General features: G+C 40.7%; 3 protein-coding genes across 3 annotated transcripts; all 3 read right to left on the bottom strand.

Annotated features, from left to right (window-relative positions):
• Nucleotides 1–13,625: 13,625 nt before the first annotated feature.
• On the bottom strand, nt 13,626–16,045 carry LOC104359626 (cytochrome c). Its single transcript, XM_032991652.2, has 3 exons — nt 15,871–16,045; nt 15,085–15,261; nt 13,626–14,916 (listed from the first exon to the last, which is right to left on the bottom strand). Exons 2-3 carry the CDS (start codon nt 15,251–15,253, stop codon nt 14,768–14,770), a joined length of 318 nt encoding a protein of 105 aa, XP_032847543.1. The 5' UTR covers nt 15,254–15,261; nt 15,871–16,045; the 3' UTR covers nt 13,626–14,767.
• Nucleotides 16,046–23,383: 7,338 nt separating this feature from the next.
• Nucleotides 23,384–46,339, bottom strand: CUNH7orf31 (chromosome unknown C7orf31 homolog). The gene is given in 10 exon segments (XM_042802164.1): nt 23,384–23,949; nt 24,096–24,203; nt 26,833–26,928; nt 27,142–27,262; nt 28,312–28,391; nt 30,634–30,818; nt 31,942–31,971; nt 37,675–37,746; nt 41,499–41,675; nt 46,062–46,339. Coding segments are annotated over 10 exon segments (1,569 nt in total). The 5' UTR covers nt 46,196–46,339.
• Nucleotides 46,340–60,318: 13,979 nt separating this feature from the next.
• On the bottom strand, nt 60,319–63,768 carry NPVF (neuropeptide VF precursor). The gene is made up of 3 exons (XM_009965611.3): nt 63,594–63,768; nt 61,715–62,087; nt 60,319–60,810 (listed from the first exon to the last, which is right to left on the bottom strand). Exons 1-3 carry the CDS (start codon nt 63,732–63,734, stop codon nt 60,803–60,805), a joined length of 522 nt encoding a protein of 173 aa, XP_009963913.1. The 5' UTR covers nt 63,735–63,768; the 3' UTR covers nt 60,319–60,802.
• Nucleotides 63,769–71,930: the final 8,162 nt, after the last annotated feature.

The following is a 71,930-nucleotide window of genomic DNA, read 5'->3' as shown; positions in this document are numbered from 1 at the left end:
CTACATAATTAATAATATGAAGTTTCTCCATAGTTTTCAATTGTTACCTCTCAGTTGTTACACAGAACGAGACCATAGGCATGTGAAAATGCTCAGCTGAAGAGCTGATCAGAGTGAAAATCAGAGGCCATTCCTGCAGTTGCTGCCTGTGGAGGCACAGTGATTCGCCACTGTGATATTGCTTTTTGCTGTAAGATTACTTTTTTGAATTTTTATGGACTTTCAGCTGTATGGGTGCAAGATCAATCAGCTTTTTAAAATGGAAAAAAAAAATAAAAAAAGGACTGGTATAGACTGTATGCAGAGGAGCAGAATCTAGGGAAGGAAACAAGCCATTAGTCAGTCAGTCACAGGGCAGAATGCTGGGTGGGCCAAACACCCAATAAAACAGAGCCAATAACATCCTAGTCCTGCTTTGAGTCTCACTTTCTGTTTCTGAAGCATTATCCTTTTATGTCTGGGTGAATTTTCTGTAGTCTTTAATTTCTCATATTTTTCATGGATATTATGACTGTCTCCTTTCAGTGCTGTCTCCCAGGTAAACATCATCAGGTCTGCCTTCCTAATTTCTGTCTGATCACTTCACCAGCTTTCCTTCCTCTTGACTGTCTCCAGTCCTTTTGTTCTCTCCTTCCTAAGGAAGGAGTCTTGAGGACCTTCTTTCCCCCATGAAGTCTCTTTACCTTCCTGTCAGCCCCTTCCGTGTTTCCCTTGCTCCTTTCTGCAGTTGAACTTTCATCATTTTATTTCCTTCAGTACCTGTGCATTTCTCCATCTGGGTGCTGGACATGGAGCACACAGCTACCCCCGTGATTTGTACTTTCTTTCCTCCCCACAGCTTTGCCAGATGTGAATTAAGTAGCTGATTTTTCAGTGACTTGAGGAAACTTTGCTCTTTTAATGATATTGCAGCTTGGTCAGGGGTGCCAAAGCCCATGTTCAGTAACTGGCAGCAAGGACAGATACAAGCATCCAGTGGTGGTAGGCAGCAAGAGGAGATGGCTCCTTGCATTGCATGGGCAGTGCTTTAGTACAGGCTGGTCTGTAAAGACTGAGAAAGAGAATACCATTTCCATAATACAAGCTACTCTGTATATACGTGGTGTTGCTTGATGGCCGTGGTTGGTGAAAACGTTGGTAGAAAATGAGATGTGAGCAACAAGGTGACTATTTGAGGTACAAACATCACGCATTTTCAGTTCTCACTGTTAACTGATGCAGTGCCCGCTGCCTTCCCTCAAGGACTTGCTGGTTTCCCATCCCTACTCTTTTCACTGCAATGAGCTGAAGAGCAGGCTTGCTCTTAGCTTGACTTTACATTTCCCGCTTTCTTCTTACACTTCTTTAAACTTCATTTTTCATGCCTTTTAGTATGATGACAGTGCCCAGCTCCATTACAGAAGAGGCTACTGGCTCTGTTAGGATGTGGTGACAGCAAACGAGGCTTGCGTGACTTCTCTAACTGCCTGGGAGAGAAGTCTGCTTTCTGCCAGCTGCTCCCAGGCCTGAGCACGGCGAATGCAGGTCCTGGTGGATCTGCAGCACCTCAGGCATCACAGATGCTGAGAGGCTCTCCTGGTTTCCAGAACCCTCGTGGGTACTCTAAGCTACGGTGAGGTTTGCTTGGTCTCTGCAGCCACCCAGAACCAGTGAGGATGTGGGAACAGCCTGTCTGCCTTTCCGCTCCTTTCCCAGTCTTTGGAGGTGCAGGGAAGGCTTGTGTTACATGCTTATGTTCCCTTTCTCTTTGTCAAGTGTCTTATTTGTATGTCTTCCTGCCTGAAGAAGCATATCCGAAAACATAATTGTGTCAAGATTGGGCAGGGACATCAAACCAGCTGCTTCTTGTGCTTTTTTGCAGGATTTGAGTTCAGATTCCTGGTCCACTTCAGATTCCCAGACCTTCCGTCTTTGCCCCCTCTGCTTTGAAGATCATGCACTGGACCCACATCTAAGTAGTCTCCATTTTGACAATCTTAGGCCCAAATTCTTTCCTCTCTCCCCCTGCTTTTACACCAATCTACATGTACGTTGTGCCTTACATTTATGACTCATTTGTATCACTGTAAAACAGAAGAGAATCAAGCCTTACAATTGTGAACAAGAAATCCCCAGAGACACAATAGCATTCCTACCCACTTTGATTTTTTTCCTGTAAGTAAAAGATAATTGGAAAAGCCTAATTGAAATCGATCCTGATTTTCTGAAACATTGAATTATGCTGTCTTAAATCAAAATTATAGCAGCTATTCATATAACAATCATGGGGCTGGAGAGAAAAAAAAAATGTCAAAACATCTAAGAAATATTATCAATATTGTTTTGCTGGCTCAGGAAACAATGGCAGTCTTTGAGCTGCAGAGTGGTATATTCTTATTCAGATAGGTGGCTTGCAGAAATCCAAGAAATCTGTCCTGCTGTTCCCAGAACAGATAATGACACAGAAGCTAAATCTCAGCGTGGCAGTAGCAGTGACAGCAGCCGAGGAGAGGACTCACCGTTGGCTAGATAGAAATAAGACATCATCAACAAATCCAGCCAGGGCTGCAGAAAGGACTGGTGAGAATCATGTAGGTTTTGTGTAAGAGGTGAGGATGGAGGAGAAGCAGAAGAAAGCAATCCAATCCCCCATCCCCAAAACTGAGTCAACCCTAATAAAAAATATAAAATCCATGAAGGAGCAAAATTTAGAATATGTTTCTTTTTCTACTATGAAGAAAAAAGAAAAGTATAAAACACAATATTTTTAGAAAGATACTGGGCAACACAATTAGCTAGGAGACATGCCTGTGATTTTAATTATATATGAACATTAGTATACACTAAACATTCTGCAAAATGTCTTTTTAAAAATAATAATAAAAAAAAGTGCAATAACAGTTCTTCATATTATTTTAAAGAACACTTCTGTAATCTTAAATGCTTTTAGACCTGCTGCCCTAAACTAGCTGTCAATGCACGTTAGTTGAAATATTCAAAAAGTTGCTGTCATTCACTGAAATATGTGCCAAAGTAGTGCTTGCCTTCCCGTAAATGATAACTTTTAATGCTGTTAATGAAGTCATGTTCTGCTAATGCATTCAATATTTTTCTTGGAGCAAGAACCACAGCTTTCTGGATTTCAGTCTATAGTTGTGGTGCCATCCTTTCTGATTTTCATAGCTGCTTCTGAGTTGTAGAGTAGCCATTAAACTTAACAGCAATGACAGCTTTGAAAAGATAGTAATACTGTATGCTGGAGATGATTACCAAAGCCTTTATTACTTGAGTGCTTAGAAATAGAGAAGCACTGTAATGTCTAAATCCCACAAAAGCTGATTATTTTCCCCCTGAGCTTCAGATATAGATCAGGAAAATGCATATGAATAGTAGGAAAGGAGCTGCAAAAACAGGATTGCTGAAAACATTTTTCTGGGCTAGATATCTTTATCTAACATCCTATTTATCAGTTCTGAACTCCTAGAGACCATTACTTAAAAAAAAAAATAAAATCACTCAGTGCACTGAGTCTGTAATTATTATTGTAGTAACTTATATGGTGCAGACTTTTAATCTCTAGTTATCTGTACATACACTGTGAAGCAGCGACAGAATATAGAACATATATATTTGAGATAGTAATCAATGAGCAAACAGCAGAGCAATACCAAGCCAAGACTTTGTTCAGAGAGAATAGAGAAACCACAACTTTTTCAGAAGGAGCTATGGGGGGAGGTTCATCATCCACCCACAGTAGACAAGCTCTTTCTGCACAGACAATTTCATGCTGGATAAATGAAGCATGAAGAGTTGATCCCTCTAGAACATAAATCTGGGATTCCAGGATTAAGATGTCTTTTTAACCAAAGTTGTTGCTTGTCATTAAATTAACTTTTCTTGCTACAAGAGATTCAAGGCAACAGCATCAAACATTCACTTCTTTTTAAGCATTCCATAAAAAATGGAATTCAAGCAAAGAATACAAATATTGGCTTCTGAGCTTTTCTGAGTCAAGCTCTGAAGCTAAAGAGAAATAATACAAGAAAGGACATATCAGCAAGAAACAATCAAAGCAAATCAATCAAAGCACAAACAAAAGCCCAAACTTTCAGGCCTGATCTATATCTGTATCTATATCATCTATATCTATATATATAGATATATATACACCAGCCTTGCATCCCCTATTGAGATGCTTCAATACGGTGGTCTAGACCCAACTTTCCCAGACAATGCAATGCCCAGAAGAGGTTTCTCATTTTTGTCATGGTGACAGGGAGCTAAAACCAAGGCCAATATGGAGAGTAAATCCTTTCCAATGAAGTTTGGGTATAGGAGCCAAACTTTAGGCAGGTATGTGAGACATATGGCCACATTAATTTCTAGTTGACAGCTGTAGTTTTTTAAGACCTTGAATTTCCTGAGACTGACAAGAAATAAACAGTTAAGTTCACACCTCTGGCATGCTTTGTACACATTGCGTGGACTTACTGGCACTTGTATTTTTTGTGATTAAACACGTATTTGCAGGATCAGAGTCTCATATATCCATTAAAGCATAAGAGAAAAACCCTAGTATTTTTGAATTAACCGAAGTCTATTCAGTACTTATAAATTGCTTGTAGCACTATGTAATTGCTACAAAGCTTGGGAAGACAGAAAAATCCCACCTACCTGCAAATTTTAAACAAATATTTGCCCACAGTTAGAAGGTTTGAAGCATTTGATTTTACAACTGTGAGTAGATGCCATTCCTGAGAGCTGTGAAAACTCTGCTCCTGTTCATCACGTAAACCCCCTGAACCACCTAAAACTCGCAAAGGAACAGTTTCAGAGACAGGCACGAGAGTGTACAAACTCAGACCAGCTCCACCTACTGACATACACATTTACTGGAAAAGGCTCAGGCACCAAAATACCAGACCTTCCTTCAGAAGGTGGCTTTACAAAAGGGAGAAGATCTCCTCTGTGGCTGGAAAGAAACTGTAGGCATCAAAAAGTCACAGAAAAAAGAGAAAGTCCCACCTACACAGGGTACATCCACAGCTTTGGAAAAGAGCTCTATAGAGCAGTCAGAGTTCAGTAGCCCCCTTCTTTCTCTTCCACCCCTCGTGTGTGTGAAAGAGACAAGGGCCTCGGTTAAACAAAAAGAGAAACGAACAGTTGTGTTCATGCAGTAACTCCCTTAAAAATAGCTTAAAACAAGCATCTGCTAGCTGAATGTTTTAGCAATCGTGACAGTCATGTATTTGATCCTCTGGAGACATGTAGCTCTAATAGCCAAAGACAGCAAAGAAAGCAGGATGGGTCACCAGAGGGTCACACATTTCAGAATTTCATTAATATTTTCTTGTTCTGATATGAAACTCCCAAGTTAAAGATTCTCATTGTGCTAGTATAAAGCTTTTGTTTAGACTTGTGTACCTGAAAGTGCTACTGAAAGTTAAGAAAACTGCCTTTGAAACCTCTTGATGTTGAGTGCTGTCATAAAATATACACTTGCTATTTACTACTATTATCAGTGAAGTTACAAGATCTCAAATTACACTGAGTCCATAAATGAGAAGAACGTGAGTATACGATGTTCACTAATGAAGTAAACTTCTGCAGACAAAGTAATAAGAAATTCTTACCCAATAGTTGCACAGTACTTGAAGTCCCTCAGAGTCACCTTCAAGCAGTCAGAGAAATAAGAAAAACAGCAAAACTTTTGTCATGATATTACTGTATTCTTCTCTCACTAGGAAGGGACTGGCTGGGCCATTCAGAGACTCTCTGAATTAAAACCTATTAGTTCTTGCAAAAAAACCCCAAAGCAACAAACAGACAAACAAATGGAAAAAAAAAAAATAAAAGAAACAAACGCAGAAAACCCCACTCCGCCCAAACTTAGAAGATCTTACAGAAAATGAAGAGACCAACTCTTTCAGTAAAACAAACAAGGGTGATTGGATTGCCCAGGAAAGACCTGGAGAAATCAGAAGACTAGCTAAGAAATCACTGCTTGGAGATCACACTGTGCTACTCTAAAGGAGGAACCAAAATCCGTAACCCTAAGGTTAGAAAGAAGGGATGTTTGGAAATTGCAACACAGTAGAGAGAAAATCATACCCACCTGGAAGATCAGTGGACACTGTCCCACTTTTTGAAGTCAAATGTGCCCAAGACCTGGTGCAGCCTTGCAGGAAAAGGAGCTGCAGCGAGGGAAGGGTGTGACAAGGGGCAGCGGAGACGTTAGTGGTAGTGGGCAGTGGGAACATCATGACTAAAAATCACTCTGGGTGGCAAAACGTCTCTCAGCACACCAACCCAAACTGGAAACTCTCCCAGACTGAACCCCTACATCACAGTGCACAAACTGGCAATAGTTTGTCCCTTCATCCCCCTTTTTAACTCCAGTAGGAATGAGCATAGACTTGATGCGATTAGAGCACAAAAAGGGGACTGGGAAAGGCTTCCCAGAGCCCTGGCCCGGTAGGAGTGTTTCTCAGCCATAACAGAAACACCCCAGCTGCCAGGCACCAAAATGTCACGGGTGCACAGCTCGTGACGGTGCGGTCTCCGGGCCGTGGTGTGAAACCCTCGGAGGGGTCTATCCCAGCTTGCTGCAGGCAGTGGGAGAAGCCTTCGCTGTGACTTTTCCCTGTCCTGCTTCCCTCGTGATGGCATCAGTGCTATATGCAGCGCTGATCCGATCGATATGAAAAAAAAACAAACCCAACTGCTTTATCAAAGCAATCATTTTCTCAAAATCTTGAAATAATGAGAAAAGGTTATTGGAAACCATTTTCTGAGAGAAAAACAGAAATTTGGCTAACCTGATCAGTCAGAACATCAGGCTGCACTGACTAGAAACTGAAAATTGGTGTTAGAGCCAGACAGATGGCACTGTAGTAGATGTGGATTCACTGGTCTTTGGGTCTTTTTATCTTCACTTGCTGATGACTTCCTTGATGACTTGACTTTCAACTGATTTCTGGATTGGCACAGAGCAGCTCAGAGAACTGGCATCCTTAAATTAAAAAAAAAAAAAAAATAATAATCTGCAATGTAAATGTAATTTAAGCCATGCTCCCCATCAATGCTTTTTATATATTCTGGCTAAGAAACAAAGGCTGTTTTTCCTGCTGACTCTACTGTATGACTACTCTCCCCTGTGCTACAGACCTTCTTTCTCGCTCTTTTATCTATATTGTGTTCACTGTAGCTAGTGAAGATTACTGACCTGTACTTTTCAGGTAAGATCTGAAGCTGACACAAAATATAAAGCTATGCCATCAACTGCAGTGTAACTCAAGCGTGCTGTGTAAGTGGGGGCATTAGGCTCTAGTGTTACAGAAAGATCAGAGCTTACAGCCCTGCAAAACATCATTTGATATGTGCACTGAGTAAACATCACACCATTTCTCAGCTGGCTGATTTGCTAATGTGGAATATATATCACTAAAATCAGTGGAAGCAAAGTACAGACTCCCGGAGCCAGGTAGCATCAATTGAATGACTTCACAGAGCTGAAGCAAAATTAAAGGCATCCAACCAGAGGGATATTCACTGAACACACACAGAGTTGCCAAACCTTCAACTGAAGGTAGGCAAGGGGTTTTTTTATTGCTTTTGGGCTTCCACTGCTTTTCCTTTCATACTGCAGTACCTGCATCTACTCAATAGGTTAAAGCACAGGCACAGTCTTTGTAACTGCTGAACAAGTAATGAGAATATGTAATATTTCACCCAGTACTAACCTTGTTTCATTTCCGCTTTGTTTCCCTTTTCTTTGCTTCATTTGTGTCATCTTGATCTCTATCCTGTGACCTTGTTCATTTGTAGAAGACTCTTCCGTGTTCTTGATAGATTTTCTGATGTGGAAGTATCTTTCAACTGCAGAGCTCTCCCTTTGGATTGCTTCTTTCTGTGGGGAGTTGTTTGTGATGTGTCATTGCACGGTAGCGTAGAGAGAGATGTCATCTTTCTGAGAATTCAGAGTGACAGCAAACACACGTATGAGCTAAATTTTTAATGTCTGATCACACTACTCCCGCTAGAGTTAAGCACTGAAAACAAGCTTAACTTCCAATAGAAAGGCAACAAGGTCTTTTCAAGAGTTGCAAAGGCTTCATGTTTGGGCATGTGCCAGAAAATCCATACTGATATACTGATAATTAAATTAACATTGATATCCCCATGAGAAATATTCCAGCTAAGTAAAATTCTCGCTCAATGTTACAAGTGTTAGTTTTCCTAGGGCCTTAAATAGTAACACCGCTTAGTACTTAGTTAAACTTGTATATAAAACTGATCATAGTTTATGGAGTAATTGGAGTCTATCAGAGACCATTCATAAACCAGTATTAAAACCAGAATTAAAGTGCATTTTTACTAACAAAGGTCATCATGTTCCTACATAAATGCTAGTGGAGAGACTATTTTACAATCTGTATATCCATTTCAGCATAATACTTCACCTGATGACATCAATGTGAGCTCCACAGTAGGAACAAAGCCAGAGTATGCATTAGAGATTGCCACTTTTGATTAAGATTCTTTGAGTAGTCAGAAAGAAACATTTTGCTTCCTAACTGAATCTTTTACCATTTGAATAGGTTGAAATTTAATACAGGCTATTTCAAACTTGAGATGGCCTGATGAAATATGAAACATGAATCAGTTTAAGAATTCAGAAAACCCCAAACTTATTGCAGGCATATCAGTGTATTCAGCTGTACTAATCACCTGCACTTTTTGCTGAGCACTTGCAGTAAAACGGCTTTTTGTACAAATGAACTTTGTCTTTCAAACTGACCGAGGTTTGTTCAAAATTACTTTCAAGTGCACGTATCTTCTGCAGCTTTTTAGTACGTTGGCTCCCCCTCCTGTTCATTTGGTGTAAGCAGGAAACTGATCTAATGGTGCCAGTTACAGAAGTGTCTCAGCACTTACCATGATTGCTTTTTGGAAGCCTGTGTTTGAGGTTCACAAGAAAAGACTATTTCTTAGGTATTGCTGTGAAGGACACAATCCTTGTCCAATAAATAAGAATATCTGGGTCTAAAACAGTGCTGTATAAGAAATAACACCGTTGTGTACAGGATAGTTAAAAAAAGAAAATGTAAACAATAAGACAATGAAAAAAGGACTTGCAAGTCAAGTCATTACCTGGAAACTTTAAAATCCAGTCTACTACGGAGTTAAGGGATGTGTAAATTAAAGAGTACATTTGAATAGTGAAGTGCAAGAAGTGGCCTGCAGTTCAACCAATAAAAAAGAAGTATAAATTGTAACAGTAATAGGTAAAATGAGTAAGAGAAAGATCAAATGGGTTAGCTAACCAATGGCAATTTGTACACGAGAATCAGAATTAAAATCGATCACTACAGCAAAAATCTGTGGAGTTGAAAAGGTGGTACCTTTCCTTTAAAAACAGCAATGGGAAGAACTTCAGATCTAATATGAATAGCAGGTAAAGTGACAGAGTAATTGGAAATAAAATGACAAGGTCTCATAAGAAACTGTTGTGGCTTAACCCCAACTGGCAACTAAGCCCCACACAGCCACTCGCTCACTCCACCCTGGTGGGATGGGGGAGAGAATTGGAAGGGTAAAAGTGAGAAAACTCATTGTTTGAAATAAAGACAGTTTAACAGGTAAAGCCAAAGCCACGCGCACAAGTGAAGCAATCCAAGGGATTGATTCCCCACTGCCCCCGGGCAGGCGGGGGCTCAGCCCTCCCCAGGGCAGCCGGGATCCATCGGGCGTGACGGTGGCTTGGGAGGGGAAACGCCATCGCTCCGAACGTCCCCCCCTCCCTTCCTCTTCCCCAGCTTTATATGCTGAGCATGATGTCATATGGTGTGGGGTATCCCTTGGGTCACTCGGGGTCAGCTGTCCTGGCTGTGTCCCCTCCCAATTTTTTGTGCCCCCCAGCCTCCTTGCAGGTGGGGTGGGGTGAGGAGCAGGAAAGGCCTTGAGCCTGTGCAAGCACGGCTCAGCAGCAGCTGAAACATCTCTGTATTACCACTTCTCTTCAGCACAAATCCAAAACAGCCCCATACTAGCTACTATGAAGAAAATTAGTGCTATCCCAGCCAAAACCAGCACAGAAATATGGTAAGATATGTAGAAACCTGATTTCCATTTCTCTGTTCTCAGAACGATGAATCAGCAGTAGGAGAAACGCTAGAAATGCTTTCAGGGAAAGGCTGGTTACCATCAGTGTAGGCAAGTTCCTGCAACAAAATCTGGGTGAGAGCACCAGGTTCTTGAGGCTACATGTAGGTAATACCAACAATATTTTTAAAATTCAGTGTGTGTGGTACATTTTTCCTACTTGCCTGGAAACACTACACAACAGGGAATGCCCACATCATCATGCTGCAGCTCAGCTTGGGAAAAATCCCAAGATACATTGCTGGTAAAAGCCACATAAAACTCTTACCTGATTTAGTTAGCTTTATTAAAGATTAAGAATTAAAAAAGATCAATAAAAGGCAATGTTGCATAGATTAAGAACCATCAGACATCTTAAACTGTCACCAGTCAGTCATGACTGAATGGGAATATCAGCAGTGAATTTCTGCAGAGTACTGTAAGGATAAGAACACTATTCAGTCTTTCCATCAACAGCTTTTGAGTGCTTATGACCAAAAGACTGGCAGTGCAGTAAAATGGGGACAGCGCAGTCGTACATACAAAAATATCTTTTAACACATGGAGAATAAGGAAGGGGAAGATGCATCTGGAGAGTGGGTGATTCTGCAAGGAACAAGGCAGAGGCTCACATTGCCTGAGCAAGCTGCAGTGAACAGCGTTAATGAGATGTAAAACCAGCAGAGTAATGACTTCTGACCTCCACTGCCGGGCTTATTTTTATCCAAGCCTGTTTAAAATTAAATGCATAAACAACCTGGAAAGAACACACCTTCTCCCCTGCTCCAAGGTATGCGTTTTGAACACTATGCTATAGTTAGCTCCTCCTTTGCTCATTTTCTTTCTGGCTGTCCTTTTGCAAAATGACAGCTTCCACAGAGGTAGAGAGTATCTTCTTCCCAGCACACATGTTCAGTTTGCTGGTTAATGCAGCCTTCTGGAAATCTGGAGATGCGAATCTGTGCCTGTCACTGATGCAAATGCGTCACCCACATCTCTCACACCCTGCAAGACCTCTAACCAGAAACTAACTGTTTAAAAGGTGACCGTCGTATCTGCTGTATTTCTGATCAGGAGGATCCTGGAAAAAAAACATGCAAGTACTTACGTGCAGGCTCTGAATCACAAGCAGATGGCAGTAACTACCTGGAGCCCCAACTCAGCCACTGCAGCACTGGAAAAGGGCAGGATTTCACACCCTTCCCGGGGATTAACATTTCCTGCTGCCAGCTCTGGACTGCTCCCCTCCCAGAATAACCTAGTTCTCAGGACATCAGTTTAAAACAGTTCAACTCATCCTGCATGCAGTAACACAGACTTCTGTTGGCTTTGGCCCTGGAAGTCTTTAGCATGTGCTTTATATAAAGGCAAATGACAGGGCTTACTACAGAATTAAATGCGTGTCCTTCAGTGGCCTTTGATACACGAGACTAGAATACCTAATAGTTCTTATCTATTGGCTGTTCAATTTCTGTTCTCCCCTGTAAGAGAAGCATAATGTGTCACATTTGTTTTGGATCACTGATACTGTATTTATACCAAAAAAGGAAAGTATTACATAATCCCATACAAGACTATACTAATTAAAATGAACAGATCTTTAACTGATTATCTACAATTGCACAGATGGCTACGAGTTGAACTTTCTGAAATTAGGGTGTTTGCAGAGTGATTACACCTGAATTGTTAGACTCCAAATAAAAAAAAAGTTTCTGTATTACTAAGTTTCAATGGGACGCATAAATACTTCTATCATTTTAAAAGTATCCTACCTATTTCATTTTGGTTTTGAACAGTCATACTGTGAAAAGGTGTACCTCTGAATTTTGCATTTTTTTCCAGTCATTATTGACATTGATAATCTTTATGCATTTGCATAACTACATATGAAAATACTACAAGATCAGTTTTAAAGGCATGCCCCACCAAATTTGTAAACTAGCAGCCAAGAGCCATTTTTATGGGATGGTGTCATCTTTGGAAATGGTGCCACGATTCCCTGATTTGCAACTGTAAAGGAACTACTGAAATACCGAATGTCTAGACTGATACCACTATCAGAAAGAAAAACACTCAACTTGCTACTTCACAAAACAAAAGCAAATCCCACTCCTCCTACTTTACAGAACTAGAAATCAAAGAACTAAAGCTTGATTCCACAACCAATCCGGACACCTCCCTCCCACTCTCCAAAAAGCCGACCCAGGCACTTGCATTAATGCTCATCTTAACAAGCGATCATCTAACCTTCTTCCCTTTCAATACTACTTTGCTGATCCACTAGTAGAAATATAGTACTGTGTTTGTCTGGTGATAAATGGCTGCTAGTTATCTACTACGACAAATCCTACACTCTGTGGTCGTCTAGGGCTGTATACATAAAAGATGAAGTTTTCAAGGTCAGAAGGGTCTTTTCCCTAAAATATAACCAAGGATTCATCCCCAGTCTAGAATTAAAAACTTCAATATTCTCCACCTTCAGTGGTAAGTATAAGCTGCACTTGTCTTGGTAGCAAGGTCTCCCAGGTACAGACAGATGGAACAAACCAAGATAAATTGTGTCCGCTACTTACTTTGGACAAAGAATCACTCTGCTTTTCTGGGATGAATTTTTCTGATGATAGATAACTTACCATAAATTGTCGCCTGGCCAGAATTAAATGCCACCTTACTGCCAATTCCTCTTCTCTACAGTCCGTCTCTTCTCCAGCTCAACTAGGGAAGAGGAGCAGCTTGGAGATCATGTCTTTTTTTCATCTCATCAAGGTGCTGACAGAACAAAGTGTCACAACTCCACGCAATCCACGGTAATCATTTCAGAAGACTGCAGAGCCGGGTAAGGTTACATTCTGTACTTAATGACTGCTCTATTGGGATTTTGGCACAGTGAAAACTAACTTCTGCATAGCCATAAAGGTGCCATGACAAACATCATTTCTGAAAGTCAGAACAGCCATTAACTACTATAACTTGGAAGGTTTCTCTTAACAAGCTTTTAGTAAGGAAGCTACTGTTGGTTAATATTAAGTCTGCCTTTCCATTTGCAGGAAAGGCTGCTTGCACATTCAGTTTGAAAAAAGTCACAAAATGTATGGTTGCAACCACTGAGCCGAATTGTTAATAATCTTACTTCTTTTCACTTACTAATTCTGAGCAATAGCCCTTTGCAAGTCAGTCACTAAGCACACTACTTTACTTGACATAACTCAAACTCAGCCAATCCTAGAGCACAGCTACAGCTGCTAAGCTGCTCTGAGTTTTCTCCTCTGTCCCACTCAGGGAACACAGAAGTGCTGTTAAAGAGAACACTGGTGAAAGAGCTTAACTTTGCTAGTTCTAGTCCAAAGTACTTTCTAACTTTGCCACACTTGTAAATACTTCTCAGAACAACTTCATGAGCATTTACTTTTTCTCATGCTGAGCTTTCACTTGTTTCCTAATGATGTAAAGCTGGCGCTCAACTTCTCTCAACAGTCCCCATTTTTCACTTAATTTCAGACACATACAGAAAACAAGACTTTTAATTTTTTTAATTTACAGTACTGATTTCTCTGAGTTACGCCTTACTGTCTGTACACAGTAAATACATTCATCTGAACAATTCACTTAGTATGAAAAAAATGCAGTTAAAACATTAAAAATACCACTTTACACTGTGCAAAACAGAACTTTCAGAATTAATGACGTTGGCTACAGCCAGGCACCAAGGAAGACTGGCAAGACTGTTTCCTTTTAGTCTACCAGCACATTCATTCCTGTACCCCTTCATCTGAAATTTTCTGTAACAGTAGACTTTACGTGAAAACTTCTGCTGAATTAAGATTGAGTAACTCAGCTTGGTCTTTAGCACTTGTATTTTCAGAACACGATGTCTTTCTGTTCTATTCATTACACCAAGAATGGCTAGTTTTGGAAGATTTACTGAACAAAGGGTTTCAATAACATTTAGCAAACTTATGGTTTTGAAGGGGATTTATACTCTACTGGTGCATGCAGCTGTCAAAGTCTGGATGAATTAGGTAATGCACTTCCCATAGATAAAAGAAAAGTGGCTGGGCACAACTGCCATTTCACAGGTAGTACTTAAGTCAGATGAAATGCATCCTTACTGCAAGCTATAGACAGATTAATATATATCACAACACCTAGCATTGATTAAATTTAGAAAAATATTATCTTGGGGGTTTTATTTTTTTTTTAATTTTATTTTAAAACTTTAAAGTAATGTAACAGAAGATATACGGTGGAAGATGCCAGAAACCACCCTGCTTTTTAATCTGGAAGAGTTGGGTTGTCAAAGCTATTATGTTGTTGACAATTACTCATTTCATTATAGATTTTTTTTTTTTTTAAGCAATGAAGAGGCAGGAAATGTTTATTTACTTATTTTTTAATCCTATGATCAACACTGACTGAACATTATAGTCATTTAAACCAACCCAATTACATAGTTTCCATTAAGTTAATGGCTGCCAAACAAGCGTGTACTCCAGTGACCCACCATGAGCAACGTTATCTGATGGGTGAGACAGATTTTAAGGTTAGACACAGTATGTGTAAAAATAGAAAGTTTTAAAAACCAATCTCATCACAGACATTTCCATTGCCATCTCCTTTGTGAAATAAATAAGGCAGCAGATAACTTTTACTTTGAAGTGGCATCTTTGAGGTACGCTATTAAGTCTGCTCTCTCAGACTTCTTCTTAATACCAGCAAAAATCATCTTTGTTCCTGGGATATACTTCTTTGGATTTTCCAAATACTCCATCAGAGTATCCTCACCCCAGGTGATACCTAGAGAGAACCAAAAAAGACAGTTAGTGACTTAAAAATAACACACACATTTATATTCCTGTCCTCCATACTATTTTACTTTTTGGCAGATTTCAGTACTTCTAGAACTATTACCGAGAACCAAATATATTTGTCCCCAGAAACTCAGAAAAGCAGCTTTCAGTTTACCTTTATTCTTATTAGCATCCGTGTAAGAGAAGCCCTCAGCTTGTCCAGTCTTGCGTCCAAACAGGCCATTCAGGTTAGGTCCAGTCTTGTGTTTGCCTCCCTTTTCAACTGTATGGCACTGGGAACATTTCTGGACAAAGATCTTCTTGCCCTTCTCAATATCTCCCATTTTCAGTACTAAACCAAGAACACACAGAGAGGTCAGTAGTGCAAGTTCAAGGTCACCCGTTCAACCTAAACTTTAAAAGCACCCCGGTGCCTCTGCAACACGGCACACGTGGCCCATCAACCCAGCAATTCTCCAGCACGCTTTCTAACCACAAGCTACAGCTCCCGGGTTTGAAAATTAGCACAGAATCATTAGACTACGTAAAGCATACTGAGGTGACAAACGCGCCTGAAGAGCAGCAAAAACCTTCCCTCGGCCAAAGCAATTGCCTCACCGCAGGGGTTATTTCTGAAGGGTAAATTGAGCGAGACTTCCCTACGTAGCTTACATACCTGTAACAGGGAACCTTCCTACTTCCAGTCTTGTGTGAAGGGGCACGACCGTTTGTACGTTTTCCCTTACCGGCTGGAAAAGCGCAGCGCCCCGGGGGGAGGCACAACGCTGCCCCGCGGCCCCCGCCCGGCCCGCAGCACCGCGGGGCCTGACCTTGCGGCCCCGGCGGGACCCCGGCACGGCCCCGCTCCCCCCGCAAGGCCGCTCCGCGCCACCCCCGGGCCGCGGCCAGGCGAGGCGGTGCCGCCGGACCCCGCGGTGACCACCCCCCCATCCCCCCGCACCTGGCTGTCCGTCCGGCCGCCCCGGTAACGCTGCGCCCGCGGCGGTGACCTCGACCTCAGCCCCCGGCTCCGGCTCCGGCTCCGCCCGCACCGACCGGCCTCTGTCTGGGCCCAAGGACACGCCGTACCTCGCCCTATGTAAGCCGGTGCTGCCGCAACCAAGCTATGCCAGCACTCGGCCCGCCCCTCCACGGCGTGTCGACCAATCAAGCGCCGACCTGTCGATGTCTCACTGGCTACGGTGACTGTCGGTCAAGGCGGGCGTCACGGCGCTGGAAGGCTAGCAGGGTACGTTGCGACTGGCGGGCTCCGGACTTCCTTCCCCTCCCCCTCGCTTGCGGAATGGCGTCAGGCGTAACTCTGGTACGTAAGGCACGCGGGGCGGGAGGGGGCTCCCGAGCGCATGCGCACAGCGGAAAGCGAAGCAAGGGTCGCGCGGCGCCGCGAGCGGGCCGTGACCTGAGCGGGCGGTGCGGTGGGCGGGGCCCGGGCCGTGACGTAGCCTGACCCCCACAACCCCTCCCGCGCTCCCTCTCAGCGGGGAGGAGGAGCCGTGGAAAACGGCCTGTGTAATCGTCGGGAGGTGAACCGTTTGCCTTAACTACGGACATTAGAAGTCTGACAATGTCCCACTGTCTTGCGTTTGAAAAACTGTGGGTTGTGGTTTGTTTTTTTTTTTTTTTTTTTATGCGCATTTATGCTGTGCTGAAACTCACACGAGTGCGCTCCCGTCGTTGCCCTGTGGAGCAGCACCGGTCTGAGGGTGCCAGCGTGAAGCGGGAGGGAAGGATGGCAAGAGTTTTTCAGACTTGTTCGTGAGGATACCCAGCAAATCCTCACGTTCTGGTGTGGAGGGAGCGCATTGCTCTCCAGCACTCACGGTGTCTGCAGCATGAGAGGCATGTTTGTGCAGTTTTTAACATTTCATCACAAGGTTCATCCAAAATAGCTCCTAATAACAATTAACACTGTAATGTTCTTGACAGTACACGTACCTCAATAAAACTTAGGATTTGCTTACAATAGACAGCTAAATTCATACACTTCATGGGGAGCGAGGTAATACACGTGCAATGGAATCACTTCAAATTGGCATCTTTGGTTGTTGCCCAACTCTAATCTCAAATCATGTCAGACTCTCAGAATTCTGGGGATGAACGGAAAGGTACTTGTTTAAAAACTAAAGACAATTCTGTGTTTCTTATAGTCACCATTTGGTTTTGAACCTTCATGGTGCACTTTGCTTCTGTTTGTAAACTTTTTACCATGATTATAAGGACTGTTATTTAGTAAGGCTTCTGTGTCTTATATGATTCTAGAATCCAGATGTATGTGACCTGATACTGCAAGAGTCGTGATTAGACCCCCCTGGCATCTTGTCTCTTTAAGAAGGAGCTGAAAGTACCTTTTAAGCTGCTTCAAGAAATTAGTGTAAATTCTTAAGCTTCTTCAAGCACTTGATGTGGACTGATACCCACTGACATCCATTCAGAGGTTCTCCCTTTCCCCACAGAATGCAGAATTCAAGCATCTTTAACTCTTTTAATTTCTGTTGGGTTTTACCTTCTAAATATGTAAGCTCCATCCTGAGCATTGCGTGTTGAGCTTCACGGTTAACCCTTGTGATGCATGTGGAGACACATTGTAGCAATGTTATTTTAATTTTTCTCCAGGAAGCTGTTTTTGAAAACCATGCCTTAATTCAAGACAGTTGAATCAGTTTTCGTTAAATTGTTGAAATAAGGAAATAATGCTTGCAGGGAAGGTATTGAACCCGTGAGGCTTTCAGCGCTAAAGATTAGTATCCTAAAAATCAGTCTGTAAAATGAACTGTTGTCTTCTCTGCCTTACACCTGATCACGCAGATGTCTGCTGCGTGAGTGACTGCCAGTAGTCACGATGTAATACCCTTTCATGAATGTGTAAACAATAACAGGGTATTTGTTGGTCTGCATACTGTATTGTTAGTGGGAGCAGAGGTTCTGTTGAATATCAAAATATACCAGTTCAGAAGAAGCATTTTCACCAGTAAGAAGAGCTGTCGCGAACGGAGAGGACTTGACTTACTTAAGCCCATTTGGGTGTTACAAAGTGTGAATCTGGAGCAACAGTGTTAAGAACTGGTCTGTAAGTAAAGTAGAAGGTGCAGGAAGAGGGGTTGATCAAGGTGACCACTGCTCTACTTTTTGAAACATTCTGTGGTAGGACAGACTAATAGTGAAATTTTACCCTTCTCTGCTAAATATAGCATCTATAGTGTATGTCATGCGTGAATCCCGCACATGTATGACTTCCTCTGTAGGGCAGAATATGTTGTGGGACTTCCAGAGACAATTCTGAAGACAAAGCCAGGGCTTTTCTGGCTTTGTGGGCTTGAATTGCTGGAGCAAACTAAAATGACTCAGGGTGCATTTTCAGTGCACTATTACTTTCCTACATGTATTAACATTCATTAGACTGTTTGCTTTGGTGTGGTTTGCCTAGAAGGTTCCTATGTTAGTCTTTCAGTTATTCACTGTGGTTACACCTGAAATACCTCTTTTTTTTTTTTTTACTACCTCAGACCATTACACACTGGAACAGTAGTTATTTTGCAATCAGAGTTATTGCTGTGTAATTCTGTCCTGAAGGAAGGAAAAAGAAACCAAATGCGTGAAGGCCAGTACTAAAGGAAACATGGCAAAAGAGCCAACTAGTTCTCTTTAAGAGGTACTCTGTAGATAAAAGAAGAAAGATGGCCTTAGGTACCTAGACTGGAACTCAGTTCTGTGATAAACTTCTTGTATGGTCTTTGACAAACACCTTAGAACCCACGTCTTGTGTTGAAGTCATAGGGGGTTAGGTGTGTGAGTGCCTCGGTCTCTTTTCATCCTCTTACCGCGTGGGAGAGGGCCAAGCCTGAGCTGCTGCTAGTTACCAGCTAACTGTGCCAGTGTTAGTGAGTCCGTGGTTTGTGCTGCAGTCACGGTGGGGTGAGCTGGTTTTAAGATACGGCTTGAGTTATGACCTGAATCATAAATCTTATCACAAAACAGGACTGACTAATTTGCACCATTATGATTTCTAAATTGTAGTGAAGCCGTTTAGAACACCTGCATTTTTTTTTTTTTTTAATCTTTGTCTTTGAAATTGTTCAGAAGAAGGGTGTATCCTTCCATACTTTTTTCAAAGCCTGGTTTATCAACATAAAAGAGTGATTCGCTTTCATGGGCTGGGCTTGAAAAATTCTTGATGCTAGAATCCTTCAAAAATATTATGCACTAGCAAACATGCTTTGAGGGTTAGTTTTTGACACTGTTATGATGCAAGTCCTGTCATTTGCAGCATACAGATGGCTTTATGTTTATTATATCTTTTACAGGGCACTTGGATGGAAGATGGGAACCTGTTCACCCAAACAGGTGAGGAACAAAGATGGAAAACATTATAGTCTGAAGAGTGAATAAAAATGTCTGATGAGTGGCGCGCCTCTAATCTTTGCTGCTTGCTGTGTTTTATACTGTCTCAGACAGAGTGGGCAAACGTGCTACTGCGTGGAGGGCTGGAAAGGCAGAGTCTCAGAGATGCTGCAGTTCCAAAGGGTCACTACATATTAGGCTCCTTCTTAAGACAAAACTAAATTTGTACATAGAATCTACTTTTGTTTTTAAGCTCTGTTTATAATAATTTCCAGTTGCAGCATATTTATGCTTTGTGTAGTTGTCTCAGACAACACTGTGATTTTTATTTCAGCCATATCCTGTTTGGAGGGGATGACAATTGCCTATATTGATCATATATTTGCTTTGTGTATCTGTGGGAGCCAAAGATTATTGTCCTCATTTCCATGATCAGGTGGGACATTATCTTCTGAATAATCCAAGCTCTAGAGTAAAAAGTACGTTTGCAGTAGCTTAAATGAAGATATTGTCAAATTCGTCTCCAAAGCATCAACTTAGCCCCAAGAAAAGCTCCAAATTAAGTCTCCTTTTGTAAGGAGATTTCTGTGGTTGGGTCTCCTTATGTAGTGATGATATGATAATATAATGTAATCTACTAAAGCCTACACAGTTCCAGACAGGGGGAGCTTCCATGAAATAAGAGTACTAACATGGCTCCATGATTCAGATGAGAGTCTTAAAAAAAAAGCTTTTCTTACCTTAGGATTTCAAAGGAAAAGTAATTTATAATGTAAGTAGAAATAAGGCCATAAACTGGCAGATTTAGCTGTTCTCCCATAGAAATAAAACTAGTGTACTATGACAGGCTTAATGCTTTTAAGTGTATACCCAGTTATCTGCAGAGCTGTGAGGGCTCTGTGTCTAGCAGCAGGAGGAGCTGTTGAATGTGAAGCCAGACTCAAGTCACGAGACATGTTAGTGATTCTTAGAGCTACAAGCTGTCGTCTTCATTGAGAGGAAATCACTGCTGCAGGGATATTTCTGTCAGTGGAGAGGTGGGATTCCTCCCTGCAGAGATCTTATGCTAGTTTTGCTGCCTGTTGTGTCAAGTTTTCAAGACACTTGTAACCAAAAAATCACCTGACTGGTAGTTTTAGAATCCGTTTTCAATATTCCAGCTTCATTTTCCACTTGTTTTTACATATGACATTAGGAACATGTCAAGTGTAATATCAGAGCAGATTAGTGGTTTAACACTGTTTCTGTCAATGATCAATGCTGGATGCGTTGCGGACACTAAAAACTGGCCAGGGTGAGCTTATTATCCTACAGCATGAAGTCTCAGAGCACTGAGAACGCTTAATCCAAACTACTACCATTGCAGATGTTTTTCTTAAGCTCCTAGGATATGTCTCTAAGCCTTTTTGTACAACTATACTAAGCTCTTTGCCTTCATCATGTTCCAAGCAGAAGAATAAACAAGTAAATTAGAGTGTACTTTCTAAGTTTCTTATTTTGTCTGATGAATTTGACCAAACAAAAAGTCCCAGATCTTTTTCATTCAGTGTCTTACATGATACAAATGACTGATGAAGCTTTTAGTTAATAAATGTTACGTACTCATTGCTAAGTTGTAGCTTACAGGTTTTTTTGTTGTTGTTTGTTTTATTTTGGTTTGGTTTGGTGTTTTTTGTTGATTTTTGTTTGTTTGTTTGTTTGTATCTGTAGGGGGTTTGGGTTTGAGTTTTTTTTTTTTTTGGTTGGTTTGGGTTTGTTTTGTTGTGTTGTGTTTTGTTTTTTTTTTTTCCCAGAAAGAACAAGTTCAGTTTTCATATACCTTTCTTAGAGCATAACTGATCCCCTGTTTTTAATAACTGTTGCTCTTTTCCAGACTTTTTTTGCTTTTTGTTACTTATGAAATGTGCTGAACAAAACTAAATGCAAGATACACAAGGATTATGAAATAATATTCTGTCTTCTCTGCAGCTTAACATTAATCTCTCCTGAATGGTGCTAGAGGCAGAACAGAAGGCAGGAGTCTGCACTTATTTTGAAATCATTCCTGCAGGAGGTAAAAACTATTTTAAAACCCATTTGTGGCTGAGTTATCTTCAACGGTTCTTTTCAGTATGTTTCTTCTTACTTTTAAATTTCATCTGTCATTATGCCGCTCTGTTACTTTTGTACTAACTCATCTAGATACTCTCCTGTACTATTCTTGTGTGCTAATAAATGCATTAATCATCTCTGCTTTAAAAAACCCAAAAGTCTGGTTGTTTCTGAGATGTGTAAAGGTGGGATAGAAAGTGAGTATCCTCCTAATGGAAGGGAAGCCCTCTGACTCCTGTTACATCATTTTCCTTATATACTCTTGGTAGCCACTGAGCCTTTGTGCTCTGAATGCTTGCTCAGAGAGTAGTGCACTGCTGGGGCACTATGTCCTGACTGGCCTCATGAAGATTTCACACATGAACAAAGTAATTAGGGGTTTACATTGCTGCCATGATTCATTGCTAGTATCTCTTCCTGTAAAGGAAGGTCCAGTGGATAATGGCTAGCTGGAGGCATGGTTCTGTTTGGGCTGTATATTCAGTGTGTGATCCTGGCAGCCTGCTTGAAGGCAGAGGGGAATATATCTGATCTCTTAATGGGACATCTTAGAAGACTGCAATGAAAAAACAATATAATTTTGCTCCCTCTTCAGGTCCTCAATAATCTGTCATTTAATTAAGCAGTTAAAAAACCCAAATGAATGCCCATGTGCTGTTTCTGCTTCTCTAATCCCCACTTGTCTGAAGTTCCTTAAAATACTCATTGAACCAATATTAGCTATATTCCTGAATTCTGGGTAGCAGAGATATGAATCTGTCAGCACACAGAAAATAACAATCTAAGCTTATTCTTTGCTTTCTTTTTGCAAAGCCAGTTGCTAATCCATGAGATAGCTTTCCACTGAAGTATCCTTTGCTGCTTTCTTATTTTCAAAAGGCTTTACAAAAGTGATTTAAGATGTTCAAATATAATGCATTTGGGGATTTTTTTGTCTGGTTGATTTTTGTTCAGTTTCAGGAATCCTAAACAGCTCAGTAATCACAACATGGCAGCAGAGCTGTTCTGTCCCTATCTCTTGCTCTTAACTATTTTTATAACCACCAAGTTAATGCCCATTATTAATCCTTAGTTACTATATGGAGTGCTTGCAGCCTTCTAGGACTAATTCCTAATAACAGATTACATATTTTCTGTAGCTTACCTGCTTAATTCTATAAATTCTTCAAAACCCTACAGGGATTGCTAAACCCCATTCTCCCTCTACCAGTCTTCACTGCAGTTTAAATACTGTCTCTGTGGTCTTTCCAGTTCTCTTAAACATCTCTGTCTTAGGAAATGAGTAAAAAAGCTAAGAGAAGAGTCTGAAATACAAGCCATAACGGGTCTGACAGAAATATAGGCTTGGAGAGGCCACAATCAACCTTAGAGCATGGAGGCTTTGTGCATGTGCTGTGTGTAGAAGAGACTCCACAGCTCACAAGCATCATGTTTGTCCCTGTGTGTGTGCAACAGTGCTGACTTTATGGGTGTTTGACACCCTGCAGATCATCACAGGGTCCTTTTGACCTGGAAGCTTGGTGCTTGTGAGGGCCTGCAAAGGGCCTTATTGGATCAGTAACGATGATCCCCAGCTGTTGCTGGCAACCATGTCATAGCTCCTTTCATAAACTGGTCAGGTCTGTTCTGAAGCAGCCCGTTTTCTGATCCTCTTCTCATCCACTGAATTCCTGAACCTCCCTGCCGCGACCATTAAAAATCATCTTGTGTTTCCCAGCCTAAATTTATTCCCAGTTAGACTGTAATGCTCATCTGTGAATCCATTTGGCCTTTAATGAACCAGCTCTTTCCATAACCACTGTTTATCCCACTAATGTGTTCCTCAATAAAAGTCATGTTTTCACAGCCTCTAGACCAAGACAAGCTCTTGTAGTCTTTTCAAATAGGCTGCACGTGTCCTGGACTACCCTAACTGCTCTTCTCTTTACTGTTCGAATTTATTGTGGTTCTCTAGGAAAGAGCAGACAGTTTGTATTGAGGTACTTTTTGTTTGTTACTCTATTTTTAAAGGAACAAAGAATGTGTCAGTTAAAGAAATAAAAAGCATTGAAACCACAGAATTTGTGTATCTTTTCCTCAGTTATGTTATCTCTGAGGTCCTTTGTGTCTCTGACAGAATCATGAAAACATTTTTGTGCTGCTGTCTTAGAGAAGGAATGCTGCAGCTCCAGCCTTGCTGTCTGATGCCAAGGAGCCTCACAGCTCGGGATCCATTCAGGCAGTGCTATCTCTCTTGGCCTGTCCTCTGGTCTTCATGCAGGCTGACATACTTCTTGATGCCAAAGCTTGTGCAACAAAATTCTGCTTTCCTCACTCTTTACATTCAGTGGTAAGGCTGGCTTACTTGGGCTAACTGGGTTTTGCCATATTGTATGTTGATCCAAATGTCTCGGCTCGAAGTCTCTGTAGGAAAGGGAACATGCAAATTTTGGAAGGGAGTCAAGTTCAGGCCTTCCTGAAAGCTGCCCCGTATACAATACTTGTGTTTGCAATGTGTCAGTTATTTTCTGAAGTTTGTTTATTGGCGGCCTTGTATTCAGATAATGAACTTTCTGGTAGCACATCTGAGATAGAGCGGCCTGCACTTGGCTCACATCCCATTTCTGGTCTGTGCTTTCTGTCACTTTATGCTGCTGACCTAGACTGGCCATTGTTTTTATTTTACTGTGTTGTGCCTGAGTAGCTGGCCTTCAACACTAGGAACCCTGAATAAAGGCAGAGGCATCTGAACAGTGGAGGAGTACTGTTCTTGCAGAATTGATTCATGGGGACATTGACCTTGAAGTAAACATGCAATGCGCCCGTCAAGAGGTCTCACTTGTGAGAGACTGAGCAGAAATGTTTCTTTCTATATGGAAAAAGTAACAGGATTTGCACTGTCATGTAAGTCCCTTACTCTAAATCTCTAACTTTAGCAGGGACTGCTTATTTTAGCAGACAGTTGCCTGAGACTAATGAAATGGCTCAGTTAGGGGTCTCCTGGACAAAGGGAAACAGCCCATTCATTCATTACTGCCCTGCCACGTAGGGAGCTTAGAGTCAGTCTTCATGCTTTGGAAAAGAAAATATTCTGCTCCACCCCAATGCATAAGATATTGAGTATAGGTGTCTTGTGCTCTCTTCTTTCTTCTATAAGCATCTCTCTTCCAGACTGTGCTCTCATAAGCAATATGGTAGTATAAATGGTGACTTACATTACTGTATTTTTAACTTCTTTTAGGAGCTGTTACAAACGGGACTGAGCATTCTTACTGGCATGTGGCTTTTTAACTTTCTCAACCACACTTTGACCCACTGCTTGACTACTGTTACCCTGTATTAATAGTTTATACTGTTGAGGCTTCGGATACAGATGCAGAGTCAAAGCTGCATTGCATAGGAACTGTTCAAACATAAAGTACATTTGAGTCCTATAGCCGAAGAATGGACTTCAGCAGTTACTGTGCTGAACAGTCTGAGTGTTTGATATTTAACGTGTGTATGCTTTACATGGAATAAATCAGTATGGCCCAGTGTAGGCCTCTGCCAATCACATTTTGGAAGCCAGAGGGCAATAAAACTGCTCAATTTTGAATTAATGTAAGCTGATAGTTTGGATTTCCATTTCCAGAGACAAGCTGTTGAAAGTGTTCTTTAAAGCGTTCATCACCATAAAGTGAAACATTTGTTTCTTCACCATACTGAAGAAAAAGCTAGACAGCTTTTCCATTTCAGATACATGGATTCAGTTATCAGAAAGTTATAAATTCCATTTCAAAAGGGCTTTCCTTACTTGGATTTTTTTTTTTTTTTTTAAATCCAGTAGAAAAAAAACAGGACAATATGGGGACTTTTTATCCAGGGTGTGCTGGTTTTGGCTGTGATAATTTTCTTCATAGTAGCTTGTAGGAAGCTATGTTTTGGATTTGTGCTGAAAACAGTGTTAATAATACAGAGATGTTTCAGTTACTGCTGAGCAGTGCTTACCCAGATTCAAGGTCTTTCCTGGTTCTTACACCGCCCCACCAGCAAGTAGGCTGGGATGCACAAAAAATTGGGAGGAGACAGAGCTGGGGTAGCTGATCCGAACTGACCCAAAGTATATTCCATACCATGTGATGTCATGCTCAGCATATAAAACTGGGGGAAGAAGAATGAAGCGGGGGACGTTCGGAGCGATGGCGTTTCCCCTCCCAAGCCACCGTTACGCCCGATGGATCCCGGCTGCCCTGGGGAGGGCTGAGCCCCCGCCTGCCCGGGGGCAGTGGGGAATGAATCCCTTGGTTTGCTTCGCTTGTGCGCGTGGCTTTGGCTTTACCTGTTAAACTGTCTTTATTTCAAACAATGAGTTTTCTCACTTTTACCCTTCTAATTCTCTCCCCCATCCCACCAGGGTGGAGTGAGCGAGTGGCTGTGTGGGGCTTAGTTGCTGGCTGGGGTTAGACCATGACACAGGGCCATTTTGTACTTTAACTAAGGAAATGACAGCATCTTACTCGGTTATCCTGCTTCTTGTATGTCTGTGCAGTTTGAACCCAGAAGTGCTGTAAAGCCAGCAGGGCAGGAATCCATTCCTTCAGTTTTACCTGTGGAATTGCTTAGTCAGTTACAATCAATTAGGCATGTGTATGTGCTCTGCATGACAATGTGCAGATGTCACTGAATGGCTTAAGCCATTACAGGTAATGATGCATTAGCAAAACACAGCTCAACTTCATTTGCTGTGCTTATAAACCAATTTATGCTTCATTTGCATGTGTACTACTTAATATAAATAGTATCTTTTCACTTTTATACAGGCCTCACAGAATATAAAAATTGTTGAAGACGATAAACATGGAGTTTCCAGTATAGTTTTATGCATTTTTTAGAGTAAATCTTTGCTAGAGAATATGATAATGTTACCGATGCACCCTTAAGGAAGAAAGGCAAATCACTCCGTAAATGGAGGAGGATGAATTGTGGAAACTCTGCTGAACTTAAACTGGTATAGTTAGTAAGGAGTCAATAGTCTGAAACGGTAATAGGTCACTTACCAAATACACAATGTGCAATATAGACAGTAGGTTGATGAGTTCAGTGAGATTGTCCTGTTTAACACCAGCTGAACATCTAGCCAATATGTTCTATACCATTCACATGAGATCTGCCAACCGGTTTTATGGAGACTTACTCATCCAGGCAAAAGGTCGTTAAAATTGCTGTCATGTGTTGATGGCATCTTTAAATGATAAGATAAAAACCAAGCACATAAACACAATAACTTTCCTCCCTGCAAACTCTGAACAAGTCATTAATCCATTACGGAAGTTCTGTCAACCATCTGTGTCAGGAGGAATTTAGGATACTGAACTTTTGCCTCTGTTTTAGACTGAGCCTTGCCCTGCACTTAAGTATTATCAAATGGAAGGTTTAATTCTGCTAGCTGAATCTGGTAATACTCTTGCCAGTGTTACTTGTGGTGGAAGTATGAGATTCTTAGTAAATGCAGTACTTATTAGTTCCATGTCTTCACCTAGTTCTCCTGTTAATCTGCCAGCTGCTTTCATGTAATAGTTGTCCAGGATAAGGGGACTCATAGGACCTTTCCCTCAGTGGAGACATATTTTATTGTCACACATTTTTATTGGTTAGGAAAATCAGAATTAATGAACAGTCTCCCTGAAAAACCTCAGATTATTTACAGTGTGGCCTTTTTTTACTAAATGAGAAAAAAATTAATTTATTTGAGAAATTTGGGAGCTAACACTTTGTGGTCTTTCATTGCTATCCCAAGAAAATTAATTTAACAAAAAATGCTTACCTATGAAGTCCCAACTGAATGTTGTCATCCCCAGAGCTCTTTCAGCATTTCGTAGCACACTGTTTGCTCTTGCAGAGAGGTTATGTTCTAGCTCTTTAAAAGTGGAGTTAGAGGCCACTGCCTTTGGTGGATTTTAATAGCATATTTGACCTTTTTATTCAGCAAATTTAGGAAGCTGAAGGATGAGAAGAAATAGGTAAGGCATAAAATAACTCTTTGTGCTGGATGGAAAAGACTACTTAAAATTTTTGAAATAACACATGTGGCATCACCCTCCCCCAATGATGTGTTTAGTAAATGCTAATAAACGTAAAAATGTGGTGAAAAATTGTATTCAGTACAGTATTACTGTGGAATAGGAATTCTGATTCAACAGGTACTAATTCAGCTGAACTCAATTCAGATATCTTGGATGCAAGTTCTCCATGGTAGCCACATCTAGGCAGAACATTGCATGTGATACAAGCTTTCTTCTGTAGTCATAATTACAGACTGCCTTAAAATGGGCTGCTGTTTACTGTTTCTCTTGCCACATCCATAAGCCTGTGTGTTTACAAAGGCTGTATCCTTCTTTGTTCACTGCTATTTTTTCCTACACTATTCATGACTTTTATCTGCCATCAAACTTCAGGCTACATCCGTTTGGGAAAAGAACTAGTGTTTAGCCAAGCTGAAGAATAGTAGAAACACGATCATTCATGAACATCATGCTGCCTGTCAGCATGTCGGCAGGATTTGTGGAGTGGTAAGGAGGAGCAAAGATCTACTGCTGTCCAAACCCATTTCTTTGAAGGGCTGCAGAGCATAATCTGGGTTTCTGAAACGACCTACCCCGCCACCCCAAATGTATGGTCGACAGCTATTACTGCTGCTTCTTGTTTTTCTTACCTCCAGAACTACTTGCCTAGGCCCTACGAGGGGTAGTTAGTACTTAAAACACTTCAGTCACAGGACAGCCTGCTAGTTTCTGATCTTGTTTATACACGGCTGAGATGGTTGAAAACTGTCTAAAGCTTTTCAGTCTTTGTATGAGTGATGCCTAATTCATGGCCTGCAAGTGTTTGGAACAGTACAGGAGCTCTTGCTGTAGAAATGTATCCCATGAAAGAGATGTAGAGAAGTTTGATCAAAAACAAAGGCATTTTGCTCTTTTTTGTATGAACTATGTACTTGGAAGTATGTGTGCCAGCGCACAGCTGCCTTCTGGGAGTCAGAGGGAATACTGACAACTTCATGCCTATATAGATTACCTACAGGGGAAATATTTAATAAGTTCTAATGGAACATCATTAGAACAGATCAGAATGACAGATGGATCCACATTTTAAGCTGTAGACATATGCTTACTATACAGACAGCTGTGCTGATGGAAGAGGTTCTGTGAGCTGCTGCTAATGTTTCTTCTACCTTGGGAGACTGATCTCATGGATCTACAGACAGAACTCATCTTCACTCTGGTACAAAATCAGCAGGGTTAAATCAGATTACCCATTTAATCAATATAAATTAACCCAGCTGTCTTTTTGGAAGCACTCAATGTGATTATCTGCACCAGAAGATCTGCAAGGCTGGTTGTGTCAGGCAGAAAGGTGGTGACAAACAGCTGAGGGCTGGATCTTATTCCAGATAAAGCTGCCTCTGCAGAAGGTCATCTTCCCATGGCCAAGTGCAGGAGCTGTGGATTGGCTCACATACCAGCAGGGAAAATTCTTCCTGCGTTTTCTGTGCATGATTTTTACAAACAGCAACAACAAACAATAAAGCTTGATGAATTGTGAAGCTGTCTGTACTTGTAATGTCACCATCAGAGGAATAACTGAGTGCTGCTAGATGTCTTATAAAAATGAAACTGCCGTTCATGCTTGAAAGAGCTTGATTTCCAATCCTGGTTCTATCACTGCTTTTTCTCTCCCATCTTACTGCCCCACTCTCCTTATTTATTTCACAAAAATGCTGTCAGCATTAACTATATAATAGCTACTCTGAGTTTTGTAAATGTGAGATGTAGAAAAGGCACAAAGCTTTTAAATACAATTTTACAGTGGTAAAAGTCACGTGAGTGTGGTCTGGGTTATCTGTACTTAACCAAAGATTTCTCATTCAGTGACTGAGAACTGGAGTGTCCTGATCTCAGAGGAAGTCAAACAGTATGGAGGGAGCAGCAAATGGAGTTAAAGTATTTTCTAAGTGCCAGTGGTGGCTTCCTCCTTGGCTAGTAATTCTGAACCTGCTAAGCTTTGCTGGAAATAGGGCTTGGCCTCCAGTGATCCTCTTGTGAAAAATTGGCTTTATAAACCCACCTCCACACATGATTAGTGTTTCGTAAATTGACTACTAATCAGTGAAAACTGACTAAAAATGATTACTAGCATTACATATTCTGTGGAAAGATTTTGGGGTTGGATGGACAAGTACTCCACTAAAAATGCCCTATGTACCCAATTATATACATAACTTTACATCACTGTGCTGATAACTGGGAGTGACAGCTAATTAATGCAAATTGACCACCTGCTTAAGATTATCAGTTTTTACTCTGCAGAAAAACTTCTTACCCATGCCAGCATACACTTTTTCTGTTTTACATTTTTTTCCAAACCCTTCCTGGCAAGCACTGCCATGGCATACAGAGGTGCTGGCTTTCTCCTGTCCCAGATTCCCCATAACCCTGTGTGGTCAGCAGCTGCCAAGGTCTCTTCATCAGTTCATGCAGGTGATCTTTAAAGTCTTCCAAAACAAAGTGCCTGTCAAAATCCCAATGTAGTAGAATGCCTCTAGGGGAAATGAGAATAAGACCAAAATTTTCATGCCCTTTTTCTCCAATATATTATGTAAAACACTCTCAGGGTAAAATGCTGCTGGGATTAAAACCAAACACCTCATGATGGCTTACATGGAATTCTGTAAATAAATGTCTAGGGTTTCATCTCAGTCTTCATAAGGGATAAGAAGAGTTGCTTTTTCTCCCTGGACTTTGTTTTACCATCTGTGTAGTGATAAAAATCTTTTAAATCATTCCGCTCTTATTTCAAGGATACCCATGTTGTCTTTAGCAAAGACATGGCAGGCATAACTTTGGCCCCAAAACTGCCGAATTGTTTTTGATCCCACTGATACAATTTTTTTTTCCTTTCTCTTCCACTGTTTTGGACTGTGAAGAATTATTCCTCTGACAAAAGATATCAGATACACTAAATGACCTATCTTGTTTTGTGGGGATTAGCAGCTATGTTAATAGCTCTGTTGGCTTCTGAGGCTACAAGGTGTTCACATGAGTCAGGTTTATTCATCATTCTCAGTGCTGAAGTATCCTCCATGGCGTCTGGAACTATCAGCACACAGAGCTCTAATTTAAGCCAAGATGCTTAGCTTGAGCACTGATATATTCAGATTCTGGCTCTGTTAAGCTTCAGTAGAAGAGAGTCATGACTTCAGTAGTGTTTCTAAGCAAGCTTCAAGGGTAAATGGTAAACCAACAGAGTGCTGCCTTACCTGTGGTCTTCCTCAGAACAGTCACATGAAAATCCTTGGTAGGGATATTGGGATGGAAAGGCTGATTACTGCTTGCATCGATCCCAGTGTCTCGATTCTCAAGTGATCTGAAGTTTGGGAACACGGTGTACCTAGAGATGTGTGTCTGGTAGGGATGAGAGGTGGGAAATGGCAGGCACAGTGGTCTTGGGTTGGTTTGAATTGTCAGGAAGAGGGACAGAAAGAAAGAAAATTTCTTTATTTTGCATTTCACAGAGTTTTAGCATTAAATATAACACTTTGCAAGAACAGGGAGAGATGTGGGAATCAGAAAGGCAATATCTTAGTTCTTTAATCCCCTCTTGCTGCAAAGAATTCATAATCCCTCTCCTGCAAAGAATTCATAATGATGATTCCCTTGCACTTTCTGTACATAATCAGTAATACCAATTCATATGTACTTTTATGTGGCTTAAGGAAAGGAAAATGTAGACTTCTGATTCTTGCATAGCTCCAATTAATACTAACTGACTTTGTGCTTGTGAAATCAAAATTTGCCTCTAAGATGATGTTTATTTCTGGAAGGAAGGATGATAAAGCTAAACTAGAGAATTTTATGGGATTCTGAGAACTGGGATTCCATGGAGTGCCCATACACCTGTGGCTGTTCTTTTCAGCTTCCAGTTTTTAATGATAGAATAGTAAAAAACCTTATTAAAATCAGGGGAATCCCGAAATCTTCTGAGGAAAATGAAAGCAGCAGGTTATTCCAGTAAGAGAGACTAGGACCCTGTTTGGATTCTTCTAAACATTACCACAACTGCATATAGCAGCTTACTGTGAGCAAACACCTTTCCCCAATTGCTGTATAAAGCAAAGTCACGACCTTATACAGGAGGCAAATTCATTCCATTCCCGAGGCTGTGCATCATGACATAACGAGATGTTTTACCAAGCTGGGCTTTTCTGAAGCTTCTCTCTCATAAATCTCCTTTATACATACTCTAGATCCCTTAGCTGTGTGTGGTAGATGCTCCCAAACACTTTAATTCACATTAGATAAAGAGGCTGTGAACAACACAGTCCAGAAAACCCAATTAGCCCATAGGCAAGTCAGCAAGATCAGTATTTGTTAGGAGAGTGGGTGTATTAGGCAAACACTGCTAACCTGATCAACCTTGCATACTTAATTAAAGAGAGGTTTTTTTGCCTAGTTGTGCTGCTGCTTATTGCCGAGGAACCTGCACTGTGCAATTATGGCTCTAAGAGGAACAACTTGCCTTTTTATTTCGTTAAGGAAAGATAAGATATAATATAGGTGAAATGTACTTAGCCAAACTTTCTGGTGGTTTATTAAGCCTATATTAGGGAAGAAACATAATAAATAAGTTACCTGAAGTGACCCACTTTCATTTGCACCTCCCACACTTTATCTGAATCAGTGCAGTCAGTATACACTAGGGACAAATCAATGTGGAAGCAGTGCAGATAATATTATTACTGATACCACTCATTACATGAGGAATGTTTTGTGTTGCCAGGTGCTAAGGACTGAAAAGACACTGGGAACAAGTGATGTGCAGAATGTCTTTTTAAAAGGAGTGAGGAAAAAAATCTACTCTCTTACACTTTCGTGTAATAAGCTGTATATTAATTAACAATGGTATGTGCTATTAGTAAAATGAAATAGTTTTTCAGTAAGGCAAAACAAAACCCATATCCTGTTTATACTTGCAGAGAAAATACTTATTCATTCCATGCTGATAAATTATTTATATTTTACCATGGAGACTTATTTCGTGCTTCAAATAAATTTTAGAAAAAGCAATCAAAAGAAAACACTAACTTTAAAGGGCAAGAATTTCATCACTGAGTAGCTAAGAGTCTCTTGGCAATTGTGACAAGTCAGAAAAATATCTAAGATTTTAAAAAATAATGTGCTTAATGGTTCTTTGTGGTATAATGAAAAAAAAAAAGTTAAAAATGCCTGAAATACAGTATTACTGGACTAATCTAAGTGGATCAGCTGGAGCTCCAAAATCTGGTGTATTTAATGCAAAGGGCTTACTTACCAGGTGTTGCTTGAAAGGGTCTTTACCATAGAAGGATAGGAGAGGTTTTCTGATGATTGTCTATTTTTAAACTTTATTATTTGTACAGTGATCACACAAAGTTTCTTGATTCTACAAGCCACATACCTAAATCTTCATATTGCTAAAACCCCTTGTTTTTCTCAGTGAGGAGAGGGGTGTCCTGGATTAATTCCCAAGCAGTAGATGGTGATAACCTCTCAGGGCAGCTCCCCTTGGTCAGTCGGAGGACAGAGCCGTGTGGGATGTTAATAGCCCCCCACGGGGACTCCATCGTTCCAGCCTTAGCAGTTCCTGTGAGAACTCTGCTCCTCCCAGAGCTGGGGATCACTCAGTAGCCTGGACAATGACATGGCCGGGACATGGGAGCTGCACCCAACCTCGCTGCAAGTCACCTGTGACTCAGGAGCTTCAGCTTGGCCTCTCCATCATTGAATTAGTCTCTGTAAAAGTAGAAGTGACATAGTTGTGAAGAGGAATTATGCCCTCTTGCTCAAAGAATTTAAATAGAGCCCTGTGCTTATTTCTTTCCATACTGACATGGGTGTTTTGGAGATAAGCTTCAAGTGCCAGGCCAACTGTGTTTGCGTGTTCTGATACAACATACAGAAGTCTTGCATTTCATTGTGAAATCTGTGTTGTGATCCTATGGGGCTCAGTGCAATCAACATGAGGTGTGATATCTCACAAATTATCCTGGCAGCATAACTCATGCCTCAACTGAGCTGAACAAAAGACCTGCTTTTAATGTGTGATGCTACAGAGATAACAGGACTTAAAGTTTTTGATTCTGACAACCAGTTGTATATTGTTACATTTATAACGGCCTGGGACTCTGATTCAGACTTTGTGTCTGTCTTGAAAATTGAAAGCTTTCACAGAAATAGCCATACTTACAGAACAGCAATCTTTAAAAGTTTGTTCCACAGACAGTTCTAATTGATTTTCCATTTTTACAGTTAGAACTGGTGCTGTACATCTACTGGTGCTGTAGACACGAATGAGAATACTTCTTAGTGTTTCTTTTCAGTTCATATTTTGTTACAATTGTACAAAACTGAAAAGAAGCACTACCAAGTATTTTCAATTTCCATTTCCATTCCCATTGCGTTACAGTGTGAATTGTTACATTCTTCATTGCATTCATTGGCCATACTCCTGATATAAATATGCATAAATGAGGAGAGTCAGTCTACTCTGTGCTCTGCCATGACAGAACTACTTAAGTATCTTTGTAGAGCACTATTTATTGTAACATCTAAACTTAAGGCAGCAATAAAATAGGGATGAACATGTATTTTCATGACTGTACTATGATTTAGAGAAGCCACCCAGAATGGATGGCAGTATAAAAAGGTAGAGCTCTGGCTGAAAAGGAAGAAAGGAACAGCAGCTTTTCCAAATTTGGCACCGAGTTGCTTTCACTGGAGTTCTAGCAGACTTTTGCTGGAGTCTGTCAGTATCACAGAAGAAACAATTGCTCAGTATTATATCTGCCCCTTTATGTTCAGTCCACAGAGGATATGGAGTCTATCAGTGTCTTGAAAAGAAGTCTGACTCAAGCTGGAGGGACTTATGCTCCCAGTTTGGAAAGCCTCAGAATGAATCCAGGGAGCAATCCGGATGGACAATCATCCCATTTCCCTAGCAATGAGTGCACTGTGGGCACTCTTCAAACACTTTTTGATAGAACAGGCATAAACCAAGTTTCACATGAGAGAGAGTAGTACCCTATGGAGACACTGGCTTCGCCTGCAGCAGTTCTGCAGATCCCCCCCGCCTGATGTAGTGCAGAGCACTAGGTGCAGAGATGTACTTGTTCAGTAATGGTAATAAAAGACACACTGGAACTTGTGTGACCTTTGTGAAAGGTTCCTGCTTACCACTATTTTTCTACTCTTTGACACATGGTAGGAGCCTCTGAAGATCTGTTTCTTCTCTCAGGTGTGGTGTTGGCCTGAAAGTGTTGCAGTGTGGAGAGCTTCATGAGCTTCTTTCCTAGATCAGGCCAGAGAAGTTTTTGATGTTCTTTCCTTTTGATTTCCCATGCACTCATTAAATTATTATGAGAATAAGATGTATCACTCTTGCCAATTTTAACAGGAAGGAAGTTATGGCTGAAAAAGAAAACATTTCACATGTGTAAATTGGCTTTCTCTGCAGCCTTTTATTCTTGCAAAGGGAGGAAATCACTCACCTTGCTTAACCTTAAAACCTGCTTGGTCAGGGAGCTGCAGGTTAAGGAACCACCAGGAGCTGAGGAGCTGGGGGACAGCCAGAGGAATATAAGTGCTGTGTGGCATGATAAACAGAGAAAGCAGATGAAAACACACAGGAAAAAAAGCCAGATTTCATTCATTCTGTGCTGTCACTGAACCCACCCAAAACCTCACTGGTGTCACTTGTCTTTGGAAGGACAGCTGCAAATGCTCTACCCTGATGTAGCACGTGTGTGTGTGTGTATAACTAGGGTTCTTGGCAATGACTGAAGGGTGTTTTTCAAGACTTTTCAGGATTTTGCCATCTTGTTTAATGTGAAGTCATTACACCTTTAGGTGGGAGGAGGCAACTACTTTTCTCCAGTATATTTACCTGGGACAGCATATGTGTGTGGCCCACTGCTAATGCACTTAGAAGAGCACATCTGCACAAACCCAGTGATTCACTCTAGTGAAAAACTGCACAAGGATATGTAGTGCGCATACTTAAGGCAAAGGCATAGTTGTTCCATGAAAGTGTACAAAGTTATTGCAAATGCCTGGTAATTGATTTCCCACAAAAGACAGTAATTGCTCAAAGGAGGCCTCACAGGCCATAAGGTAAATAAACTGAGTGTTAATAGCTCCCAGGTAGGTCTGCAGAGCACCACTCAGAGGGTATTTTTCAGGAAAGGTTCCATGTGGCTGTCACTGCTTAATAGTCTCTGACAGCAGAAAGAGTATTTGCTCTGAAAGACACGGGACTATGAATGTGGAAAATTCTTGTGTGTGTGTGTTTCACTTTTTGTTTTAAATGATATATTCTTTCCTTCAATTTAAAAGTCTTCCAAAAACTGAGAAAATACAACCTTACAGGAAAAGAAAATGCTCAAAATAGGACAAAGCATAGAGACACAGCATGTTTCAGGTTAAGAAGTGAGTGCAGAATAATGGAGAAAGTACATCAATGCGCTGTTGATCAAATATTCAGAGTCCCAAGGTCGTGGACTTTTCAGTATGTACAGGGGCAGAGTTTGATCTACGCTTGTGTAAAACCTCCTTCCTCCTTGTACAGCTAGCACAAGGACATAGAGTCCCAGCTGTCCCTGGCTGCTTCCTTTTAAGGAAGAAAATCCCCAGAAAGGTGCTGCAATCTCTGCCTCAGCCTGTGTATGTGGATGATGTATTCTGGTGAGGAGCTGGCACAAGAAACACTCTTGATGTGAAGTGAATGGGTCCCAGAGCATCCTTAACCAAGAAGCATTTGATGTTGACCAGTCTAGGGATTACTGAAAACACAGCAGGCCTCCTATCACATGCAAAGGGCAGTTTTTAATTTTACTCCACAATCTGTCTGTGTTTCTGCTATTTCAGAGATACCAATATAAATGTCACATAATGGGACACTTATTTCACTAGCAGGTCACAGTGGACCAAATTGTTCCCCAGCATCATTCCACTGCAGCCAGTGGAGTTTTCTTGGGGATGGATTAGGTAGTGAAACAGAACCACCCAGCTTGATTGTGCAGCATGAGAGTGCTCACTTTGCACGGGTGTTGGTTTTAAGAAAACTTCAAAAATGCTCCATTATCTTACAAAAGTGCACGGGTCAGTTCTTGTTACTTAGTGCTTAGGAAACTTGTAGGAAGAAACTTGCAGGGAAACTCGCTACTTCCTTGTAGCTCATAATCAAATTCTCCAGAAGTGGCACAGGCTGTGCCTCTAATGTGCATTGATGGTCAAAGGCCATAATCTGTCCCAGTAAAATGTCGTTACACTCTCGTAGGTAACCACACTCCTGCTTGTGCTGCATGCTGTAATGAGGCAGTAAAGAGAGAGGCCTGCAAAAAGCAGTGGATTACAAAGAACAGGGCTGCAGGTCTCCTTGTGTAGCTTCTGTGGCCTGTTTACAATTAGCTCTCCTGCTTTCCTAGAGTGTCTGATTTTACACAAAGTGGGAGCAGGTACCTCACATGTGGGGAGAATGAAGGGGGAGTAGTGATGGCAAAAAATGCACCTCCCAGCCCTATAAAGATAACTGAGAAATCGTCTCAGAATTATTCTCAGATTTCTAATATGCTCTAGTTCTAAATGCTAATACGAGAGGTGTAACTTGTTCGTTTTCTGCGTTTGAAAAATTTACATTTACACTTGAAATTACCTTAATCTAAAATCTCAGTAGTTTGGTCAAATTTAAGCGTTTTGATGGTGCCATCAAGTGGCAAAATGTTGGATTGCAGAACTCCAGCAGCATCCAGATTCACTTAATCTGATATTTCTTGAACGGTGGTGGTTAGGAAAATAATCCTTTCTAAAGCTTCACCAAAAATACACACACACATATATATATATATATAGAGAGAGAGATAGATGCATATATATGTACACACACCAGAAAAGTGGACTGAAATACACATGGTGTCATGGTTACTTCAGTTACTTCAGTTTAATCTGGATTCTAACTAGTAGAAAGACTAACATTTTTGAGTATTGCAAGTTGATCATTATGGACAGCCTGCAAAGCAAACTCAGAGACCCTTGTAGAGGTACTAAACTGAAGGGGCACAATGCCATATTCTGAATTTCCTTCCCAACTGTGTTTGCTCTCCTTTGTTACTAACTAATCCCTTTTTACAGAACACGGCCCTTCAGATTTCATATCATATCTGCACTTCATATCATATGTGTGCAATATCACCAGAGTGGAATGAATATTCAGTTTGCTGTTATATTCACTAAGTTCAGAATCTGATTAATGTACAGTTTAAATTTACAGCTCATAATTCATACACACATCACTTCTTTTCAGCTGAGTGACATCATAGTATTGCTTAGTGACAAGGCCTCTGTACAAAGAGAAAATATAAATGTATAAAGCTTATGCTCTCTTTGCTTATAAAAATCCAAATACATTGATATGTTTTTGACTTGATTTCTCAGGTAACCCTTAATATCAAACCTCATAGACACTGCCTGTGTGGAAATCTATCCTGGATTTTAAAATCTGAGTCACGCAGGGCTGGATTTTGAGGGGTGCTGAGCACCCATGCCTGAATCCAAAGTTCCTGAGCATTTCCCCCTGTGAAAGCCTGTCCCTTACAGCCCCTCACCATGCACACCTAACACTCAGTAGGAGCTGTGGGAATGTCTTGAATGGGTTCAGGTTCCTTTTGACCTTATAAGGAGTTAAATTATTCCTATGTTACAGGGATCATTTTCAGCTCCTTCTGATGCCAAAGAGCTCCCAGAGTCTAGCCAAGCTTCATGGTGCTTTTCACTGAAAATAATCTGAAGAGAAGACAGTATCATACCTGTCATTGAGTTTAAACAATGGAAAACAAAGCAGTGTTAGTATGGGACATCAGGTTAAAAAAAAACCCCAACAAACTAAAACACAACAGAAGAGAGCAAATATGAGTGCCAAAGTGAAGGAAATACAGCTGGAAAAAATCAGCCATAACCAGTAATATTTTCCTGGTAGTAGAAATAGCTTTATAGTTTGGCTTTGCTAAACTGAGCTTCACCCAAAGTGGGAATTGATTCATTTCATTTTCCTCTTAAAGCCAGCTTTTCTAGTCCCTTTTTTCTCATGTGATAAAAATTCCTTTGAGTTCTGTAACTTTATACATTGGAAATTTGCCAGCATGTGTAAAAGCCACAGATTAGTTATGCAGAGGTGCACTGGAAAATCTATTATTCACTTTTTTTCTCATAATATTTCATAGATATCTTACAAAATGATTTAAAAAACAAAGCACAAGCAACACACCCCTCTTACTGTTAGTTTTAGAACCACAGAGTGTGTGACTGGTGCTTGCCATGTGTACTATGCTGTCACAGCCCAAAGTCCTGCACGTATATAGAAAATACCAATATCAGCATAATCTAATAATGTCTTATTTTCTAGAAAGTTATATTTAAATCAACCCTAGCTGTGGGATTTTATTTAAGTATTTTTGTATGGTTCTTATGAAAAAGCAGTATTTGCTTCATAAAAGTAAAATAATTCTCACTGTGGGTATTTCCTGAGGTTTTATTTATGAGCTGTATTACAAATATATTTATTTAGGTTTCTTATGCTTTCACTACTGGAATTTGTGCCAGTGCTATCAGAGGCATAGCCACGAAAATTCTTCATTTGAATCTTGACCACTTCAGCTTTCTCCTCTATAATTGTTTGCACTAGAGTAAGTTTCTAATTAATTTCTAGCCTGTATCTCTGGTAGATTTAATTGAGATCAGAAAAGGTGGTGCCACTGGGAATACTGTGGCTCTGCCACTTACCTGGAAACTAATCTGTGTAATACAGAAACTTATTGTGGAGGAAAGGCTACTCTATTTTGCCCTTACTAATAGGATCGTGGGTACCTGGATATGTTCTGAACAGCCCTTCTGCATTATCACTTTACAGTGAGAGCTGCTCAAGACAAGCAACAAATGGATGTAATGAACTCAGGTTTATAAAGTAGCTTGCAAACCTCTTCTCCCTTCCTGACTGCTAAGCTGGTTTTCTGAGACAGGGCATGTAGTCACTGTGACTCATCTACCTTCTCATTAGGTGCTGTGCCTGTGTTGGTACTGTTGCTTGCTTGCAATGTGAGGGTAGAAATGTAAAGACAGCTACACAGACTATACGCTACCTAGGCATTTTCCATCTTGTGGAAAGGGAAGGCTTGTTTCTGGAACTCTTTTTCTCTTCAGAGTGGGATTTACTTTTATGTATTAGGGGCTCTATACTAGTGCACCTGAACAACAAATAATTGAAGGGATTGCATATTCAGAAAAGAAAAACACAAGAACAATGAAACTTCTTGCTTCAAGCTCATTATGCATTCTTGTATTGATCCTATCATCGTGGGATCACAGCACCTTGCTATGTTCCTGGGATGGAAGTCCCATCAGCATCATTTAAAAAGAGCAAGTGCTGGATTCTCCACCTGGGAAAGGGTAATTCTGGTTATATGTACAAATTGGAGGATGCGAGGCTGGAGAGCAGCCCCATGGGGTTTGGGTTGATGCCAACTTGAATATGAGTCAACAGCGTGTCCTGGCAGCCAAAATGGCCAGCTGTGTCCTGAGGTGCATCCAGCACAGCATAACTAGCCAGTTGAGGGAGATGACTGCTCTGGTGCAACCCCACCTCAAGTACTGTGTGTAGTCTTGGGTGCCTCAACATGAGAAGGACATCGAACTATTAGAGTGTATCCAGAGGAGGGCAACCAAGATGGTGAAAGGTCTTGAGGGCAAGACTTACAAGGAGTGGCTGAGGTCACTTGGTTTGTTCAGCTTGGAGAAGAGAAGGCTGAGGGGTGACTTCACCGCAGCCCACACCTTCCTCAAGGGGGACAGCAGAGGGAGAGGTGCTGATCTCCTCTCTCTGGTGACCAGCAACAGGACGTATGGAAATGATACGAAGCTGTGTCAGGAGAAATTCAGGTTGGATATTAGAAAAAAGTTCTTCACTGAGAGGGTGGTCAGTCACTGGAACAGGCTCCCCTGGCAGGTGATCATGACACCAGGCCTGTCAGAGTTCAAGGAGCATCTGGATGACACTCTTAGTCATATGATTTAGTTTTCAGTAGTCCTGTGAGGAGCAGGGAGTTGGACTTGATGATCCTGATGGGTGCCTTCCAACTCGAGATATCCTATGATTCTGTGATCATTTTACAGAGAGGTTAGTTCATGATAACGCAGAGGAGAGCAAGGACAGGTAGTCATGTTTCCAGTCTTTGACTTGTGTTTTAGCCCTTGGGCAGCCATGCAGATGCCTACCCTGCATCTTCCATTCCTGTTCTCCAGGGAAGCCTGCAGGGCTGAAGGCTATCCTTGAACTTCTCTATGTCAGTCCTAAGCAGCAACATGTTCAGCCTCCAGAGCTTTTCTGTAAGTCAGCGATGGTTATTTGAAACCTACCTGAGTGTCTGAACAGCAGAGATTTGGCATCATTATTTGCCTATCTATCTACCAACTAGTCAGTCTTTTTGTTGTTGTTGTTTTATCTTGTTTTGTCTTGTTTTTTACAAAAGCTGTCATGATGAACAAGTAATTTTGGAACTGGTTTCAGTGGAAGTAGCATGATCCCCAGTATGTTCTAAAGAAGAAATTGGTTGTGGTGAGAGGCTAGGAGAAGGAGCCCTGACTCAGAAAACATACCCCAGAGCTCTTCCGCTCAGCTGTTGTCTAGAGAGATCTCTTCTTTTACAACAGATTTCTGACAAAGCTGAGCACTGACTTTTCATGTTTATGTCTATGGGATTTGTGGATGCTGTAAATTATGCCAGTAGTGACATTTTTAAGGTCAGGAAGGGTATTTGAGACAGCAGCCAACAGTAGATAATTGTCATAAATATGGAAATTTGGAGCTTTCAGGTGTTTCAGCCAGAACACTGTGTGGAGATTTGTGGGTACCAGTGTATTCCCACATTAATATTTAGGGCATTGTGAAAAGAGTAGAAGCTTAAATTGCCCGTTTTTGGAATACAGATACCTTCATGTCTCAGTCTACGTTTCTGTCTAACCTCTTTGCTGTCTGTTGCTATTCCTGTTAAAAACACTTCACTTAAACATTTTGACTGTGGTAAGTATATGTCTAGCCTACCTTGGCCAAGGGTCTAGACCACCTCCATAAGGTTGATATCCTTTAACAAATGTACATGGAGACTTATCCTTTGCCCTGTTTTCTTCTAGCAGTACAGGTAGTGCAATTCCTCCATGCTCCCTTTCTGCTCCCCAGGGAAGGTTGCAGCAGTGAAGGGATTCCCCAAACTTTTTACATCTGAAAGAAAAAAAAAAACAAACCAAAATGTCCTTTAATGGGAGCAACAGTGATGGTTCCTTGAAGTCTTTTCAAAAAGGACAACTTGGCTTTATTTTCTTGGCTGTGAGTTACTCAGCCTTATTCTGGGTAATGCTCTTACTGTGAAATGTCACTAGGAGAAGTACAACGGTGATTGGAAATTGTTTAATGAAGGTCTATTATGTTTTGATCGGTGAGAGGAAGAAAGGTGATAGATGCATGCAGCATGCACATCTTATAGTGTAACTGAGTCTCATCTGCCATCACATAGATATCTGCACTGTCCCTTCAGTACTACGTAAGTGGCATATGGACAGCAAATGTATGCAATGGCACAGATGGAAGCTTTAGCATCTAATTCCCACGGATTTCAGAATTTGTTATTTGTGCCTTTGAAAACCTCCCCTCTCCATCTCTAGAGAGGGGTGAGAAATGTTACTGTTTAGTAGCTGTAATTCACACTGAATACAAGCTGTGTCAGGCACTTCACATGGATGTTCTAGTGGCTGAGGATATTCAATACATTTCCATACATCTTTGTCATTTGAAATTAAGCAATTCAATGTGTTTAGATGCATGTTCACCTCACATAGTTTTTGTTGACAGTGTTGCAAAGATGGACACCAAACTCACAGAAAATTTAAACCTTCATTTTCTTTTGGGGGGGCAGCAGTTTTCCAGTCAGGAGAACATATGCACAGCTAATCATGTTATTAAGGAGATAAGTCCTTGCAAGGACCAGGGAGTTGGACTCGATGATCCTTACAGGTCCCTTCCAACTTGAGATATTCTATGATTCTGTAAGAGCCAAAGCGAGTGATTTAGATTTGACTTAGTTGTCCAAGATTTTCTGAAAACCTTATCAAGGAAGTAATGAACTGTTGTGGTATGTGATGGGGATGGTCACCCTTGGGATGTTTTACTGGTGTGCTTTCTTCGTTCATATGAAACTAAAGAGAGTGATATTTAGGCAAATGGGTTGGGAACCAGCATCCACGTCAGTGTTTGTTGTCAGCCCTCCTATCACTGCATGGCTCCAATTCTTGCTCTAGCTAGTCCTCATTTGTACTACCATCTTTTTCTGATATTGGGTGTTTCTTTACTGATGAGTGAAGCAGCTGGACATGGCTGCAGGCCAGTGGGAGTGCCTTTGTTGGCGGTGGTGTACCCACTGCGCTGCTGTCACAGCACAGGCTGTGGTGAATCGTGCAGATATTCCAACTCGCTCCCAATTACCTCGGGTTTCTCTGACCTGTGCTCCAAAGTATAGTGTTGCTCTAGGTTTCTGGATGTGTGATTCCTGATGGAGCGAGGTATGTTAGCTAAAGAAATCCTTGTTTAAGCAGAGATGTTATTAATATTTCCTAGTGTTGATCATCACTTTGGAGGTGAGGGGAGAGGGTGTTTATTAAGCTATAATGGGGAAAAGTGACAATCTCCAGGCACCATCTGGATTCAGGCTTATGGTGTTTTGCAGGTGTAAGATTCCCCTAATTCATCTTACATTTATTCAGAGGTAGAATCACATCCCTGAGCCCACATCTCCTTAAACGTGAGGGAAAATAGGCTCATTTATTATATGACTATGAGCATTTCAATGAGCATTACAATCCTGACCTTCATTATGAGTATAGGTTTTTAAGAAAGAAAAAGTAATGGCTACCAAAACTTCTTCTCAGAGTACATTTAGACTCAAACTGTGGCAGAGTCCTAAATATCTAAATAGATCTTAGGGAAATCTATGATATTGAACCAGTGATATTGAAGATCTCAAGGACGCGGAAAAAAATGTCTCTGTCCAGAGAATATGGAAAGATGGCTAGGATGAACAAAGTTTTCAAGAATATTTTGTGAGCAATCCTTAAGAGTCTCAGCAATATAGTCAGTGATTTAATAGAGACTATTAACATTTCTAACTTCCACAATTGTAGATTTATTCTGAATTCTGACAGCCAACTTCTCACTTTCTGGCTCTCCTGTTCTGGCAAAGCCAATGTTCTGGGATCGGGACATCAGTTTGCTAGTGCCTCTATTTTTAAAAAGTTACATTTTTCCCTTCAAATTTGTTTTGTTGTAGGGAGCTCAAACCAGAGTGTATGAATACAGTGTCTTAGATTGTGAGCTTGTGAAGGGCTCCAGTAATTGATTTAATCAGTGCATGAAGCCAACACATCTGAGAGGGGGTGTTGCCTTCAGCTTCCAGAAGGTCTGTGGAAAGGGGGTTCTTAAAGGGATGGGATTAGGGCCTGCCTCTGAGTGAGTTCACATAGGGTACATTCACACTGGTGTTTTAATTTGGACCAGGAGCGCACTTTTGACATGAATCTCCCAATGGTCTTTATTTTGCAGTGTGTTGGTCTAGGAGTACACAAACTGTGTTCCTTCTGGATGAAATTAACTGGAAGATGTGCACCAGGAAAGCACCACAGCCACAAATGGACCCTCAGATCCTGGAATCATGCTAGAGGTAATCCAAAGTAAAGAGCACCTGAAATGCATTTTTTTGGGACCTCAGCACCAACTGTTTCACTCTACAGATCTTCTGTATTCCACAATACTTGCCCACACAGACACAGTCACTGAGCAACATACTGATTTGGAATTCAGTTAATTTTTTGGAGGGTGGGAATGGCTGAACTTTTTTTTTTTTTTTTTTTTAATTATCTCTTGCCCAATAAGCTTATAAATAACTATATACATCATCTTAGTATTCAACACTGAATCTGACTATCTGATCATAGGGTAAAGTCCTTAGGGTACCTTCTTTGTATATATATAACCTAGCATTAGACAAATACACATACATGCCTCTGATTATTCAGGGGTGCTGTTTATCAGTGCAAACACTGGTAGCAAATACTCTCGTCCAAGATGATAATGTAATAAAATTCACAGATGCATTATTTTTAAAATCTGAGAACATCTGTGTTCTTTTTATTTATTAGCTTGTAACTATGTGACTAGAAAAAAAACTGCACCTTTTTAAAAACATGTATGATGTTGTAAAACATGCAGCCACCTTCTTTTCAGGTACAAATTGATGAATTTGTGTGAGTGTGTGTTTACATTAGCAGAAAAATGTAGCTTACTGTCTGTGTTACAATACAGATTTTCCCATTCATAGAGAAAATAAATGTTATGACCTGGCCATGCTGATCTCTTGTTTGTGTTTCAGAATTGAGCCTAACATAGTTGTCATCTGAAAGATGCTTTGCTGGTGTGTTTAGATCCTGACATTACAGCCCACTCTGAGCTTAATTTTTCCTTTTGCTGGGTATCCGGTGCAGCCAATGTGAATCTTTCCTGTATATTCATTGATTCAGATCAGGTTTATAATTCAGTAAACTTTCAAGTCTGTCAATTGTTAAAACAGATTAGATGGAAATTCACCAAAATTCCTGTAATGCAAGGAATACAACAAAAACTTGCCTCAGGGAAGATATGTAAGTGGAAGGCATCAAGACACAGTTTGACAAGTGTGATAATCCAATAATATCAAAATACTCTGACTAGAATTCAGATGTTGGATATGAGACATTACAAATAATGAAAGAAGTTAGCAGTAGTAGAACACCAGAAGGCTGTCAGTAAGATGGAAGCTAAGAATTGATTTTGCTAACCAAAGAGATAAAATCCCATGTGAAAAGACACTATAGGACTTCAGACTAACTCTGGAATCTATTATGTATGTAAAAACCATAAATTTATATTAAAAAAAAAAATTGTCATGAATACTAAACAGCATAGAAGTTCACCGTTCCAGAACTTTAAAACCTGCAGGAAGTCTGCCATATTCTGCCCCTTGGTAAGAATATAATTGGGCCTGTAAAATACAGTAAAAATGCATTGATTCCTGAAACTTCCCGATTACACATTGATGACTATGAAAGCAAAATTCAGGCTTCCTGTAATTTTAAATTTTAATGTTAAAGTTTATCTCAGTATTTCTAGCTCAGCCTGTAACCTAGGGAGAAAAAAAAAAAAAGTTTCAAAACAGGAGTAGATCAAAAAATAACTTGATAAACGTTGGTGATTGGTTTGTGAAATATGCTATTTTTTTTCCAAATTAGAAATACAATATACATGTTAGTTTTACTTTTTATGAAAATTATTTTAGGAGATTTTGAGCCCTAAAGCCACAGTATAATGCATTTTAGCAGTCCTCTTTTCAGCTGTAATCAACATATTTCCCAGGGAACTGGCAGACTGTTACACAAAGTAAAAAATGTTTTGTTTCATTAAGACAAAAAGAAAAAATTGTGTCCTGACAGAAAAACATAAACATTAGAAAATACTTTAGGTAACAGTAAATGGATATCGAATAATTTTAATGAAATAATTTACCTTTATGAGTTCTGTTCTTACCTGTCTTGTGAGACAGTTGAACAAGGAGGAGTTTGAAGTGGAGTTAGTATCTCATTGGACTCAGAGGTTCTTGACAGGATTTCAGTTCCCTCAATTTCTCTATAGTATTGGGGCAGGTCATGCAGCAGCATCATGTTTCGTATTTGAGCTTCTAGGGGAAGATACAGGGATAAAATACCAAATATCAAAGGTTTTGTTAGTGCACCTGGATGTTAAGGAGGAAACATAGATGAGTTTTGCTTAATTCTGGCAAGTCCTTGACAGGAAACAAGGGTTGCTTTTACTACTGCTATTGGTTATTTGTACCAGGTAACAAAATAAAACAAAAAGAAGAGGCAGATTAAAGACGTGTGATTTGTTGCTTTGTGTCACTGATGAACAGAAGCCAGAAATCAACTTTCAGTGGGATGAGGAAGTTTAGATTTGCACTGAGAAAGTCTTGCTTGTGATAGTCTCAGTGAGTTTGGATTCACTGTAAAGTTCCAGTCACACTCTGAAAAGGATACACTGCTCTGTACTTAATGGTCTGCTAGCTTTTGGATAAGGATCTTACAATGACAGAAGAAGTCTGAGGAGTCTCGAGGAGAAAGGAGCAATATATATTCATCTCACTGGTACATGTTTGCTATCCTGACTTTGGCAAAGCTTTGACAGAAAGGATATTTTGATCAAGCCCTCTTCTTCTCAGGCATATGTCCGTGAAATGCAAAAGATTTTGCTTTGTCTTATTAAAATAGGAAACTAATTTGAAAATATTTGAAATATGTTATTCTTCTAGGAAGTCTGGGGGTTTGGGCCCTATGTATTGTAAGAAAAGAAGCTGATACAGCACGTTCAAGTGAAAAAATTCAAATTCATTCTGTCATGATGGCAGTTATAGAGTGTCGAGTGGTCTACTATGGTATCTACATGAGCACTATGGGAATCTCACACTGATGACTCAGATTCAAGTACCACTGTCCTGCAAAGAGAAAAATGTTCAGAGTTGTTGATTCACAATCTGCAAGCGGGCAAGAAACAGAAGCCAGACTTTCCTTGGAGTAGGACTGCTGTGGTTCTGTAATGTAATGCAGTTCTGAGTCCACACTATTCAGACCCTAGCAGAATTTCCTTGCTATCCAGCTTTATTAACCTTTCCCAGAAATGTATTTCTGGCTGCCAGAATTACAGCTTGGGCCTATGACTAGTAGCTTTTTTGTGCCTGCCTGTTGCACATATGGGGAGGTGCCACAGTTCACAGCTTCTCTTTGTGGCTCCACAGCAGCAGCTGCCCATTGAGGCAGGGGTCTATGCCACCAATTTTACTTCGTCAGTCTCTTGGCATTTCAACCGTCATCCATAGTGTGGGAGTGTGATCTGACCGCATTCAGCTCCACATCCACAATGTACGTACAGAGTCATGCCCGTCTGCAGGCTGCAGCACCCATCGTACCAACACCAGCCCCACCGATAGGTAGTAGTCCATACCCCCTCATCAAAAGGGTTCTGAACATATACGTTACACGTCCCTGCTGCTGCACTAGTCCACAGCCACCACAGAAATCTTAAAACTTGCCTTCAGCACCAGAAACATAGTGAAGTATCTCACTATGAACCTTTGATGAGGAAAACCTTCCAGTGGGAGAAGGCAGGAAGGTAGAGGAAAATGATACATGAATGTTGTGAAGAATGATACCTAAGAAAAAATTAATTTCTAAATGTAACAACATTTAAAATACTGTGTTTACTGAACCCCAAAGAGATATTATTCCACAACAGTAGACAATATCTGGGGAGTAGTCCCTCTCACCCCAACCTTTATTGCCTGTCTGTTTTCAGAATAAAAAGTTAATAGGAAACTGTAGTGCAGAACTATGAGCTAAACCTACTTTCTCGTTTAGTGCAGTGCACTGTGAGTATGCTTTGACCTGTGTTCTGGTAGTATTTTACATCACAGTAAAAGGTGTTGGGGATCTTTTGGGGTGATACACAGAATGAGGCAGCTGGTGATGTCAGCAGATGGTTACCTAGTGTGTGAGGGGGGAGGATGTTAGAGCATACCTGGCAGCTGGGATCCAAGAAACAAGTAGGTGATGTGCTGTTTTACCTCTCCTGAATAAAGCAGTAAATATAGCCACATGCCAAGCCAAAATCCAGTTCATTACAGACAATTTGATTGGGAAGAATTGAGTGAAGCCATGAGTGTCAGTTCAATTCTTGACAAATTGGCTGAGCCTAGAACATTTCAAATAAGGCAGGCAGCACAGCAGCAGGACTTCTGTGAATTGTCACTTCTTATTCCTTTTCTTGAGATACCAATGTTCTTTGCTTAGGTTTTGTGGGGGATTTTTACACCATCCTTTGACACAGTTGGACCTGACTTCTGGTGGAGTTTGGTTTCTGGTTAGTTGGCTTGCTGTATGTTCTATATTTCTGTGTTTGACAGATATGGTGATAGATTTTGACCTGTTTTACTTTCTTCTGACCTTTTCTTTTCTTTTCTCTCAATGGGGTTTTTGTTTGAGTTGAATTGGCATCAAAATAAATGGATGCATATGAAAAGAGTGTTTTTGTTCTGTTGTTTCTTTGACCAGGCAGGGCAAAATTAGCTGGAGGTCATACTTTTCTTGGAAAAACAGTGTGAAAAAAGCTGGAAACAAGCCTTTTGGCAAGTGATGATATAAAAACAGCTTTTCTGAATACACTTTAAATGCACCGCCATGTTATTATTATCCAGTAGAGCCACTAATTGGTTTATTATGATTTTGGAACTCTGGTTTGTTTTTAACATGGATGGCTTGGCCATCACATTAAAGTGAACTACACTTTAATGTTTGTGCCACGTACAAGTGATATAGCTGTATCAGTAATTCACAGAGTTCACATGCTTAATACGTTCTGAAAAAAAATTTGTTTTCAGTGCTTCTTTTTCATGCTTCATCTTAGTCTGGAGCTGAATGTACAGAAAAGGTCAGCAGAATTTTTTCCTTCATTTCATTAATTACTCAGCTGTTGAAAACTGTTATTTCCTTCCAAAAAAATACTATGGAAGATTTAGACTTGTGTTTTTAAGATACTATGGGAATGACCTGCCTTAGTTGTTATTATGTGCTGACTGGAGGAAAAAGGCGTAGGACATTACTTCTACCCACTAAATCTTCACACAGAAGAGGTCACCCCACATATAAATCTATCAGTATCTAAGTTAGATGTATCTCTGCCCCCTGTATCTCCAGGTTAGTGAGTTTCTTTGGGAAACAACTAATTGGGAGAACTAAGATCCCTGACACCTCTCTGTATAGCTCCCTTATGAGGCTGCAGTGGCCGTTGTGTACTGATGTGACAGAGGAGCCAGGGAAAGATGGATATCATAAAATCATGGAATAAAATCATGGAATCACAGAAAGATTGAGGTTGGAAGGGACTTCCAGAGGTCATCTGGTCCAACCCCTGCTGAGGTGGGGCCACATAAAGCAGGCCGCCTAGGACCATGTTTCCAAGGAAGGAGACTTCATAGCCTCCCTGGGCAACCTGTGCCAGTGCTCAGTCAGCCTCACAGTCAAAAGTGCTTCCTTATGTTCAGGTGGACCCTCCTGTGTTTCAGGTGATGCCCTTTGCCTCTGGTCCTGCCACAGGGTGCCACTGAAGAGAGCCCAACTGCATCTTCTTTGTACCCTTACTTCAGATATTTGTACACATTGATGAGATCCCCTCTGAGCCTTTTCTTCTCTAGGATGAACAGTCCCAGCTCTGTCAGCCTTTCATAATATGAGAGATGTTCCAGACCCTTCACCACCTTAGTGGACTTTCACTGGAGTCTCTCCAGTATGTCCATCTCTCCCCTGTACTGGGGAGCCCGGAACTGGACACGGTACTCCAGGTGTGGCCTCACCAGTGCTGAGTAGAGGGGAACGATCACTTCCCCCAACCTGCGGACACACTCCTCATGCAGCTCAGTTTACCACTGGCCTTCTTTACAGTGAGGGCATGTTGTTGGCTTATATCCAACTTGGTGTCCACCAGGACCCTCCAGGTCCTTATCTGCAGAGCTGCTTTCCAGCCAGTCAGCACCCAGCATGTACTGGTGCCTGGGGTTGTTCCCCATGCATGCAAGACTTTGCACTTACCTTTATTCAGTTGCATGAGGTTCCTGTCAATCCATTTCACCAGCCTGTTGAGGTCCCTTTGCATGGCAAGACCCTCTGGTGTATCAGCCGCTCTTCCCAATTTTCTGTCATCAGCAAACTTGATGAGGATGCACTCTGCCGCATCATCCAGAACATTAATGAAGACATTGAACAGGACTGGCCCCAGTATTGACCCCTGGGGTACATTGCTCATTACTGGCCTCCAACTAGAATTTATACCACTGCTCATCACTCTCTGGGCCCAGCCATTCAGCCAGTTTTCAGTCTCTTCATCCAGACTTCTCATTTATCAGCTTCTCTATGAGGATTTTATGGGGAACAGTGTCAAAAGCATTACTGAAGTCAAGGTAGACAATATCCATTGCTCTCCCCTTGTCTACCAAGTCAGTCATTTCATTGTAGAACATCATCATGTTGGTGAAGCATGATCTTGCCTTGGTGAATCATTGCTGTCTACTCCCAATCACCTTCTTGTCCTTCATGTGCCTGGAAGTGGTTTCCAGGATGAGTTGTTCCTTCACAGGGATGGATGTGAGGCTGACCAGCCTGTACTTCCTTGGGTCCTCCTTCCTGACCTTTTTGAAGATACAAATGGCATTTGCTTTATTCCGGTCCTCAGACACCTCTCCCGGTTGCCATGACTGTTTACGGTTTAGAGTGGCCTTGAGATGTTATCAGCCAGCTCCTTCAGCACTCATCCCATCAGGGCACACAGACTTGTGTATGTGTGTTTTAAAGGCTTTTCAAAGACTGCTAGGTAAAACACTCTTGTGCTTTTGATCCCGCCTTGTGCTGTGAAGAATATAGAGAATAAGTTTGTCACAACCAGTTCTACTTCTAAAATGCTGTGGAAGTCTGAAAGCAAAAGCAGAAATGAGGCTGCATTAAGAAGCATGATCATTTAAGAGTTCTTCCCAGGCTTTTCAGGAGACCTAAGAAAAGGTGACCTCAACTCAATCCTAAAAATGACAGTTACAAGCCTGACAACTTTACTAAGCTATCTATTTAAGCATACTAAAGCTGTCCTGCAGTGAGTTACCCATGTAGTCCTTCCATTTCTACCCCACTAAGGCTTTTCTTGAGAGCCCGTCCACAGTTTCCTTCTCTTACCCCAGTGCCTTATTGACTGATTGCTCCTACAATCCCACAATCAAGGGCTGTCAAAGGTGTCCCCATGCTGTGGCAGTTATGTGGCAAGTGGGACAAAGAAAACTGTCCCTTTTGCTGGGGCAAAGAGAGGAAGGAGCCTTGCAACAAGGCACCTCTTGAACTGGAAGCATAATCTACCGCCTTAAGCAGAATATTCAGCTCCCAGGGAATAAAGTCACTTGATGGCTCTGAAAGACAGATGAAATAGTCATTTGTGCTTGGCTCCGGTAGATGTATGATCTTAGGTCAGAGTTCTTTTAACCTTCCTGTTGAATAATGCAGAAAAGATGAAGATTTGCAGAAGCAGTTATTAAATCAGTATCCCCTCCATGCTGAAACTGAGTATGCTTCAGGTGGTATAATGGAAACAGAAAACAGAAGGATCATTTCTAAGTGATTAAAGTTGTGTTTCTGTTACCTGCATGGTGGTGGGCTGAGAAAAGGTAAGGCCAGCTCAGCTAAATAGGGAGAAAAGTAATTTATCTAATTCATATTTTCCCCTAATTGTGGTGGAGAAAATAGAGGGATGTGAGCATTTCAGTGAAGAGGACTGAGATGTCATTCTCTGGACTTTTCACTGATTTTCACAGCCACAATTTTGTGAGAACTACATTGAGATCCAAAAAGAGCCACAGCAAGCTTTCTACTGAAGTGATAAATTATACATATTCTTACCCTTAAGCCAGAGATAAAAGGGAAAAGTTAGAAAGTATTGATAGATTAATACACACTTCAAGGAAAACTCTTTTCAGGCTTTATGTCAAATGCCATTGTGATTTTTTGTTTTGTTTTATTTTATTTACTTGTTCTAGGAATGGTTATTTGAAGATGGAAAGTTGAGTATGACAAGACTTTATTAATGTTGAACGTTCATGAGATAGCTTTTGTAAAGCTAACTTTGTAGTTTGCATTTTTTTAACACCTCCAGCAGCCACTTGCGGCAATTTACAGTCCAGGTTTTGTAAGGGAATACCTGATTTTCCCCCACATCGTTTTACAATTACTGTTCTTTCTGCCCTCTGGTGGCCACAGGCCAGTTCTGCAGTTTTGCAACGACGGGGATTTCAGATTTGCATTGCATTTCGATAATCCCAAATGTCTTGCTTTTACTTTGGAGAACGAGCATAAAATTTTGTATCTCCGAGACAGTTTTTCTGTATACGATATACTTATATATATCTTTCATTTGAGTACAGCAACTGACTATTTAGATTGTCAAATTAATTATATACAATTTTCTTAGTTTTACCTCATAGCCCAGAATATAAGGATGTGACTTGCACGTTAGAAAAACTACATAAGGATCATTCCATTTCTAGCCACCAAGGTTCAAGCACCTGTGCCTCACTGTTGGCTTGTTCACATGAAAAATGTTGCATAATTGCACACAGCAGCTCCTTCACATCTTCCGTGATTCTTTAAATTGCACTCAATTTCCATGTCATGTCAATCAATAAATACATTGGTTCCAGTGGAGTTATTTTAGATTTATCCCAGACTGAGGGCAGGATCAGGCCACAATGCCAATTTATATTTTACAAAAATCCTATACAGTTTAAGGGTTACCATGTATCCCTTGTATGAATAATGCTATCAAATACAGGCTTATAGAGGGTTGTATTGTTTCAGTTAAGGCTGCTGCTAACCACGTTTTCTGACAATCAAGTATACAGAGACAGAATAGGTATTAATGCATACACAGTGACATCCCTAGTGCTTGTTAGCTGGTGAGGATCTGAACAACAAATTTTGTAGCAGACGTGTAAGAGCATATAATGCAACAGTGATTTAAGAGAACAGTATTATACAAAACAAGAATAGATTATTCACTCTCAAGATAATACTAACGAATTGTGATATTTTACTGTTATATGTTGGGAAATGGGGAAAAAAAAAAAGCTAGTACTTTTTACATTACTGGCAAAGTTTCTTCTATGTGTCCCCCTTCCACAGTGAGCCCAAGTTACCATATCCTCACCTCTGTGATTTCTGGGGTAACCAGGAAAATCACCACTGCACAGGCACAGTCTGCGCTGCTGCTGTGCCAGTGCCAAACTGTGCACCATCTGCATTTAGCAGGAGAGGGGAAAAAGACCCAGAAGGAGTTTATCACTAGTTATACATTTGAGATGGGGGTGAACTCTGCAATCCTCCAGGCCACCCCTGGGGATTCATAAATTCATATGCAGTATAAATATGTGCAAGGATACATTTGTTAGAAAATGTCTTGAAATATAGAACTTGGAGAAGCATATGGTGGTGGATGAGCAGGCACAGAAGTACCTCCTGAAGACAGTCTGCTCTTTTCCCTCCCCTGCTCTTTCCACACAAGACTGACACTTCTAGCTCAAGAGTAATTCAGAATCACCTGTGTTCACCCTTGTTTCAGGAGTCCATAAGCCATATGTGATGCAGTATAACTCCACTATAGGTACCCTGGTGTATCTTCACTGGTATTTAATTTCTTCAAAGGCATCTAAACTAAACTTTTGACTTTTCTTTCATAGCTGCCAAAAGAAATTGGCTGCTGAATTAGGTGGTACTATTTCTTTTGAAATGCCTCTTGAGGGAGAGGCAAACTTGCAGCTCTCAGAATTGATGATGGTCTCTAAGGGCAAGTAGGTATTTAGTCAAAAAGGTAACCACACTCAAAGACAAGCTCAGCACCCACCATATGCTTTTAATTTTTCCTCAAGTCTCTCCCTTCAACAGTAGGGTTCAAATAAAGTTTGTCTCCATTCTTTTACAAATAGAATTCTCCATATTGGTCATATAATATAGTTAATTCTAAACACTTTCATTACCCCAAGATGCAGATATATTTTACGTACCCACAGAGTTGAGCTGCTAAGAGAAGCAGCTGATTTTAAAAATTTCCTTTTGGTTCTCCTTCACTAATTCATGCAAATGGGCCAGCTAAGCCCTACTGGGAATGAACAGCACATGGAACTCAACAGACTGGTTCTGTTCAGTATTTATTGGGTTTACATGGCAAGGTTTTGGTAGCGGAGGGGCTACAGGGGTGGGTCCTGTGAGAAGCTGCTAGAAGCTTCCCCAGTGTCTGACAGACCCAATGCCAGCCGGCTCCAAGAGGGACCCATCGCTCGTCAAGGCCGAGCCCATCAGCAATGGCAGTAGTGCCTCTGGGATAGCATATTTAAGGATGGAGGGGAGAGTGGGAAAGCCTGCACAATTGCAGATGGAGAGAGGAGTGAAAATATGTGAGAAAAACAACTCTGCATACAGCAAAGCTGGTGGAGGAGGGAGAGGAGGTGCTCCAGGCACCAGAGCAGAGATTCCCCTGCAGCCTGAAGTGAAGACCATGGTGAGGCAGGCTGTGCCCCTGCAGCCCGTGGAGGTCCATGGTGGAACAGATCTCCATCTGCAGCCCGGGGAGGACCCCACGCTGGAGCAGGTGGATGCCCGAAGGGAGGCTGTGACCCCGTGGAGAACCTGTGCTGGAGGAGACTCCTGGCAGGACCTGTGGACCCATGGAGAGAGAGGAGCCCATGCTGGAGCAGGTTTGCTGGCAGGACTTGTGACCTCATGGGGGACCCACGCTGGAGGAGTTCATGAAGAACTGTGGCCTGTGGGAAGGACTCATATTGGAGAAGTTCATGGAGGACTGTCTCCTGTGGGAGGGATCTCACAGTGGAGCAAGGGAGGAGTGTGAGGAGTCCTCCTGGGGAGGAAGGAGCAGCAGAGACAATGTGTGTTGAACTGACCTCAAGTCTCGTTCCACATCCCCTTGTGCTGGTGGAGTGAAGGAGGTAGAGAAACCTGGAGTGAAGTTGAGCCTGGGAAGAAGGGAGGGGTGGAAGGAAGGTATTTTACTATTTATTTTTTATTTCTCATTACCCTGCTCTGATTTGATTGGTAGTAAATTCAATCAATTTCCCCCAAGTCGAGTCTGTTTTCCTGTGATGGTAACTGCTGAGTGATCTCCCTGTCCTTATCATGACTCATGAGCCTTTCATTACATCTTCTGTTCTCTATCCAGCTGAGGAAAGGAGTGATAGAGTGGCATTGGTGGGCATCTGGCATCCAGCCAAGGTCAACCCACCACAGTCCTTTTTGGTGCCCAACAGGGACATGAGGAATTTGAAATAAGGATAGTAATCATGAGAGGTAACAGGCAAAATGGACAGAACACAGCTAGAGAGTGAAAAGTGGAGTTATCGTGGGGAATTTCTGTTGTAATTACAAGAGATAGTAGCTGTTGTTGTAACTGTGGTATTGTAAATGTGAGGAGAAAGGAGAATAAATGTTTTGTAATAGGTAGAATGTGAAGCTGTAATTGAAAAGATTGAAAATGTTCCTTATTTGGTTATTGGCTGTCTCTAGCTGTATATGTAGGATCAATTCTCTGGGTCCATCTGAGTTGTAAGAATTCTGAAAGAAGTGGTAGGGGGAAGTCTCTGATACATGCTTTGCTTTCAACTCTGTTGAACCATAAACGGACTTCTATTTGTTTTCCGGCTCGTGCCTATAATTTTCAGTGTGTTGCAAGAGACAAAGTACCTGGATGTCATACTATGGACAGTGAACATGGTAATTGATAAGTGTGGTAGAGGTCAACTGTTATGAGTATCTGAGATGAGATAAATATATTAAGTGCAAAAGCTTCAAAACCAGAGCAGATGTCCTAAATATGACAAAATAGGGGGAAAGAGCTAAGTGGTCAGCAAATTCCACAAGATGAGAACAGTTAAAGGCTCCTATATTCCTGCACCATTGCTGTTATTGACTAGGAAACCTTCTGCTGTGGTAAGTGACCTACACTTGGTGAGGGACTTGGGATCAAAGTTACAAAGGTATATAAGGAAAAGAAGGGAAGATTTCTTTATGAAGTAACAGTTTTGCCTAGCTTTGCATCTCCCATGCTTGAAGAATCATAGAATCACAAAAAAGTCTGGGTTGGAAGGATTATCTGGAGGTCATCTGATCCAACCTCCTGTTGAAAGCTGGGCTTTAAAATAAATAATTATCTGCTGAGGTCCTGCTGTGTGAGACCAAGCAGTACTTGGGTGCCTCTGAAAATCTAGAATGTAGCAAAATTAATTCTCCTGTGCAAGGTTTTTCTGACCTATGTCTGTCTTAATCATCTGACTTCTTTTTTAACAATGGAAGCTACCTTCTGGTTTTCATTGTACTTTATGCACTATCAGAAGTTTGGAGGATGGTCATAAAGTGATGGAATGAACTTCAATAGCATTTAATACCCTTCCTTTTTAAAAAACTATTATAACCATGTACTTTTCTTATAATACAAGTAAAATGGTAGCCTACAAATATATCTGAGTTTTCTGAAAGGCTATCTAGAATATTTCTTCCACCAGTTAACGCTAGGGCTCTTAAGTGGCTAATTGGGATTACATCTGTAAAATAAACCCATTTTTGTTGGTTTTCACCAGAATTTTAATTGGATATGGTTCCAGGTAGTGCCGTAGGACTGAAATTCTGGCTAATTACTTCATAGGATCCATGTGCACAGATATGAAAAGAAAAAATGTATTTTACACTATCCTCAATTCTTTGAGATAAAGTACACATAAGGATACCCTAAGCCTCTTTTTCCTTTCCTAATAGCACAGATTTTTCTCATCCATGTTCTGTACTACAAAAGATCTGAATGGCCCCAGCTGAGGCTCTTCTACACCTTACATCATCAGGAGAGCAGCACAAGTGTGAATTGGATATCTACGGGTGTCCATGCATCTGGGCTAGATGTACTTTAGTGGGTGTAACTAATGAAAACATTGCCAATTCCTGCTAATGGCTACTCTTCAAGATGGGGCAATTTTAAAAACATCTTGTTTAGAGTTTGGAAATTTGTAGTGGTCTGTGATGACCAAGGTTAGTCCAATTGTCATCTGTTGAAGAAAATGCAAAAGGCAGTTGCAAAAGCAGTTGAAGTGAATTTAAGACTGAAAGATTTCAAATGCCAGGTGCCCAAGTCTTTGGATCCTTCTGAGGGTAAAACAACAGTGTCTCTTTACATTCTGCTAAATCTGTCCAAATGATATATTGAAATCAGCAACACGATGAGCCCCTGGTCTTATAAATTAATCAGTAGATTGTCAGCTGTCCTCTCTATAAGCTTAAGTTAGAATCTGAAGTAAGCCTGGTGTTGTTTTTGCATGGAGGCTTTAATAACAGACATAAATATTATGTGTATGGCAAGGAAGGCTGGGAGCTCCTGAACCCTACTAGAATTCGCGCCCGTAAGCCTTGATAGTCTGTCACTTGATTTACTTTAGTCCTTTCCTTGCTTTTTCCCAATTCATGAATAATATCTGTATATGGATAATAAATAAACTGTTGAGTAACAGCTATAGCAATGTATGTTGCATGTTGTGCCCCTTCTCCCATTGCACTATCCAGTGATTGTTTTCTTGGCTTACATGCTCTCAAGCCAAACAGAAATTTTGCACAGCACAGTATAATTCCTCCTTTATGTACTTTTTACCTAGCTCTTCCTCTGCTGAGGGAAAATAAATCAACAGCCATCTCCTGTATCCGTGCTGTGGAGCTTGCAGTAAGAGGGCAACCTAATTGTACTTGCTTCTGGACCAATGTTTGGGCTTCTGCTTTCCTCCCATAGCAGTCATCATTAACGCCAATTGATGTGTACCGTTTCCCTGTTGCTAGGCAATATGTGCCTTAAAAAAAGCAGCTTCTATTGCCACTCAGGGATTCTCACAAATCTTGTTTGCTTTTGGTTAACATGATGTGCGGTGAGGTTTGCAGGACCAGAACACAACTCAAAGTCCAGGGCATTTCTTTCTGCTGTTCATTTGACTGTAAATCACTTAAAGATCCCACAGTTTTCCCGGTGAAAGAATGCCATCCTGTTCTGGCAGCAGACAATGATAAGACTTCTGCCTTGTAGGCTGGGTCTTGGACTTTGCCCCACACCATTTGTTGACCAGTGTCCTTCAGCATGGACTTGGCTGCAGTATCCAAGTGTTATGCTGCAAAACTGGTCATTCACCAGCATTTGTTAGGTAAAGTGTTTTCTGAGACTGGGAGAAACCCAAAAATTGGTTTGGGACTCTTACTTTCAAAAGGTACAGTCTCCTTGTTTATAATCTCTTTAGATGTCCCTACCTCGTTGATATTTCAAGTCTGACTGAATAGAGGGACTAGATATTCTCAGTACTGTGGTCTTACTGCTTTGGATTGAATTAGATTCACCTGCCACAGGTTGAATAGTGTTGTGTTTCAAGTAGCCTCATTAACTTTGTAGAGGAACAGCAACTCAGGCTCTGTCCCAATTATGAATTTATCTGATAAAAAGATTCAATTTGCTCAGGGTTTTTTTCCAGGTTCCTCTAAAGATATGTGGAATATAGGGATATCTGGTTACTGGCTATTCAGCATAAAAGACTAAGACAAGAGACAGGAGAATTAATAAATTAAGCTCTCGGATACTAAAACCCCAAGGAAAAGGAGATAACAAGACAGTAACAAAGAGCAGAACTCTTAGATCAGTGATGGATGGGGCCTTAAAGGAACCACTCAACGCCTTGAGGAGGTTCAGCCAGAGCTCTGTAACTGGTTATCATGTGTCTCATGGGAAAGAGCAAATGGGATATCTGAGAGGGCTTCATCACATAAAACTTATTATGGGATGTTTTAAGGGATGTGGGAAAGTGCTAAACTTATTTTGGGATGTTTAGGGGAGAGCCAAAGACAGTCAAAGGGAGGATCAAGATACATGGGGGAAGAAGAAGCATGAGAAAATGGAGAAGAGGGGGGATAAAAGAGGTCGGCTGCATGTAGCCCAGCTGCTGTCAGTATTTTTTGTCAGGCTATGCCCTGTGCCTGCTCATCACAGTGTCTTATCTTGCTAAACTCAATAATTGAATATTTTCCTATGTGTGTGTGCTCTCTATTCTGTGTGCATGTGTGTGTGTATGATCTGCTAGCAAATTTCAAGCCAGGCTAGCTGGTGAGTAGAGTGAGTGGTCTGAGTGCCAGCAACTGGATTTAGAGACCAAGGATTGAAGGGACCTCCCACTCTCTAGCAACTGGAGAGAAGGATTGTCTGGGTACCAGTTATTGAACAGACTGAGCATCTAAGAGCTGCTGATGAAGGGACCCATTTGTTTGTGTGATTCTAATATAAATTTAAAGCTGGACTAGCTGGTGAGCAGGAGAAGAGTTGTAGGAACCAGTTACCAGAGAGACCATAGGTCGGGACGGTGGAGGGACCGAGGGTCTGAGAGCTAGCTGCTGGAGAGACCGCAGGTCTGGAACAGCTACTGGAGGGACCTGTTCGCATGTGTTTGGATGGGAGATCTTTCGGTTTGATTAGCCTGTGCATAAGAAGAGGATCGGCCCATTTGTATGTTTATGTAAGTCTTGTTGGTGTGTACGTGGAGACTGTAAAGGTGCTGCTCTCTTGTCTGTTGGTAGTCAGCTGTGGCTGTATAGTGTGTGTATGTATGCGTGGTGTGTTTTTTGGGGGGATGCCTCACCCCACCTGTGGCCAGACATTGTGTCAAGGTAATGCAGCGTCTGAGGGCCAGAAGAAAGAATCTCTTAGATCCTGTAGCCCACCAGATTGGGCTTCCCTGTAGCAGGTGCGAATTCTGTTTCTTTTCAAAGCTTACTGAAAACTCAGTTTTGGAGGAAACCTAAACACACAATATCCCACCTAGAAGGGAATGGTTTTCATAAGAAATATGAGCTGGAAACATGACCTTATAACGGAGTAGCTCCTGCATGTGTATCTGGTAGCTGTAATGTCATTCATATTAACAGAAGAATCAGGACACCCACAGGGCAGATCTTGTAGGACATTAGGGAGGGCATTATCTCAAATAAAAAACCCAAGATAATTGCATTACAATATGACTTTGGTTAGATACTATTCCTCTGTGGGGGTCCAGGAATCTAGGTTTTATTTGTGGCAAATTCTTGACAAGTCGCCTTTCAGATTTATATCTAACATGACTCATAAACAACAGGAAAAGTGCTTTCTCTACATTTATTTTTTGTTTTTATTTTCTTTAGCTGCATATGACACAAAGATTACTGGTGGTTTTGACTCTGCTTCTGTTTCTTATTCACATTGGAGGCTTCTTTTTATTTGTACTACACTTCTTTATTCATACTATGCTGCTTTTAATTTTGCTTAAAATGCTTTCAGTTATACTGCCACTGTTCTGAAATTAGGTTTTACAAACAACAGGACATAAGTTGCACAGAAGTAAATAGAATTTATACTACACTTCCACTGAAGTAAACTACAACAGTCACCTCAATTATCATTGCCTTATACATCAAGAGTTTGTACAGAATAAATACATTATTCATAACATGGTGACAGGTTTGCATTTCAGTTCTCATATGTTTCCTCTTCATGACCTTTAGTTGTGAAAACACATTACAGCTTTTCCAAGTCTTTCGGATTCTGTCTTCATGATTTCATTCCAGTATTAACATAACTGTTAGAATTCATATCCCTAAAAATATCAGACAAATAAAACAAAATCTGTTATAATCAGGTTAGACAGTAAGAAAAGAATGAAATGAATCAAATTAAATAAGAAAGAATCTTGGCTTCTGATATATCAATTATCTTTCCTGGACTGAACTTTTACTTTATGCATGTGTCAGATGCAAGTCAGGGGTAGTCAACTGAAACTCGGTTCCAAGACAAATGGACAGCTCAGATAAAGCAGTAGATAAGATAGGAAGGACTGTTATTGAAGAGCTGATTTCAATTATTCTTAGTAATGGGCAGGAAATATTTTTCCAATCCTGAAAAAATTTCTGAGCTGTCAAAAAAAATTTTTCATCTTAACCTGGAATGAAAATCTCAAACAATGTCTCTGTAAGACAATCTGGGAAAAAAAAAAAAAAAAAAAAGGTTTGGATGAGAAAAGACCCAGCATTTTCAAAATGCTGCAGTTCAGCTTGGAATTTTTTCTCTTTTTATAACTCTAATTTGCATAAATTTAGAAAATGAAGGAGTAATTTTTAGGTAATTTTGTTTGGGCATTGTATAGTGCTGAAATTGGATATTTTAATGGTTCTGAATGATTTCACCAAAGCTTTAAACTTTTCAAAATGAAACCTGATCTAAAAAAGCGTTTTCAGACCTAATCGACCTAGTCTTGTCATGTGAACACTTTTGGCTTTGGTTATTTGGCATCTCCTTGTTAGAAAAGATTTCATAAAAAGATTCTCTACTAGTTCTTGTGATAAGATTTTTGATTTGATGAACCGCAAATATTTCTTTTGGCACATTGGGCTCATACTGAAATGCATAGGGAATATCCCTTGAGGAAATCTTGTTGTTTTTGATCATTGCTAATCTATGTTTTAATGTGCATTTCAATGGCTTGAACACTTGCATAGTATTACCTGGTTCAGATTCCTGAACGCCTTGAGACAGATTGACAGACAGCGATTTCCCAAATCTCTGTGGCAAATTTAGAAGTGATTGACTGGAACTTTTAACAAGTGGAGATCTCCCAAGCCGGTGTGATACCTTTGGAGCATGCCTAGATATGTTTTCTCCAAAAGCTCTCCCAAATCTCAGAGGCAAATTAGCAATTGGTTTAATGCTTCTTTCTTCTGGATAATTTCTTCCAAACCTAAGAGGTAAATTAGCAACTGAATTTGGCATCTTGTTTACTGTAGGATGGTTCATTTTAATTATGTTTTTTGATCCCCAGTCTTTCATTTCTTCAAAATTGAGACTCCTCTGCTTTTCTTCCAAGGTGTTATCTTTAATCTAAAGAAAAATGGTAAAAAAAGAGGATACTATCATTTTATAAGGCATTACTCCAGCCACCAATTACACAAAGTGTTCATTTTCATATCTCCTTAGAAAGCTGCTGGTTAACACTCTTTTTTGGATATCTAATACTTTTTAGCTGTATTTGCTAAACTCTATTATAAGGTGAGCTCCTTCTCTGGTCTGGATAAACAGGAGGATGGGCCAAGCTACCTGAAGGTGTAGCTCATTTCTTCCTCATCACTGGGTGGATGTTTTTGACCCAATATCCTGCCAGGCTAACAGCCAGGGAAATGAATGGCAAGCATTTGGGTCAAGTCCACATCATGCTTGTTCTGGCCTTGCAGCATAAAGATTGCCCTGAGCTTTAAGTTGCTTTAGTCCTCCACAAGTACACAGGATGTATTAGGAGCTCCTAGGTTCCTAACTTTTGTGCAACCAGTACAAAAATCTACTTTCTGTGTCTGTGCTGGCATACAATGCAGAACTGAGCCTAGTATATTGCCTGTCTCAGGATGTAAAGGGCAGCAGTTGCCTGAAAAGTAGCTATATCAACATGAGTCCATTCTTACATAGGCAATTTTCAATTTTGGCAGATTGAAGATCACTTATTTTTGTGACAAAAATACATTTCCAGGCCTTAACAGCAAATATGTACAAATGTGGTGTTTTATTTTATCTAAAGACACAAACACTACTAATCTTAATTTCAGTTCCTTCTCCCTATTTAGTGACTTCCCCAGGTAAGGGGAGAGAAGGGGAATGAGCCATTCTAGTTCATACTCCATAATTAAAATTGCAACTGTACACCCCTTCTGAAGTATATAAAAGACAGTGAGCTGAAGACCATAGGATTTCCATAGCATAATTAAAGTTGTATTTTGGTTTGAAGGATCTTTATTATACTAATGATGATGAGTAAAAAAGAGAGGTTGGTTCTCATTTCCCAGAGAGTATTTGCAAGGCAGACAAGAAAAATAATACAGATGAACTGTGCAAATTTAATTTGGCATCTATTGAGACATAATAAATGTGCAACCCTGCAAATATATTTTTATAGTCAATTTCCAGAGCAGAATTTTAAGACCATTAACTATATTAGATTTAAAATGTGCTCTGTTTATCATTATTCTTTGAGTATTACAAGCATGCCTTTATTAATTTTGGATTAATAATGTATCTGTTTTATTATGTGCATAAAATGCCTGACAGGAATGTTAATTGAGGCCCCACTGTGTATGTTAGAAACATTTCAGAAAAAGTCGCAACCTAATCGCAATGCTGTATTGCAAGAGAATTGAAACATGAATTGATTTACACAGTATGTGTGTCTGAGAAAATGAATTTCCTGAAAATTCTTTCAACAACCTTTTTTCACACTATTAGTGCTGTAATGCTGAATACTGTGCAATGAGGTTAGGAGAGCCTTTGCCAAAAAATTCAAAATGCCCAGGATCTGACCCACAGGTCCCCCAAATAATGTCATAGTAATACAGATCTTACCTCGTAATATTTATCATCATCATCTTCTCTGCTCTGCATACTGGACTTCATCAGTTCATCTACGCACATACTGTTCGATGTTAGAAAGACCACTGTAGCTAAAGCAAATAGAATAAACTTCTTGGTTGAAATGATTTTCATTTTTCTCAAATTAAGCTTACTTAGAGAGCTGAGAATCTGTACAGAAAAGAAAACTGCCATCATTTTATATGATCGGAAAACAAAAAGATTTTGTTCCCTATGACATCAATCTCAAAAGCTTCAATTCTTAATTAGGGAAGTAATTTGAATATATTTGAAGAATGTTGGGAATTTCTTTTGTGAACCTTTTTAAACAACATAACTTATTGTCAGGGAGACACTGACTTTACAAATATTTTCTTCTGGTGAAATATGTCTTAATTAGCTAAATTTGAGAGCCATAACAGTAGGGACTTAGAACAGCCACAATGTTCCATCACCAGTAGACAAAACCACCTTGTTTCTTTCTTTTGTATCAGTGTCCTCAGAAGGACTATGAAAGGAATCTTTCTTGGTGCATGTATTCTCCTGCTTAAATGATCCTTTTGGACCATATAATGTTTGTTTTAAGTTATGTACAAGCAGGGACATTTGGCCAATTGAAATCAAGTGCTATCCATTGAAGTTGATCAGGTCATAAGAGATGTTATGCATCAGTGAGATCTATTGATGTACATAGTGTCTGTGCTCTAAATTGAACATATTAATTTTTATTCAGACTGAATTAGGACCATGCTTTTAAAACCCTGTCCATCAGTTAAGTTTTTAGAAATTTCAAAGGTTACGTTACAGATATATTCTTAAGGCCAAATCTCAAACAGCAGGTTTTTTTATAAAGTCATCTGCCACTTTGCAGCATATGGTGAAAGCACTGGACTGCCCGTGCGTGTTCTGTCCCAGAAGGGGATTCAGACTGCACCTAAATGCACCTTTGAAGTTCACACTGAAATGGTTGCTAGATAGTCTGGTGAGCCAGGCTGCCATAAAAAAAGCATATTGTGTTGTTCTTCCATTTGTTATTCTTAAATTCTTGAAATGATTGCCTAAGTCTCATACGTTAATACTTAAAATCAGCCACATAAGGAGAAAATCTGATTGCTCATGGTAAATACACTGGAAAACTGGACTCTAGACAAGTTATTTTGCAATTCAACACCAGGGTTGTAAAATGTCCATTCGATCACAGCACTGGCAAAGTTGTCCTGGGAGAACATGTTTTATGCTGTGGGCAGCGTGGATAGGGTGGACTGTTTATCTGTTGGTAGTGTGTTACTGTGTTTACTGTGCTGTGAAGCTGAAGGATTTGCGAGTAACCTCACTGTAGGTTTAAGCTGGCTGTTTTTATGGGTTTAAGGCTGTGTGGCATGCATGGAGTAATTTCTGCCTTAGATTCTCTGAAACTGAGATGCTGAAGGCCTTAAGTGGCTTTGTATTAGAGCTAACAAGATACTCAAACCTCCTTTCAGACTCATGAGAACCACAGGTTGTGTGTTGGGAACCGCTCTGACATGACTGCTACTCTAACTTGATCAAGAAAACAGGAAACACTAAACTTATCACCTAAATTGTCTACTGGAGAAAAGAGAAGAAAAATAAATTCCAGTGAATTATCTCCTTAGGAGAAATAACAACTTCTCCTTCCTTCCCACACTTTAATCTTCATCCAATAGCAGGAGGAGCAGCAAGTCCCTGTTCTCTAGGTTTGGACCATCTTGCCCCCATTCCCCATAGATGCATGGTTCCTACCTCCCCCAACTCCTATAAGTACTGGGGATCATCTAGGGTAGGAAGACAATGTGTTGGGGGAGTCTCCTTGAAGGTGAGAAATGTAAGCAGTTTTGGAGGGAATTTGAACCTTCTTTAGAAGAAAATGACATGGGGGGAGGCTGGGGAGATGTTGCACTATGCCTACTAGCAGAGTCTTATACTTTCTAGTGAACCCAGAGCAGGGTAGGATGTAGGGGGAAGTGTCTACCCCAGTGGTTTGCTACTGGTACCTGAGGTGAACCTGCCTTGCACAATGTGTGTAGGGAAGCACCTCCCTTCTCAGGGGAGAGGGAAATCCCATGGACAGAGCTGGAAGTGAAAAGGGAACGGTTTCTCTCTTCTCTCAGGTGAACATTCCCAGGTGGAGAGGGTGTGAAAGATTCTGCTAATTTTTTATGTAACAAGAGATCATTAAATTGTTAAAATAGGTGAGAATGGTATTAGTAAGCTAATTAGGAGCCCCTGTGAGAAAAGAATGCATTTTAATCAGTCACTGGCTTTTGTGTGCCGCTTTCCCTTGTTGTTGTACACACTACTTACATTAATTTCCTCTTTGTTTCTTTGATATGTGTAATCCTTGTGGTCCTGGCTGACAGCAGAAAAGGTTGAGTTCAAGGATCTGGTGCTTCCTTCAGAAAACTGCTGGAGAAATGACGTATGATTGGAATAAGCACAGTTCTGCATAGTCTCTAAGGGCAATGCTTCCCCTTTGCATTCTCTGAGACTATTCTACAAGATATTGTTTTAGAGTGGGATGTGGTAGATGGGGAGGGAAAAAATACTGGACCAGTAATGATTCATGAAGAATGGTTGTATGTGCGTACATGAACAAATGTATGTAGGAAGTAAGAAAGCATCATCTGTCCTCAGAGTGCACTGGTATGAGCTCTCCTCTCAGAATAGGTGACTTCTCTTTTTTTTTTTTTTTTTTTTTTTTTTTTTTTTTTTTTTTAAATAATAATAAATATTCTTGGCAGGGAAATGGAGTTTTGGGGATGCCAAAATTTGGTATTTGCATAAGTGGGCCAAATTCTTTGGAATACAGAGGGAATAAAACAAGGATGTCAGTGGAGAAGACCTCTAAAAGGAGCCCAAGTCCTCTTAGTGCTCTGGCAGGTCAGGGGCAGCAATTGTCTCTTTTCACCGAGGGCTGACTCTCTGGAGTCTCATGTCAGGGGGGCTTCCATCTGTGGGAACAGATGGATTTTCCAAGTTCCTTTTCTTTATGGTAACAATAAAGACAATAATGAATGCAATTCATGCGCTAATATCTATCTAACATGTGGTCATTTACCACTGGGCTTTCCTTTTACCTAGCTGCTGGTTTATGAACCTCTCTTGATCAATGGTCTTTCAATTAACTGTGTGAAGATATTTGCTTTCTAAATTAAATGGAATTGGCAAGATCCAAAAACTCTCCTTCACTGTTTGGCACAAACACAAATTCTGTTTTCCCTAGACAGAATGGGAAAATGTATTGCTGTTGTCTAAGCCACATCAGGCTTTCTTGACATTCAGTTTGTCTTCTGTGTATGTTGATTTTCTAATCAACATGAAGTGAAATTTTCAGGTGTTTTGCATGTCAGGCAGTCAGAGAGTTATACATCCCTGTACTTTCTTATGGATTAATTTCCCTTTCATTGTTCTACAGCAGGAACTCTGGACATTTCAAGTCAAGCAGTTACAATGATTGTTCATTATCTTTCCCGAGGAAGGACTTGTCAGCCCCTAATGCTCAAATGGTTAATGTGAGCAGTCTTCATCAATGTGGCTGCAAATTCCTCTGTGTTTAGACCATCTTCAGTAGCATCATACACTGGCCCAGCTGAATTCAAACTGAGGCAGATAAGGCATCCTGACATGATTTTTTTTTTTTTTTTGCAGAGGGAAGACACATTTGTTGGTGGCAACAAATAGTGTTGGGGAAGACGACTGTCTATTCTTGAATTGCTCCAGCTTGATCCACAAAGGATCTAATTAACGCATATGAAGGGGATCAGGCTCTGAGTATTGTTGAAAACAACTTTTGAGTTCCTAGCCTCTTGTTCCACACTTGTTTTGTCTTGCTGTCTTACATGACTCATCAGCCAAGCTATTCAGAGGACTTGACCATAGCTGAAGTTCTGTTTTGAAAATTCTCCAGTTAAATAGGAGCGAGCCCTCCCATCTACATGTGAAACCAGCCTCACAGGCAAGGGCAATTTTAAGAGTTTTCTTACATGTGCATGCTACTAACTAGGACAAGGTAGTGCTTGCTTCTTTTTTTTCCTCTTAATTTATTGTAGGTAGGCACAGGGAAGAGCATTTATTTTGACTTAGTGGTACAACAGTAAGGTGAATCTGTGATGAGTTCCTGCATTGAATTGGTGTATATCCACTTTAAACATTTGACATTAAAATGTAATTAGTAGTAATGGCAATAGTATCTCAATTTCAAAAGCAACATAATGCACAGTAACTTATTTGATTCTAGTGAAAGAATCAGTTTTAATATTGCTCTTCCTTTATATAAAAATATACCGATAAATCCTTATCCATTATTAACAACATATTGTGTGAAAATTGCATGTTATATGACTCATGCCACTAATAAGTATCTGCACATTTCCACAATGATAAATCATTCATAATATATTCATTTTGCCATTATGTATTATATGACCTATTCTATGGCTCATTTTGAAGTAAGAAGATTTAAAAATGTGTAATTTTTTTCATTGGCAAGCAATTCTGTTCATTTTTCACCCATTTCTATGGCATGCAGTGGGTTGTGCTGGCTCTCCTGTTTTGTGCTTCAGTACTGATGCACAATCCAAGGTGTATTTGCCCAGAATATATAGGGCTCTAAGCAGATAGTCATATTTTCACTGCACTCAGTATCCTGACATCGTATCATAGAATCATAGAACGGTTTGGGTTGGAAGGGACCTTAAAGCTCACCTAGTCCCACCCCCCTGCCCCGGGCAGGGCCCCCTTCCCCCAGCCCAGGGGGCTCCCAGCCCCGTCCAACCTGGCCTTGAACCCTTCCAGGGAGGGGGCACCCACAGCTGCTCTGGGCACCCTGGGCCAGCGCCTCACCCCCCACACAGGGAAGAATTTCTGCCTTAGAGCTCATCTAAATCTACCCTCTTTCAGTTTAAAGCCATTACCCCTTCTCCTATCACTACCCGCCTGTGTAAAAAGTCCCTCTCCAGCTTTCTTCTAGGCCCCCTTTATAGTACTGGAAGACCACTATAATGTCTCCTCGGAGTCTTCTCTTCTCCAGTCTGGACAGATGTAGGCCTGGTGCTCCTCTCATACTGACAATAAATATTTCAGTGATCATGGGAACCAGTGAAGCTCAGTTCCCCATAATTTTGTGATTGAAGAGTAAACAACAGTGTGTGTTCTTGGAGGTCTTTAAACTTACTGTAGGATCCCTGCGTGAGTAGTATGTATATCCTCTCTTGCCATGTCTGTTATCATGAAGTGGAATTTCAGCGAGACTTCTCCCTGACAAACTCAACTCAACTTGACTTATAGACTTGAAAGTTATCAAGGATGACTGACAGGCACACACTTGTGCATGGAGAAGCAGATTTGCCTCATTTCATTAGAAAACCAATACTAAATCAGGAATGACTCTGCTGAAATACCACAGGTATAAAGCCTCAACTTCTGTACAGTTACTGTGGGCACAGTGATAATTGCTATCTTTATTAATGAGACATTAGCTCAGCTTTTGGGATTTTGCATAATAGGGGAATTTACTCTACGAGGAAAGCCCCCTTCTTTGTGTACTATATCTTGGTAAAGAAAAACAACCTTTATGAAACAGCCCTCTCTAATTTTCAGAATCAGACCTTCAGTTTTAAACCAGATTTTCATCTACATGTAGCTCTGATCTTTCCTGCTAGCTGAGTAGTAGTAAACAAAGGACAAATGCATGCAAATATCAAGGTACAGATAATCTTATTTTAAGGTTAACCCCTATGAATTGGTCTCCAGTGTTAGAAGATATTTTCCCCCTTGATTATCTGAATCCAGGGTATGAATGAGTAACTTCACATTTTAACAGGGTTTTTTAATTTTTTCCTTGAGCTTTTGGAGCAGCAGAACAGCATGAAAGACAGAAAACAATGAGAGAGGCATGAGTTATTACGGTAACAAGGTGAAAACAACTTTATCTTCTTGGTAAATAAGGTGTGAACAATAATTCTGGATTAGACAGGTTCTTCAATTATACATTTGTGTTAGTAATAAAATAAACATGTTTTCAATAACATTTGGGATATAAATACATTATTCTTTTTTCCTAACTACTCTGCAGAGTGTAATACTGTACTTACCAATCTACTACAGTGTGTAGCAGCTCTAGCCCATTCTTGTCTATTAAAAATTAAACCCTTTTACCATACATTATTAAAAGTGCTTTGGTTGGCTGCAAATCAAGAAAGACTTCATAAAGTCTTAGAAGAACAAGAAATCTGATTAAATCTAGGGTCCACAGGCAGCAATGGAAAGTGCATGAGAAGAAAATACAACATTAAATTATGTCTTAAAAACTCCTTCAGGACTTTAAAAAATCATTAGCAGCTTTTATTCAAGTTAACTGTTAACCAAGGGACTCTTAATAGATTCATTATTCCATGTTCCCCCTTCTCTTTTTCAGTTTGGAACCTGTGTAAGCTATAGATACAGATATCTTCATTCCTTGTTCTCCCCTTTTTCAGAATGATTTTTTCTAGAAATAAAGCACTCATTTTATAGTTCCCCTGTGCCTTGTATATAAACACTGAGGAGTGTGAAGATTACACTGTTTATTAGAGGAATTATGGGTTGCAGATTCTGATTTTCACTTTGGGAAAAATGTAAGCAATTTAGGAGAGGAAAAAAATTAAAGGAAAACACCTATGTTTCTTGGAGGGAGAAAGAGGCTGCAAACATTTTACGGACAAAGCTGGTGAAGCAGGTCAAGCTATTCGAAATAAAGCTTCTCTCTCTCTCTCTCTTTTTTTTTTTTTTTCCTTATTGTAACTTTTTAAAGGGAAAAAGGGAGAGAAAAATCTGTTGTTTTCATCCTTGCTGTTTTACGACAGTGACGTCAGTCAGTACACTGGAATGGGAAGTAGCATTTCCCTGGAAGGCACTGAATTTTGCATGTGGCGGTGAGGGAGCTGGCTGTGCCATCATTGAACCTTGAGCTGAGTGTTAGCCACAGGGCCTGTAACATCCCTTTACACTATGGAAAAGTGACAGGGAGTGTGAAGCGGAACAGCCAACGCCCTGGGGTCACAGTCCGTGGCTGGGCGTTATTTTTGATGCTTGCATAGAAATACTAATTCTCAATCCTAGCTCAAAAGGTCCCCACCCCACCACCCCGAGCGTGGGGAGAGGTGGAGTGGACTTCTGCCTCATTTCAGGCATGCATCTCCCTGCGTCAGGGTCAGGGCCGTGCTCACTTCTGACAAACCAGGCCACCAAGAGGCAGCCTGCCACTTCTTGCCAGCTCCAGAGGCCTGCCGAGCTCCTGCCAGCTCCCGTTGCTGTTCACCGAACAAGCTGGAGCCAAAAAAAGAAAAAAAAAAAAAAAAAAAAAGAGGACCTGCCATGAGCCAGGAAGCCATTGAGCAAGCCTCCTGCCAGGGCCATCTCCCGGGGAGGGAGGGTCAAGGGCTTCTCAGCTGGTTGAAGCAGGGCTTGGGAAGAGAGGTACCGACCTGACTGAAAACAGGCAAGATTAACCATGCAGACAGTTGTCCAATTATTGCAGATTTTGTTCAGTTTTCTTTGAAACGTGGTACTGGATATTGCTTGAGATAGCATGCCAGGCTATTGGGACAGCTTGACTGCTTTAGCACTGAAATTTTTATAGTCTTGTGAAAAAAGAGACTCTTTTCCACTACTTTCCCTCCCTCTCAATTTATTTATTTATTTAAAAAAATTGTCTGTGCATCCCCGTTCATCTGAAATATAGAGGACAGATTGTTGTGAAGATCTGATTCCTATGGTGTGACCATGGGATCTGAAGGTTTCTAATGGGAAGACTGACAATGGTGAGATGAAAGTGAATACTGGAGCCCATGCGCTGGCTGTTCTGCAGCTCCGCTGTGATATCTTAGAGCAGCTGAATGGGAAAAGCCCACAAAGGATTAAAAAAAAAAAAAAAAGCCAAAAAATGGACTGAGAGAACAAATCTGTCACCTGAATACAGGATGGGGCATGTCATTTTCAACTGAAAGGATCTAGAGGAAAAAAACCAGGATTACTCAAGTTTAATTGCTGTGATGATTTGGGGCCCATATATACTGAGACAGGTGTGTGCAACCTTACTTTATTTTGAAAGAGAACATTACAATTCTGTTGCATAGTGTATGCCTAATTTATGAGTGAAGAACATGTACTGATCCTGCTAGGACTTACCAGTAGTGCCCAGTGTTTCTGGGATGGGCTGGAAATGGCCCGTAAGAGTCACTTTGTATTTCTTGATGTATTGGCTTGGGCATCAAACAAACGTGTACTGGAAGAAGTTTTAATGTGACACTGTTCCTCAAAATCCTTATCAGATGC

Source organism: Tyto alba, unplaced genomic scaffold (assembly GCF_018691265.1).
Source record: "Tyto alba isolate M040663 unplaced genomic scaffold, T.alba_DEE_v4.0 Super-Scaffold_38, whole genome shotgun sequence".
In the NCBI taxonomy this organism is placed as follows: Eukaryota; Metazoa; Chordata; class Aves; order Strigiformes; family Tytonidae; genus Tyto; species Tyto alba.
This window is presented reverse-complemented; position numbering and strand designations above follow the sequence as displayed.

Excerpts from the sequence above, each read along its gene's own strand:
- LOC104359626 (XM_032991652.2), bottom strand. The coding sequence starts at position 15,253 with ATGGGAGATATTGAGAAGGGCAAGAAGATCTTTGTCCAGAAATGTTCC. Across the intron at positions 14,917-15,084 it reads GGATGCTAATAAGAATAAAG|GTATCACCTGGGGTGAGGAT; the intron begins GTAAACTGAAAG and ends GGTTCTCTCTAG.
- NPVF (XM_009965611.3), bottom strand. The coding sequence starts at position 63,734 with ATGAAAATCATTTCAACCAAGAAGTTTATTCTATTTGCTTTAGCTACA. Across the intron at positions 62,088-63,593 it reads ATGATGATAAATATTACGAG|ATTAAAGATAACACCTTGGA; the intron begins GTAAGATCTGTA and ends ATTTTTCTTTAG.